The sequence below is a fragment of the Zea mays genome, chromosome 5 (genome assembly GCF_902167145.1).
Source record: "Zea mays cultivar B73 chromosome 5, Zm-B73-REFERENCE-NAM-5.0, whole genome shotgun sequence".
Lineage (NCBI taxonomy): Eukaryota > Viridiplantae > Streptophyta > Magnoliopsida > Poales > Poaceae > Zea > Zea mays.
The window spans coordinates 151,990,812-152,062,900 of NC_050100.1; the positions used below are offsets into that span (position 1 = coordinate 151,990,812).

General features: G+C 46.5%; 1 protein-coding gene across 1 annotated transcript; it reads left to right on the forward strand.

The window, feature by feature from the left end:
* The first annotated feature begins 37,780 nt into the window (after positions 1 to 37,780).
* On the forward strand, positions 37,781 to 49,930 carry LOC103627042 (putative pectinesterase 63). The gene is made up of 3 exons (XM_008647388.3): positions 37,781 to 38,467; positions 48,737 to 49,141; positions 49,232 to 49,930. Exons 1-3 carry the CDS (start codon positions 37,833 to 37,835, stop codon positions 49,404 to 49,406), a joined length of 1,215 nt encoding a protein of 404 aa, XP_008645610.2. The 5' UTR covers positions 37,781 to 37,832; the 3' UTR covers positions 49,407 to 49,930.
* The last annotated feature ends 22,159 nt before the right edge of the window (positions 49,931 to 72,089 follow it).

Consider the following 72,089-nt stretch of genomic DNA (forward strand, 5'->3'; position numbering starts at 1 on the left):
TTCCGGCAGAGAAGGGAGGAAGCTTACAGGTTCTCCGAGATGACCAGGGGCTTTGAAGGAAGAATTCACCCCAGACATGTAAGGTCAATCCATTCCACTCAGAATGACGACAGAGGAAGTCAACAACAGAGGCCACAATATTCTTCTCAGGCTTCGGGGCAACAACAGAGCTATCTTCGGCCGCCAGCTCCAAGGGGCAGAGGCGCCAGGGGCTTCGGAGGAAGATTCAGGGACCTGCCTAGGAAAATTTATTTCTTATTCTGTGGTGAGGACAAGGGCCATACTACCAGGATGTGCCATGTCACCATCCAGAAACAGAAAGAGATAGCAGAAGCTGCGGCCCAACAGAGCCAGCCAAAGCAAGTTATGCATACTGCTTCGTATCACTCACCATACATTCCAGAGTATGTGGATAACCATCCTGCAGCTTCAGTTGCTTCGGCAAGCCAACCCCAGGCGTCTTGCCAACAGCCTCCACCTCCACCACCAATGCAACGAGGCTAGCAGCCAGAAGGGAGCCAGTACACTCATCAGCAACGAGACTTCAGAGAGGAGTCCGAAGCTCGCACAGTCAACAGTACTGTGCCAGAGTCGAAGCAAATTTACTAGAAAATATCCTACCTCGGCAACAGTTCTTGCATTCGTTATCATTTCTTGTTTAAATAAGGAACAATCATCAAAGCCTAAGTTTTTCTTGTCATTTTCAATTTCTTGTAACAGCTTCGTTTTTTACCATAGTGAAAATATGTCTTCTCTATAGACTTACGGAGTCAGAGAAAGTTGCCGAAGCATGAAAGCTCTCGTGATTATAGAAAGTATCTCCGAAGTTACAGAAAAGTCGTTCCTAAGGGGACGCAGCGTAAGTTTTCTGCTCAAAAGTCGTTCCAAAGGGAATGCAGAGCTTACAACAAAAAATAAACGCTGATTATGCTGAAGTAAAAGGCGAAGAAGCTCCTAAGGGAGGCTTACAGCGTAAAAGGCGAAGAAGCTCCTAAGGGAGGCTTACAGCGAAAAATAAACGTTGATTCCGCTGAAGTAAAAGGCGAAGAAGCTCCTAAGGGAGGCTTACAGCAAAAAATAAACGCTGATTCCGCTGAAGTAAAAGGCGAAGAAGCTCTTAAGGGAGGCTTACAGCGAAAAATAAACGCTGATACCGCCGAAATAGAAGGCGAAGAAGCTCCTAAGGGAGGCTTACAGCGAAAAGTCAGCACTGATCTTCGGCACAAATATCATTTTGCATAACATCACATCATCACATCATTTGCATAGCATAACATCATACATCATATTGCATCAATGACGCAAGAAGGGGGTTCAATGTTGATCTTAGGAGATTGTTTCGAAGAAGCAGTGCCAAGGCACAAAATAATTATTGAAGAAGCATACCTTTGCCAAACTCTAAAAGTGGAAAGACCTATTGCTTACAAGGCATAATATTTTTACGAGGATTGGATGTTTTTACGAAAGTATGAATATTCTTCACGAAGCATGAAAAGAAGGGAAGGTGTTTTTTCGCCGAAGGCTCAAAAACGGTATGTACGTAAAGTTTCATGCATCATAAAGAGTTGAATCATAAAAAACTTATATATTACATTCAAAATTACAAAATATTACACATATTGTCCAGCAAGTACTACATTCCAAATGTCTTTACAATAACAGCTAATCTTCTCTTAAGACTACTTCTGCAGCTTCGTTTAGTAGTTGATCAACAACTTTATCCATAATCGCTTCGACCATTTTTCTAATTTCATCATCTCTCTTCGGTTTGGGGTTCGCCAAAGGCTCGGTGGGCTCTGGGGGAGGAGATAGTGCGGTCGTGTTACAAGGTGCAAACAAGTTCAAAATCATAAAGTTACAACATAAAGTCAAAAGCTAGTAGTCAATACCTATTCGCCCCTCGAGATCCGCACTTTTCTCAGCGGCCTCTGCTACTTTTCTAGCGTCATGAATACCTTTTTCGCTTTTCCTTATAATTTCTTGAGCCATCTCCCGGCCACCATTTTCCCAGATGTCGGTGAAAAATTTTCCACCAACCAAGCTTGCTTCGGCCGAGGGGTCTTTTATGTCTTCAGAAGATAAAGCGGTTTCGATTTGTGCCAAGGATTTCACATGATCGCAGCCTTTCCTCTCCAAAATAGTGGCAATCCCCCTAGCACCTGAAAAGGCACATATGTCTCCGCGGCCACTCAAAACTTCTTCAAAAGCTTCAGCTTCGTGGCCGATCCATTCAATTGGGCCCTCGGGGTCGTCCTTTATGAAATTTTCTTCACTTGAGAACGCGCCAACACTGGCGAAGCTAGTTTTTATTTTCTTAACACATTCTATAGACTTTTCATAACACCTTTCCTTGGATGCACGAAGTTCTTCAACGTTTTTCTCTAAATGATTTGCCCATTGTTCACTGATTTCTCGTTTAGCTTCTGCAACTGTGCATTTTTCTTTAGCTTCGGCTAGCTGTTTCTGAAGATCCTCAATTTTGCGCTTCTGGGCCTCAGCTTGAGCTTTGGAAGCAGTTTCGTCTTCTTTTATTTTATTCACCAACGAATGTAATATTTTATCTTTTTCGAGACCTTCGTTCCTTAGTTCAATTACTTCGGAATGAAGGTTGTTCAAGGCTATGGTACACCCTTCATCTTCGACATCTTTTTGTGCCCTGAGGGCATTGCTAAGTATAAGGCCCTGCAAAAGAATGTGATAATAAGTTTAAGCAAATGAAAAATTTTGGCTTCAAAAAATAGTACAAAGATCTCATTTTCTCACCTTTAAACTATTGTATGCTAAGCTGTCGGCCAGCTCGTCTTTTGACAACACCGAAAGCCCGTCTTCTAATGTCGGGAATCCGAAGCTCTTGCTCATCTCCCGACAGACAGAAATCTCCTTGCTGTCAGGGAGACAATACAAGAAGTCTTCTTCTCCGCTGCCGTTGAATATCCGCGCCCCTTTTGGATATTTCAATTTTTGCGCATAAAACTGAGCTTCTCGCTTCTCTTTTTCAGTCAGATTTTTACCCGAAGCATGACGTAAGACATAGTTGGGAGCTTTGGAAGATGCTTGTTGGAGCGAAGGCAGAAACGCCACCCTTCGCTCGAAGTCTCCGCTGCTTAGCCGCTGCTCTGACAGAGACAAAGCAGGCAGGGACACCCTTCGCTTGATCGGCACCAGACGAAGACCGGCGACGAAGGCATCCCACAGTGCGGCCTCGTCCAGCTCTGAGGCCCACGTGCGATCCGGCCCATTGTAACGGGCCCTGCGTGGCCGCCGCGTGTTACAGGCCTAATTTGTAAAGGCATCCCTGTAATTACAGTCTGTAACCCTGCTTTATGGGAATATTCTGGGGATAACCTAGGTAGCTGAGGGCACATGCGTCCTTAACACAAGGCGCTGGGCGTTCAGGTACCTATAAATACCCCCGCACAGTGCCTGTGAGAGGCCTGGTTAACAGAGCTATTTGCCATCTCACGCGTAACCCTACTGTCTACACTGTTCACCCCGGTTGGCTTTCTTGCGATTGATAGCAAGTTCCAACATTTGGCGCCCACCGTTCGTGCTACGACAAAACCACCCGCAATGGCACCCAAGAGAGCTAACCCGAAGGCTGACGAGGCTGCGAAGGCAGCACTGCTAGCCGCAAGAAAGGGCAAGGCCCTCGCCCTCACCCAATCCACCCACCAAGAGCCCACTGAAGACAACATCCCCCAAACCTGCGAAGACGACACCTTCCACACCTGCAGGCCCGAAGGACCCACTGGAAGGCGCGGACCTCACCGAGGACGGTGAGGTCCTCGGCGTCTCAACAGAAGAACAGCTACAGCTGCGCGCCCTGCGCCTCAAGAACCGCAATCTCCAGAGGCAGAAAGAAATACTGGAAGCCAAGCGCCAGCGTGTGTCCGCACTAGCCAAAGTGCGACAAATGATACGCGACGAGGAGCAGAAGGCCCAAGACCTCGAGCGCGAGATCGCGCTGATGCAGCGCGAAGGCCACCTCGGCCAGCACCAAGAGCCACCCCTCCAGCAGCGCGCACAACCGGAAGACACGCGCGAAGGCCACCTCGGCCTGCAGCATGGGCCACCCCTGCAACACCGAGCACAGCCGGAGAACCCGCGTTTCCCCCAGCGTGACTACACCTTCCAGCACGCCGCGCCATTCCAAGGGGTCAACTACCTCGACGAGCGAAGTCCCCTGGCGCCACACCTGCAAGTGACGCCTTGGCCAGCTAACTTCCGAGCAGGGACCTATCCCAAGTACAACGGCTGCACCGACCCGGCGCAATACATAATGAGTTATCAGGTCGCCGTTGCATCCGCCGGAGGGGACGACGCCACAATGGCGAAGTCTTTCATCATCGCCCTAGAGGGCCCAGCACTCACCGGGTTCACCAGGTTGCCTCCGCTGTCCATTGATTCATGGAGAAGTCTCAGGGACAAGTTCCTGCTCAACTTCCAAGGGTACCGCCCAGACACTGACGCCTTGGCCGAGCTCTCGCTTTGCAAGCAGCTGGAAAAGGAGACCCTGCGGGAGTATTACCGCAAATTCTTAACACTCAAGTCACAGCTGCCCTCCGTCGATGATCAGATCGCTATCCACTACGCCATCAGTGGCCTTCGTGCCGGCGTCCTCTACAGTCATTGTATCAGAGATCCACCCAAGAACCTCCAGGAGCTATAACAGCTCTTTGAAAAATATGCCAAATCCGAAGAGCTCCACCAGCGCAAGGTTGAGTCACAGCGGAAGCCCAAAGATGCCCCGCAGTCCAGCCGCACATGGACGAGGACTCCGCAGCCAGACTCCGGTCGAGACGGCCGCAGTCAGCAGCAAGTGCACAACATCGCCAACCAGCATCCCGCTGCTGACCCCCCTCGCCGCCAGGAATATCCCCCCCCATGGCTGCGGAAACGGAACTCGTGGCAGGGGCCGAGGGCGCGCACAGCCGCCGCGCCGATTCTACTGCCTTTTTCACGGCGAAGACTGCGCCCACCAAACCAAAGACTGCCCCGAAACGAAGGCCACCAGAGACAGAATGGCACGGGCGCAGCCAGCCGACAACCCCAGAATTGTCGCGCACAACTACCAGCAACCCCCTCCAGCATATATCCACGCCCCCGCTCCGCATCCACCGCACCACGCTTACCAACACCATCAGGAAGTACAAATCGTACCTCCTCCACCCCCACCTCCACACCAGCAACATCAAAACATCCCCCATGCCCCAAAGCAGGAAGACTTCACCGATCAACCATATCGCGGAGTCATTCACATGATAACCGGGGGGTCAAGCACGGACTTCGACACCAAGCGGCACAAGCGGGACCACTACCGCAGCATCAACCATGTCGCCGTCACTGGCCCAGTCGTGCAGACAAAGTGGTCCCACATACCGCTAACCTTCGACGCACGAGACGTCGACCTGCGCAGCGCCCCCCACATCGACGCCATGGTCATCAATTGCAGCGTGGCAGGCTGGGACTTACACAAAGTCCTAGTCGACAACGGCAGTCAGGCGGACATCATCTTCCTCCACGCCTTCGACCGCATGGGTATAAGCCACAGTCTGCTCAAGCCTTCGGACAACCCGTTGTATGGCTTCGGCGGCAAGGGCACCTTTCCCGTTGGCAAGATAGAGTTGGCCCTCTCCTTCGGTGTAGCACCCAATGCCCGAAGTGAGCAAGTAACCTTTGATATCGTGGACATGGTATATCCATACAACGCCATCATGGGCCGGGGCTCCATCAATAAGTTCGAAGCTGCCATCCACGGGTTGTACCTATGTATGAAGATACCAGGTCCGCTAGGTGCTATTACGGTCTACGGCAACCAGCAGACGGCGCGCAACATAGAGCGGGACTTCGTGCCTGGTCAGAGGAACGTGCACTGTCTCACGACCCAGCGCGAGGTCCCTGCGCCCGCCAGCCCAACCGATAAACAGCACGACAAGGCACAGCTGCAGAGCCAAGACGGGACCAAGACTGTCCCCCTCGATCAGGCCACGCCCAAGCAGACTGTCACTATCAGCGAAGACCTTACCTCACATGAAGAAGAGAAGCTTCTCTGCTGCCTGGCCAAGAATAAAGATGTCTTCGCCTGGTCCGCCCTCGACCTGGTCGGAGTCAGCCGATCCATAATTGAGCACAGTTTGGGAATTGACCCTTCGGTGCGACCAAAAAAGCAAAGGCTTCGCAAAATGTCCGACGAAAAGACAGAGGCCGCCAAGGCGGAGGTGCACCACCCCAATGTTGTAATGGTGCAGAAAAAAAGTGGGAAATGACGAATGTGCATAGACTTCACCAGTCTCAATAAGGCCTGCCCAAAGGACAATTTCCCGTTGCCACGGATCGACAAAATAGTCGATAGCGCGGCCGGATGCGAGGTCATGTCACTCCTCGACTGCTTCTCCGGCTATCACCAGATATACATGAAGGAGGAAGACAAGGCCAGCACCAGCTTCATAACACCCTTCGGCACTTATTGCTTCATCAGAATGCCGGAGGGACTCAAGAATGCCGGGTCCACCTTCTCCAGACTCACCAAAACAGTACTCGAAGGGCAGGTTGGCAGAAATATATTTACATATGTGGACGACATCGTCGTCGCCAGCAATAATAAGGAGGACCATCTCGCCGACCTCGCCGAGACATTCGCGAACATGCGAGACGCACGACTCCGCCTAAACCCGGAAAAGTGCGTCTTCGGTGTTCGCCAGGGCAAGATATTGGGCTACCTGGTATCACATCGCGGCATTGAGGCCAACCCAACCAAGATCCAGGCCATCATAAACATGACGCCTCCGCAGTCCGCCAGGGAGGTCCAGCGTCTGACAGGCAGATTGGCCGCTCTCAACAGGTTCATCTCCAGGTCCGCCGAGCGAAGTCTCCCCTTCCTCAAAACACTCCGCGGTTCAAAAGACTTCGCCTGGGGACCGGAGCAGGCAGCGGCCTTCGCCTCACTGAAACAGTACCTGTCGGAGCTGGCAATCCTCACGAGCCCCGACTCCTCGCTCCCCCTATTGCTCTATGTCGCGGCTTCGCCGCACGCGGTCAGCGCGGCACTAGTGCAAGAGCAGACGGTTGAGGGTGCGGTCAGACAGTGCCCTGTTTACTATGTCTCCGAAGTGCTGACACCGTCCAAGTGCAACATGACAGAGCTGGAGAAGATCGCCTACGCAGTCGTTATGTCTTCGCGCAAGCTGCGCCATTACTTTGAAGCATTCAAGGTCCGAGTCACCTCAGACAGGGGACTCGGCGAACTATTCAGAAACCCGGAGGCATCGGTGAGGATTGCCAAGTGGGCAGCCGAACTATCCAGCTACCACATCAGCTTCGAGCCCAGGACAGCCATCAAGTCACAGGTCCTGGCAGACTTCGTCGTCGACTGGACTGGGCCAATAACGTATCCAGACCCGTCCACAGAGAAGGTTTGGACTATCCACTGCGACGGCGCATGGTGCCATGCGGGGGTAGGCGTCGCTGCAGTCGTCACCTCACCAGCCGGAGTCAAACACAGATATGCAGCACGCCTCAGCTTCGCTCTGGAATCCGACAGATGCACAAACAATATAGCAGAGTATGAAGCGGTTATCCTCGGCCTCCGCAAGCTAAGGGCCCTCGGAGTCATCACATGTATCATCAAAACAGACTCCAAGATAGTTGTCGGCCAGGTCGAGAAAGACTATGCAGCAAAAGACCCCGCGCTCATGCAATACCTCGCAGCCATCCGAAGTCTCGAGAGACAGTTCAAGGGATTCACCTTGCAGCATGTGGATAGGGCCAAGAACGAGGAGGCCGATGCATTGGCCAAGGCTGCCGCCAGGGGCGAGCCCTTGCCCTCCGACGTGTTCTTTCACACCATCGGCACGCCAGCCGTCCGAAGCCTCGAAGGGCTCCAAATAACTAATGATAGCGAGGGCCACCGCATAGTCAACCTAATCATGACCGAAGACTGGCGGGCACCAATAACCCTGTTCCTACAGGGGTACTATCATCCAACCGACGTTAGTGAGGCCAAGCGCCTCAGACATCGAAGCCGGGACTTCGCACTGATTGAGGGCCAACTCTACAAGAAAGGGGTCAGTCAGCCAATGCTTAAGTGCGTCACCGAAACCGAAGGCATGCAGATCCTACGTGAAGTCCACAGTGGCACGTGCGGCTCGCACGCAGGGCCAAGGGCCCTGGCTGCCAAGGTGATCCGCCAAGGGTTTTACTGGCCCGCAATGATCTGCGCCGCAAATCGGGTCACAAGGTCCTGCGAAGCCTGCCAGAAGTTTTCTCCTCGGTCAGGCAGCCCCTCGCAGTATACAAAGCTGATTGCCCATACATGGCCTCTCCAGCGCTGGGGCCTGGACATTGTCGGGCCCCTGCCCACCGCTCAGGGGAACCTCAAGTTCGCCTTCGTAGCCGTCGAATACTTCACCAAATGGATCGAAGCGAGGGCTGTTTCTACAATAACATCAAAGACTGCCCAAAAATTCTTCTGGCAAAACATTGTTTGCCGCTTCGGAGTACCGTCCGAGCTAACAGTTGACAACGACAAGCAGTTTGACAGCCAAGATTTCAAGGATTTTTGTTTCTCCATCGGCACCAAGCTTGCCTTCGCTTCAGTCTATCACCCGCAGTCCAACGGGGTCGTGGAGCGCGCCAATGGGAAAATCTTCACAGCTGTCAAGAAGATGCTCCTCGATGAAAAAAAGGCAGATGGACCGATTTGTTACCGGAGGCAGTCTGGGCGCTAAACACAACTGAGTGCAGGGCGACTGGGTTCACTCCTTTCCGCCTTCTATACGGGTCGGAGGCCATGACCCCGCAAGAAATAAAGCATGGGTCCCCGCGTACAGTTCCGTCAGCCGTCCCCGACGTGGACGAGCCAACTTCAAAAGATCTCATTGACGGAGACCGGGTCTTCGCCCTACAGGCCCTAAACAAATACCAAGCCCAGACCAAAGCATGGCGCGACCACGCAGTCATCCCGAGGGAGTTCAGCGAAGGGGACCTCGTACTCGTCCGAACAGCTCGGACGGAGTCCAGGGGCAAGCTGGAGCCCAAGTGGGAGGGCCCCTTTATAGTCAAGACAAAAGCTTCCCCCAGCGCCTACAGGCTCACAACGCCAAACGGCGAGGACCTGGAGCACTCCTGGAACATCGACAACCTTCGCAAATTTTTTGTTTGACTCATCGGGGCTGATTCTGCCCTTGTAATTCGCCAAAAACAATCTTGTACCGGCCCGCACTCTTTTCCTCCCGGGGGGTGAGGTTTTTAACGAGGCGGAGCCATGTAATATATGTGTGAAAAATCCCCCGCAAAAACATGCGTCGAAAAAAGACCGCGACGACGGTCTTCGACATTCGACCAATTCGAGGTCACCGCGAGGCTAAGCGCTAGCCACCCTCGCGTGCGACAAATCCGCGCAGAAGTCGCCTAAGGGTGCAGCCGGACTAGCACAACAAGTGCGAAAAAACACGAAGTCTACCGCGAAGACTATCCGCGCAGAAGTCACCTAAGGGTGCAGCCAAACTAGCACAACAAGTGCGAAAAAACACGAAGTCTACCGTGAAGACTATCCGCGCAGAAGTCGCCTAAGGGTGCAGCCGGACTAGCACAACAAGTGCGAAAAAACACGAAGTCTACCGCGAAGACTATCCGCGTAGAAGTCGCCTAAGGGTGCAGCCGGACTAGCACAACAAGTGCGAAAAAACCGAAGTCTACCGCGAAGACTATCCGCGTAGAAGTCGCCTAAGGGTGCAGCCGGACTAGCACACCAAGTGCGAAAAAAACCCGAAGTCTATCGCAAAGACTCCGCGCAGAAGTCGCCTAAGGGTGCAGCCGGACTAGCACAACAAGTGCGAAAAAAGTGCGAAAAAACCGAAGTTTACCGCGAAGACTATCCGCGCAGAAGCCGCCTAAGGGCGCAGCCGAACTAGTACAACAAAAGCAGAAACGACAGCATCAAACCATCCGCGCTAAGACCGACTATAATCACACCAGCACAGCATAACCAACCATACCAGACAAAGTACACAACGCCCTCGCAGGCACAGGCACGCGAGGGCACACAACTTCATCGTACAAGCCTTTACACATATACAAGCGAGGGCGCCACACTCTACATCGGCTCAACCTTAGGAATAATTCCCATCTCCCTATAATTAAATAACATTATCCTAAGCTCCTCGCCCGCAAAAAGACTTCGCAGTTCCCCTTCCCTTGTACTCGCGGCGGCCGGCAAAGACAACAGTTCCTGCCGACCAGCCCTACTCACACGAAGCCGAGCCCCTTCCTCCGCGCTAACCCTACGCTTTGCAACCGCCCTTCGTCGTCGGCGCCCGGTGCTAGGACCTGACACGTCTGGCGCGTCCGCGGCATGTGGCGTAGCCTCCGCTGCAGCCACGTCCAAGGCCGCAAAATAATCCAAGTCCTCCTCCGACGACTCCTCAGTCCACTCAACCGAGCTCCCAGAGTCAGTAAAATCAAAAAACTCAGATGCAGATTCACCATATCCATTACCACCTTCCGCGGTCGAAGCCGCCAAAAATTCAGTAGTAGCGGTTGCGTGCGCAGGCCCAAAATCTTGAACCTGCGAAGGCCCTGACGCTGCGGGAGCCTCTGCCGCTAGCTCCGCCGCCGCTTCTGTCGTTGTTTCCGCCACCTCCGCCGCGGGATCTTCAGCACTCGGCATAGCAGCTGCGGGGGCATCAGGGGCGCCTTCGGCCACCTTTGGGGGCAGGTCTTCGCCGGCCGCAGCAGATGTGGGGGCAGCCGTCGCGATCGCCGCGGTCTCCGGGGTTGGCTCCAGGGCGACCCCGGACACGGCCTCCGCAGGGGTCGGCTCCGGGTCAGGCGGCACGCTGTTCAACGCCCCGAGGTCGGCCACCCGCTCGCCACGCAACGCCTAAGACAAAACACGCAAGATTCAGCAAACACACGCCCACCCCACATCCAACAAACGCCAAACAAACGAAAATGTTACCTGAGCCATCGCCGTCTCCGCCCTCTCCCTGACCACCTCGCGACCGTGCGGACCCCACATCCGGTCGTAGAGGGCCCCGGCAGAATCCTTCACCACGAGGTCTTCAACCTTATAGACATCTCGATCAAAATCTTCATCCGCCTGGTCGAAGACCTCGAAGTGCCGGCACCCTTCGCGGGAGAGCGCGTTCATCGCCCCCTCGCAGGTAACTAGGGAGGCGTACGACATAAACCCCCCCACGACAGCGGGGAGTTCCTGCAGCTCCTCCTGCACCCATTGCAGGCAACCAAGCCCGGGCTCTCGGTCCGGCACCTCGAAGTCACCGGTCCGCGCACCCAGCTCACGATACGTATCCATAAGCTGCGTGCGCGTCCGTTCGGCCTCCGCACGCATCACGGCCTCGGCCCCCTTCGCGCGGCTCTCCAGGGCGGTGAGCCGCTCCTGCAGATGTTCGGCGAGCTCCTTGGCAAGATTGCCCTCCGCCCGCGCCAGTTTGGCCTCCGCCTGCGCAGCCTGCTCCTTGGCGATGGCCTCGTTGGCCTCCCTCCTCTCCGCCGCCAGTTGGCGCCGGAGGTCAGCTTTCTCCCTCTCCAGGGCGGTGATTTTTCACGGACAGCGTCAGCATGTTGTGTCCGAAGTCTCTCGACTTCGGCAGACACAGCTGCCGTGAGGGCCCCCGACGCAGTACGGCTGGCGAAGTCAGCCACCTGCATAGCACATGTAAGGCCGTTGCCCAAAAAAAAAGAAGGGGGGGGGGAGACTATAGCTCAGCAGACCTGACTCAGCGCCTCCGTCACCTCCTTCAGCCGGTGGGTCGCTGCGCCCGCCTCGTCCCTGACAACTGCGAGGGCCGACACCTCGCCTCCAGAGCCAAGAGCCTCGCCCCTCGCCTTCGGCACTATGGCAGCCGTCGCGATCGCCGCGGCGGGCGCAGCTATAGCAAGCTGGCCCTCGTCCGACCCTGCAACGCATCAACGAATTAAAAAAAAAGCCAGTGACTTACCACCAAGATAGTCCTCCACACAAATGTCGGTGGCGAAGTCGGCGACATGCTTGCCTGCCGACGGCAACGCTCGGGCCGCCTTCGCGGCCTCCGCCACCCTGCTGGGCGGCGGCACAGCCTTCGCCGGTTTGGAGCCTCCGGCGCCCGCCGCTGCCTCTGGCGCCTTGCTAGATGCAGGGACACCTGACTTCGCCGCCAGCCGCTTTTGCCTCTTTGGCCTGGCTTCAACAATCCTGATAGCCGCCTGCCGCTTTTGTGCAGCCCCCTGGCGATCCTTGTCCATCACTGCCGACACAACAGCAGCAATATTCCACCCGTAAGGAAAAACTCTCCATTTGCGAACCATGCGAGATGTAAAAACGTCCCCGCTGGCCGCGCGGGGGATAGGAACATTCCTAGGCCAGCGGCCCCCGGTAACCTTCAGCATCCGAGCCGAAGACTCCCGGAGCTCGGGCGAAGACATCCTTTCCCCCGGGGCCGCGCATGTCCTCATCAACTCTCTAGCAAACCCATCGGAAACCCCAAGTCCTCCCATGGCAGTACCTAGTTTCCTCTTCTTAGAGGATGGGGCGGCCGCCGGCGCAGGGTCGTCTTTAGTCTCCACCACCGGTTTCTTCCCCCGGCGGTCCGCGTCGTCTTGACCAGGATAGCCGTCATATGGCAGTTGGTTCAATTCGAAGACCCTATTCAGACGGTCATTCGACCCGCGGATCTCCCAGCTGCGCTGGCCCTCGGTCCTCGGCACATAACGCCCAACAAGCCGCACCGCCTCATCCTCAGCTTCACGCACAAAGGCGGCCGGATCACGGTTTCGCAGATTTAGCGTGAAGGCGGGACTCCGCACCATCTCTCCACCACGGAAAGGCATCTGGCGAGGACATACTTCGCCCAACGCCCAACCATGCGCCAAGGGCCATACCCCGTACGCCACAAACTCTTCAACCAAGTCGCGCCCACTGCTCTGGCCGGCGGCACACCGAAGGGCCCCTTCGTCCACATCATCCTCCGCCACTTCAAAGGGCGGGTACGCCGAGTAAAAATGAGAGCACATCTCGGACACGGGAAGTCCCTCATGGCCTTCGACGGTACCCTCAGCAACGTAAAACCAAAATTCATTCCAGTTGCCCCACTTGTTGCGGGCGCAAGGGACCAACTCGACTACTGGCATCGTGGTCTTGCCGGTCTTCGGCGTGAATGTGCAGGACCCAAACTGAGCAACTTCGTCCCCGATCATCCTCTTCTGCCAGTGTAAACAATAATGCTTCGCAAAAACTTCGACCGATGGCTGTCCGCCGTACGAAGTCGTCGCCCAGACATACTTCGACAGGGCCACCACGGCATTCGGCGTCAGCTGATGTATTTGCACGTTAAACCTGCGCAGGACTTCGCCAACAAACCGATGTGCAGGCAAGCGGAGACCGGCGGCGAAAAACGCCTCGAAAACAACCAACTCGCCCTCCGGCTCGGGGACTTTCTCCGTCCCCGGGGCACGGGCAACTCTGCCGCCGAAGTAGCCCAACCGCTGCATATCCTCCACGCGGGCCGACGACATTCGCGACACGCCGAAATCAACAGAATCGCCGGCGCGCAACTCCTCCGGCATCAAACTGCTCAGCGTCTCCTCCGACGAGGCGGTGGCTGGCGGCGAGGAACCGGCCGGCGGCGTAGCGGCAGCGGAAGAAGAGGAAGACGGCATCGCTACGTACCGTCGGTGGCGGCGGGCAGTCTGCTTCACTCGTGCCAGATCTCTGGCGAACAAAAGCACGGCGGGCAGACGAGCAGCAAGACGGCGGGTGGCTAGGGTTTTCGCGGAGCGCGGAAAGTAAAGTTCAAAAAGCGCCGGCCCCCGCCCCCTTTTATAGGCAGGGCGCGGCTCTTCGGGAAACCCGTAATCCAACAGAGCGCGGCGCTTCGGGAAACCCACAATCCAACAGTATGCGGTCAATCAACGGTCACATCAAAAACCCCCGCGGAACCACTTCGAGCGAGGGCAGCGTCTCCGCCATCTAGCGACGTCTTCGGCACCAGGTGACTTTGTCGAACTGGTCCCTCGGAGGGCAGATGTTGGAGCGAAGGCAGAAACGCCACCCTTCGCTCAAAGTCTTCGCTGCTTAGCCGCTGCTCTGACAGAGACAAAGCAGGCAGGGACACCCTTCGCTTGATCGGCACCAGACGAAGACCGGCAACGAAGGCATCCCACAGTGCGGCCTCGTCCAGCTCAGAGGCCCACGTGCAATACCATTGTAACGGGCCCCGCGTGGCCGCCGCGTGTTACGGGCCTAATTTGTAAAGGCATCCCTGTAATTACATTCTGTAACCCTGCTTTATGGGAATATTCTGGGGATAACCTAGGTAGCTGAGGGCACATGCGTCCTTAACACAAGGCGCTGGGCGTTCAGGTACCTATAAATACCCCCGCACAGTGCCCATGAGAGGCCTGGTTAACAGAGCTATTTGCCATCTCACGCGTAACCCTACTGTCTACACTGTTCACCCCGGTTGGCTTTCTTGCGATTGATAGCAAGTTCCAACAATGCTTCAGGAATAGGGATGGCGGTTTTCTCAGATAAAATTTCTTCTGTAGATTCTTTTTTCGTTTCTTTTCCAATTTCCAAGAATTCCCTTTTGGCAGGCTCTGAAAGCCCAGTTTCGGTTTCCACTTGGTTTTTGGCAGCTTCGGCCTCAATTTGTGTTTTTGGAGCTTCGACAGCTATCTTCGAAGTAGAGCTTGAAGATTTTATTGTTTCCAGCACATCTAGCACATTAACCATTCTCTTTCTCCTGGGAGTTGTTGTAAGGTCCTTTTGTGCCTTCGGCATTGGTATTGGCACCTCAACTCTTGTTGAAGGACTTAAAACTTCCGATGTCTTTGTCTCTTCAGCCCTTGGTTCTTCCATTTTTTCCATCTCCGGCATTGCAGCCCGCTCTTCAATATTCTGCAGAAGAGTAGGCTCTTTGGCTTCAGTAGCCGAAGAGGTCTCACCAACAAACTCAGGCACTATGGCCGGCTCAATATAGCGTGGCCGGTGCGTAAGAACTCTCATCTTTCTTCTCTTCGTGCTGGCTCACTAGGAGCGGCCGAAGCAACTTCCTTCATAGAAGCTGTGCCTTTTCTTTTATGACCCCGTAACGGGTACCGGTAGTTAGGATAGACAAACCCAATAGCATCAAACACTCGGTTGAATCTTTTCTTCTTTCGGCCTCCGAAGGCCGCAGATAACGCATTATCTTCCGACTTGGAGTACGCCCCAAGTAATTCATCACTTGTAGCTTCGACACTTTCCAGCCAATCATCGTCTGGCTCGACAAACTGGTCTACAAATCTGAAGGTATACTTTAGTCGAACTAGACCACCTTCTAGGGGGTTGCTGATAGTTTCCTTCGGCATCTCCCAGTTGGCTACTAGTGGCCATATTCTGTAGGCCACGTGTTCTTGCACTAAGTCCCTTGTCCCGATGAACGAGCAGACTACGCCGAAAGCCTTTCGGCATTCTTCGGCTGCTTCATCAATTTCCACCTTCGGCTTCCGGAGGCTAAAACGCTGCCAGATAGGACGCATGATAATATCCTTAATATCCTCTCGTACCTTTAAATCATTTTTCACATAGAACCATTCCTTCATCCAATCTCCGGGCCATCTCTTTCGAAATGTCGGCACAGGGCAGCTTGACCCAGAGCGGGCTCCGAAGCTATAACAACCAAAATTGTTGTGATACTGCTCTTTGCCCCAAGCTTTGGTCTCATATACCAGTTCGTGCATGCTGCAGAAACTTTTTGCATTTGGCTCCAAGCCCTGGCTCCTCACGGCCCAGACGAAGATTCCCATTCTCACGATTGCTTCAGGAGTAATTTGATGAAGGTAGATTTCATATGTCTTTAAAACTTCAACCACAAAACTGCTTAGGGGGAACCGAAGCCCAGCTTTGAAGAAACTTCGGAAGATCACTACTTCATTTTCTTCAGGAGTAGGAGAAGTCTTCTCTCCGTTGTCAGCCCTCACAATAGACACATCTCGAAAATACCTTCCCCTCATATTGTCAAGATGACACCGCTTAATAGTTGATTTTCCGAAAATTGTATGGCTCGGTCGCCAGGGTCGATCTTCGGAGTCTTCTCCGCCGCTTTCCACATCATAGCTATCACTATCACCAGTGCCTTCAGATAAACCCTCCAGAATCTCCCTAGTAATCTTCTTCGTATTTGTCTTTGCTATTGACTCAAGAAAGCCAAGATTCATTTCCTCAGAAAGGCTCAGCTTCGATTCAACGACAACTTTTTTTATCTTGAGACATCTTCAGAAATACTAAAACTGCTCTCGAACACTAGTACACACAGCCTCTATAGTGGTGGTTCTAGAGACGTTTTCACTGGCGCTTTTCAGTGCCGCCAGTGCTAGGGGCCAGTGGAAATCGTCATTTTCCACTGGCGGTTATTCTAGAACCGCCAGTGGAAATGCTATTTTCACTGGCGGTTTTCTTAAGCAACCGCCAGTGGAAATGCTATTATCACTGGCGGTTTTATAAAGAAAACCGCCAGTGAAAATAGCATTTCCACTGGCGGTTTGTTTTATTTAGCCGCCAGTGGAAAGTTTTCCCGCCTTTTTTAAAATTTTCAATCAGTACTGAAATTTATATATATTTACACACACAAAACATATATATATATATTGATATTAAAAGCAACATGGAATTAAATTCTATCATACATTTATATACATCAAAGTCTTGTTTACAACCATGTATGCATCACACATTATATACATCAAAGTTTTCACTTAAGCTCTAATAACTATCTCGGCTAAGAGATAGTCTACTGATTTCTGTTAGTATTCTAAACTCTGGCAAAGCTAATGTTCCGGAAGCATCGTGATATTTCCCTTCTGCGGGAATGACCTCTTTCAATATGAATGTGCACAGGTCCTCAACTATGCCATACAATGCACCTTCAGTCAAGTTCTCCGGGCTTCCTTGTTGAAATTGTTGTAAAGGAAGTTTATAAACATCATCTATTTATACTCAATAATAACACATTTGCATCTTTAATGACATAAATACATACGTGACTATTACTAATAATACCTTGCCAGGGTTCGTGATGTATCGTCCGTTCATTCTCATGAACTCGCACACGTAGAACCCACATAAGACCGATCCGGGTGGTTGCTTGTGGCACTACATAACGGGAGATTGGTTATTTAGTTGCAACATTGTCCTATGTACGTACATGTATGATATGTATTCATAAATTCACATACTTACCGGCCAGTTATAATGGATGTCTAGTGGCACGCCTTTTTTGGACGTGTCGTACTTTCCACCTTGAAACTTATAAAACCGAAATGCCCTGTGATCTCAAATAGAATCACCATGTTATTCTACAATTCTCATCGATATAAGTATGCATGCATAGAAAAGGCTTACAGTTCTAAGATGCTGAGGAATTTTGAATAGGCCGAAGGCTCGGTGTGCAAGGAGTCGAGCACCAGCACCTTTCCAACCTTAGGATAAATGAAGAAGCATATCCAGTGGTCCCTGTACGAATCAAACTTGTGATACATGTGTATTGAAATTATTAATTTTATTTATGCAAAATCACACTTACTTAAAGTTGTACGGGGCCACTATGGATTCCCTGTCTTGAAATTGAAGCATTGCGTGTCCTATGTAGGTGGCGTATCTTGCTTCAAAATCCTTCTTCAGATCCTGGATACACACCTCAATTTCTTTGTCTGTTAGCCCCTGTAATGCTTCATTGCCTTTTCCGATTCTAAAAGTGTGGTTATCCTCGCATATCTTTATTGGGTTGAGATACCCAACCCTTTTACTGGCACTAGCATTGGGATTGGTACCATAAAGGATCTCCTGCTGACCATGTTGCATTCTGCAACGCACACGTGCATGTCAGATATTGAAAATTTATACAACTCACTAATAATAACACATATATATGGAGTATGAGTGACACTTACAATGCAAATATGGTTACAAGTTGCACATCGAGTCTCTGAAGGTTCATCATTAACCACATGTCCTCGAATGTAACAACGGCTTTTTGATTTGAACCAATAAAAGCATGGGCTGGTATATTAACACTGATGGTGTCCATGCCAACTGAAGATGCCCGCATGTACCAATCATGCAACCTTTTAATATTAGCCGGGACCTTCCTTAGTTTCTCAAAAGTGAGTAGTGGTCTGCCCGGCACATATTTTTTAGGCACGTTTTTATAATCTGCCTTAGTTGGCTTCTTTATCTTTGCGGCCATTGCCTCAGCCTTTTTTGCGGACTCCTCGAGATCGGCCAAATCAACATTGTCTGACGTGAGGCTCCGTCCAATCCCTTTCAAAAAACGAACAGTGCCAGCAGTGGATTTACTCTTCTTTTTCTTATCATACGGGGACACTACTTTTGGTATAGAAACTTTAGATGGTCGTGGAGATGGCTGTGGAGAAGGTGGATCCCTGAAGGGCGATGTATGTGGCGGAGACGGTGGGCCACCATGAGGATGAGGAGAAGGAGGGTCAGAAAGAGGATGAGGAGCAGCATGTGAAGTTTGAGGAGGTGATGATGGATGTACAATAGGAACAACAATTTGAGAAGGCGGAGACGGTTGGGCCTGCGACGAATTCGACCAATCAAGCAATTCGACATCCCTTCGAGGCCAAAGGATAAAATTCTTGATAGCTTGTCCAAGTGTCTCGATACCTTCAGGCCCAGGGATGTCTAGCATGTCGTCCTCGTATCCTTGGATGACTGTCGTCACTTCTACCCTGCAATATTCTTCTGGAATGTCGTTTCCATGGAACTTGCGTCCTGGGATCGCAAGGCCTGTGGCTACTTTCCTTGTACGCTGATTGTTAATACCATATCTTATAACTAGTGTGCATGCCACAGGCCTTGTGATGTCATCAACTGGATAGCGGACCTTATTTCTCGTTGACGCGATAGAGCATGGGATGGTCGTACCCTCGGTGGCAGCCGGCGTTTGAGCTGCTGGAATTATTTGCATCTGTGGAGTGGTCATTTGTTGAACAGACATCGCACTCGCCATCGCCAATTGCTGCATCAATTCTGGAGGAGGATTCGATAGCATTTCAGACATCAGGTCTTTGAACTCTTTCTTGGCCTCCTCCTTAAAATAATTTGCCATCTCTTCCCTGTATCGATCACGTTTCTTGTACAGACCTTCCCATTGTGGTCCGAATCCTTCCTTCCATCCTTCCTTAGATGATATTCCTCGTACACGACCAGGATGCTCAGGGTTACCGAGACCAGCCGTAGAATGTCTTTCTCCCTTTGCGGCTTAAATGTTCCTTCGCTCTGCTTAGCTGCAATTGCATATATGTTTTTTGCCGCTTCTTCGACATTGGGATCATCAAAAGATACACCAGACTCAGTTTCCCTTGGTTTTCTAGCACGGATCCAATTAGCTGTCCTTTCACCGAGTTGCTCGGACAGCGTCGGCAACCCTGCAGCCTTCTTCTCGGCGTCTTCTTGTCTCCATTTAGGAACCTGACGCTTGTAACCACCTGTGCCAAGGTGGTCGAGGTATTTGTTCTTCTTAGACAGTTCTGAATTTGCCTCACTTAGTGATATGAAATCAGGGCTGCTCCTCTACTCTAGAAATACTGCCCACTGACCTGCTGAGATTTTATATTTTCGTCGGGTCTAGGCCTTTCTTTGCAAACTTTGTATTCATCTCAGACCTCCAGTTTCGGAAATTTATTGCAAACTGCTTCATCGTGTATTTTTTCACGAGTTCTTCTGAACCCCCAGGAAAAACGAACCTCGTTACTAGCTTATTCCACATTTGATTCTTGACATCATCTGATACATCTCTCCACTGTCGGATTGTGATGTCAAGATTATCTCTAACTAAGAACCCAAGTGCATTCCGAAACTTAGGCAGTGCCTCTTCTGGAGCTAGGGGCTGACCATTCGGGCTCACGTTTGTGATTTTATATGTCTTGTCAGGAAACTTGTTTAGCCCCCTGTCACCTCTGTTCCGATCGCTCTGCTTCCTTTTCCTTGACCTCTCGGTGGTTGTCTCGGTCGATTCCGGTGCGCCTTAGGTCGGTTCCGGTGCGCCTTGGATCGGTTCCGGTGCGTCTTGGTATTGTGCCGCAGCTTTTTCGAGCATCGCACGAAATTCAGACAAGACCTCCTATTCATGTAATAAAATGCACAAGAAATCATGCATGTGTAATAGACATTGTGAAATCAGCTAATTAATTAGGTACACACACGAAATTAAGGATGTGTAATTTACCTCATGTTCTTGTGGATCATAAGTAGGGTCACGTTGCAACTCACGCGCAGCGGCCCTATCTATCCTAGTGGTAGGAAAAGGGTCGCTAGGCGTTTCATATCCTTCACTGCTGGATTCTTCTTGAGCAACACGCTTGTCCATGTGGTCGGGCCCTAATCCTTGGTCCTTGGTTGGAGAACTCATTGAGCTACATATTAACATAAGCAATAATTAAATTCGTATTAACAAATACCCTAACCCTTATCGAGGAGTCATATATAACATATAGAGAGAGAGAGAGAGGGAGAGAGGAGGAGTCGTATAGGACGTATAGAGAGGGAGAGAGGGAGATGGAGAGTCGTATAGAACGTATAGAGAGAGAGAGAGGAGGAGTCGTATAGAACGTATAGAGATAGAGAGGAAGAGAGGAGGAGTCGTATAGGACGTATAGAGTCGTATATAACGTATAGAGAGAGAGAGAGAGGAGGAGTCGTATAGAACGTATAGAGAGAGAGGGAGAGAGGAGGAGTCGTATAGGACGTATAGAGAGGGAGAGAGGGAGATGGAGAGTCGTATAGAACGTATAGAGAGAGAGAGGGAGAGAGAACTCGCTCTGGTCAAGTGGGGTTCAGATGAGTTCCTCTTAATCGAAACAACGCAAGTGTGTCGTACGTCGTCTTCTAATTTCACTAGCTAATAGTACTACAATGGAATACGTAGTTTACTAGTGAATCTAGTCTACATTTTACAATGGAATACGTTGTTTACAATGAAATACGTTGTTTACAATAGAATACAATAGAATATGTTGTTTACAATTGAATACGATGGAAAAAACATGCTTTTCGTTGCTCTCTCCTCTCTCTCTCTCTAATCTCCCTCCCTTTCCTCTCTCTTCCCTCCCTCCCTCTCCCTCTCTTTCCTCTCTCTTCCCTTTCCCCCTCTCTCCTCTCTCTCCCCTTACACTCTCTTTCCTATATATACACTCCCTCTCCCTCCTCTCTCTTCTCTCTCTCTCCCTCCCTCCACTCTCTTTCCTCTCTCTCTTCCCTTTCCCTCTCTCTCCTCTCTCTCTCTCCCTCCACTCTCTTTCCTATATATACACTCCCTCTCCCTCCTCTCTCTTCTCTCTCTCTCCCTCCCTCCACTCTCTTTCCTCTCCTCTCTCTTCCCTCTCCCTCCTCTATCTTCTCTCCCTCTCTCTCTCTCTCTCTGCAGAGACGCGCGCAGGGTCTCCCTCTCTTCCCTCTTCCTCCTCTCTCTTCCCTCTAACTCTCTCACTCTTCCTAGTCTTAGGGTTTAGCCGCGGCACGTGCACGACGGCGGCGCTTGCACAGCGGCGGCGCTTGCACGGCGGCGGCGGTGGCGGCGCGCATGCCCGAGCGATCATAGTCGAAGAAAGGGAGAGAGAGAGAGAGAGAAGAACATACCTACGGCGCGGGGACGACGGCGTGGACGACGGCGTGAACGACGGCGGCGCACGGTGGAGAAAATCGCCGGGCGAATTTTTGGCAGCCTGACGGCGGGAAGATGGAAAGACAGGGCGCCAGACTTAGCGAAAATTTTTCGGCCCCGCGCGCGCTCCTTTATATAGGAGATATTTCTACTGGCGGTTCTCTATGACAACCGCCAGTAGAAATCATTTATACTGGCGGTTTTCATAGAGAACCGCCAGTAGAAATGCCATCCACAGACTGTGGAGGCCATTTCTACTAGCGGTTCTCTATGACAACCGCCAGTAGAAATCATTTATACTGGCGGTTTTCGTTGAGAACCGCCAGTAGTAATGTTTTTAGTATATTATTTTTTATTATATATTCATACATTAATTATATATATTTTTATACATATTAAATATATAAATATATATATATATATATTTAGTATACATAATATATATATTTACCTCTATCTCTCTCCTCTCTCTCTCCCTCCTCTCTCTTCCCTCTCTCTCTCCTCTATCTCTCCTCTCTCTCTCTCTCCTCTATCTCTCCTCTATCTCTCCTCTCTCTCCTCTATCTCTTCCCTCTCTCTCTCTCTCCTCTGTCTCTCCTCTCTCTCTCTCCTCTCTATCTCCTCTCTCTAGCTCCTCTCTCTCCCCTCTCCCTCTCTGTCTCTCTCTCCTCTATCTCTCCTCTATCTCTCTCTCTCTCCTCTATCTCTCCTCTCTCTCTCTCTCTCTCCTCTCTCTCTCCTTTCCCTAGCTCCTCTCTCTCCCCTCTCCCTCTCTCTCTCCAAGTCCTCCCTGCTTTTATTTTACCTCGCGTTCTAGGTGATAAACCATGACCGGGAAAAAGACCACGACTTCCTCTGACGGCGGCACTCCAAAGAAAGCCAAGGTGGTGGTGGAGGATGAGGAAGAGGCGGGGTTGGAGGATGAGGAAGAGGCGACTGTGACACTATCCGTGGAGAAGGACGCGCTGGAGTGCGACATCTGCTGCCTACCCTTCCAGTCTGAAGTTTTCATGGCAAGTCAGATTACCATGCATGTATATATACAGTACATATTGATCGGTAGGCTCCAACATGATGTTCTGCTCTGTGTAAAATCAGTGCAAGAACGGGCATTCTGGATGTGCAAAGTGCTGCATCCGCACGGACGGTAAGTGCTGGACCTGCTCCGAGCGCATTGGCAACAATAGCTCTGTCTCCCTCTCCCTCTCCTCTCTAGAAAGTCGTGTAAAATTACATGACATGTCCTAACAATAATCAATTACATGACAACTATATAATCTAGGGAGCTATTGTTCTGCCTTGTCCATCCTGGCGTACCCAGGGCATCGAATTGCGTGGGATGCTTCGCTCAACGTTCCTTATCTTGGTTGGATGGTCTATGAAAAGAGACATGTCGTTGAACTGGTTAAAATCCTTTAAATCAGATACACCATCAACTCCTATAGCTTGTTGTTTTCTAGGAAAAACTACATGCTTCGGTTTATCGGTGCTTTTCTTCTCATTGTTAGAAATGATCTGTTCAGCATAGAAGACCTGTGCAGCACGATTAGCAAGGATCCATGGGTCATCTTTGTAACCTACCTTACTTAGATCAAGAACTCTGACCCCATAGTTGTCTACCGTGACATGTTTGTCTTCAACCCATTGACATCGGAAAACCGATATCTGAAATGTACCATAGTCTAGTTCCCATATGTCCTCAATAAAGCCAAAATATGTAATAATCTCACCAGTTCATCATCTATGGCCTCGCATCGAACACCACTGTTTTGTGACATGCTCTTTTTGTCCTTGGACTTTGTACAAAATGTGAATCCACTAATGTCATAGGTTTGCCATGTTGTGACCTGGCGTGAAGGTCCAGATGCCAACCCCTTGATGGTTTTTTCTTCTATTGTTTCTCCACGTGGAATGTCCTTCACCATTAGCCATGTGTTGAACCGCTGCTTATGTTGCTTCATTACCCAATCAGCCGTATGCCCAGGATTTTGCTCGTGAAGCTCATTGATGTGTTGTTGGATAAATGGCTCTATTATCGCTAGCTGATGTAGGATGCTGTGATGTGCCTCAAGTACTGTATTGTAATCTGGTGGAATGAAAGATTTCCGTCCCATCCTCCCGCTTCCATACAATCTACCCTCGTGTCGTGACGGAGGCAGACCTATTGCAACCTGATCTTTTAGGATATTATTGCAGAATGGACCTCCCGACTCAATGGCCTCTTCAGTACAGTACCCCTCTATCATGGATGCCTCGGGACGAGCACGGGTTGATACATAGCCATTCAGTATTGACATGAAACGCTCGTACGTCCACATTTCATGTAAGTACATAGGACCCAATGCCTCTATTTGTGGCACCAAGTGCACCACAAGGTGCACCATAATATCAAAGAACGATGGAGGGAAACACATCTCAAACTGTGTTATTGTCTCCACTGCGAATTCCTGAAGAGATGCCAACTCATCACGGTCAATTACCTTTTGTGAAATTCTGTTGAAAAAGTAGCACAACCGTGTGATTGCCATCTTTAAAAACAAAGGATTTATAGCCCTGATGGCAATAGGTAGGAATGTAGTCAGCATGACATGACAATCATGTGAGTTGTAGTTGGTGACTATCAGGTCTTTCATTGACACAATACTTCGTATGCTAGAGCAGAATCCGGATGGGACTTTCAAATTCTTAAGCCAAACACACATCGTATGTTTCTCATCTACATTGAGATTGTAGCTTGCTGCTGGGAGATGATACTTCCCATTTTCTTGAAGAACAGGATGTAGTTCCTTTTTTATGCCTAAATTTACCAAGTCCATGCGTGAATTGAGCCCTTCTTTTGTTTTGCCCTTTATGTCTAGCAAGGTGCCAATTATGCTTTCAAACACGTTCTTCTGAACGTGCATACCATCGATCGCATGCCGCACATCTAACTCTTTCCAGTAAGGCAAGTACTCGAAGAAAATAGACTTTTTCTTGAATATAGCCCCCGGAGCTGGTTTGACATCTTTCCTTGTTTTCCGTCTTTTGTCTTCTTCCCGAAAACAAACTTGATATTCTTGACTATTTCAAAAACTCTATGACCTTTATTGTTACCCGATGGAGCAGTGAAATGTAGTTCACCATTATTGTCAAAGTACTTATCCATCTTTCGCATGCGGTACCTGTGTCCTTCCAATAAAAAGCGTCTGTGCCTCATGTACACTATCTTCTTAGATGCAGTAAGGGACACGTAAGCAGTTTCATCAATGCATACTGTGCAGCCAACCTTTCCCTTAAACTGGCCTGATAATGTGAAGAGTGCAGGGTAATCGTTGATCGTAACAAAAATAATTGCTCTCAGCATGAATGAATCTTTACGATACTCATCCAACATTTGAACACCCGTTACCCACAATATTTTCATATCCTCCATTAAGGGCTCTAAAAATACATCCATATCAACTCCAGGTTGTGTAGGTCCAGAAATAAGCATGGTTAGCAAAATGTACTTCCGTTTCTGCATCAACCATGAAGGAAGGTTGTATATGGTGAGGATCACTGGCCATGTGCTATGCTTGCTGCTCATTTCAGGAAATGGATTCATTCCATCAGTACTCAGTGCGAACCTAACATTTCTTGGTTCATCGATAAAGTCTCGGTGGTTCTCATTGAAATCTTGCCACTGCTTCCCATCGGCTGGATGTTGAAGCTTCCCATCGTTTTTGTGCTCATTAGAAGCATGCCAGCTCATAAGTTTGGCATCCTCAGGGTTAGCGAACAAACACCTCAATCGATCGACGACGGGGAGGTACCACATCACCAAAGCAGGAATCTTTTTGAGCGCATAATAGTCTACTTCTTCTTTTTCTTTGCTCGTGGATTTTGAAGTCTTCTTTTTGGCTTTCTTTCGCTTCTTCCCTTTAGACACAGATGCAACACACTCTTCCTCTCGATAGTCTTTATTTGTCTTGTACCTACTTGCACCACACTTTGGGCAGCTCTCTAAGTCTTTATAATCATCACCTCGATAAAGGATACAGTGATTTCTACACGCGTGGATCTTCTCCACGCCCATAGTGAGTGGACTAATTAGTTTCTTTGCATAGTACGTGTTAGCAGGCACTTTGTTCTCCTTTGGAAGCATGTCTGCGACAATACTCAAGTACGCATCGAAGCCAGCATCAGACAGACCAGATCTAGCTTTTAACATCAACAACTTTAACACAGATCGGAGCGTCATGAACTCTTTGGTACAGCCCTTAGACTCGTCGTACAAAGGCTCTTCTGCTGCCTTCTTCAGGGACTCCATACCTTTCATGAAGAACATCGATGGATCTGTATGACGATGCAACATTGCCTCTAACAACTCTGCATCTTCCTCGTCCATAACATTTGGCAGAACATGGGTTCTTTCACGTTCATTTCCTCCGGCGTAACCATGATCAGTAACATTTGGCACTACATGTTCGCTCTGTGGAAGAGGTTGTTGTGTCTCGTGAATGAACTGAAAGCTGTCGTCGATGTTCGTAGGGTTTCCAGCTGTATAAGGCGAAGAGCTACCCTCTCCATGCTTTGTCCAAATTATGTAATCGTTCACAAATCCTCGGCATACCAGATGAGATATGATTTGTTCTGTGTCATCAAATACAACAGCATTTTTGCAGTCCATGCATGGACAATATATGTGCTTTGTCTTTGTTCTCCAAGCATGGTTCTTAGCGACAACAATAAACTTATGGACCTCAGATATGTATGATGGATCTAGCCTTGATAAGTTATACATCCAGGATATCCTCTCCATCATCACCTGTAAAAAAGTAACATAAAACACATGGTGAAACCCTATATCCAAAAATGTGGCTAAAATGTGAAACTCTCTCTCTCTCTCCTCTCTTTTAGTCGAATAGTCCTTCCTGCTTTTATTTTACCTCGCGTTCTAAGTGATAAACCATGACCGGGAAAAAGACCACGACTTCTCTATGGAGGATGAGGAAGAGGCGGGCTTCTCTACGGCGGCACTCCAAAGAAAGCCAAGGTGGTGGTGGAGGATGAGGAAGAGGCGGGGTTGGAGGATGAGGAAGAGGCGACTGTGACACTATCCATGGAGAATGACGCGCTGGAGTGCGACATCTGCTGCCTACCCTTCCAGTCCAAAGTTTTCATGGCAAGTCAGATTACCATGCATGTATATATACAGTACATATTGATCGGTAGGCTCCAGCATGATGCTCTGCTCTATGTAAAATCAGTGCAAGAACGGGCATTCTGGATGTGCAAAGTGCTGCAACCAAAATGTGCCTAAAATGGAGGAAAAATGAACAAAATTTGGCAAAATAAACATAAGCCAAACTTTCCTAACTACTAATAAACAAAAAAATTTAATACCCAAACCTATCTCTAACACATGGTGAAAGCCTAGTTTCAAAATGTAGTTAAAATTGAAACATAATTAAACAACCTTCCATACAACACATTCACCATTCATTAAGCAATTAAATATGTGTTATGGATAAACTTAATTGAGAACTAAACATGAAAAAGGAGAGGGAATAGACAAAAACTGACCATCTTAAACAACCTCATTTGAGGAAATAGAGAAAATAACCTAACTATACTCTTCTCTCTCTCATGTAAAACCCTAGATCCAAAATGTGGCTAAAATTGAGCAAGAATGAACAAAAATTGACAAAGAAACATAAACCAACCTTTCTTATCCACCTTCTTCCAAGAAATGAAGACCAAAACCTCCCCCCTTATATTTTTGTGAAATCTGGACCTCCAAAATCGCCTCCAATGGAAGTTGGCTGCGAGCATACAGTTCACTGTCGGGGGGAAGAAGAGGGGTATTTATAACAGACAGTTCACTAGCGGTTGGCTTTAAAAACCGCCAGTGGAAACCTATTTCCACTGGCGGTTATCTTAACACAACCGCCAGTGGAAATAGGGTATTTCCACTGGCGGTTCTCTTACACCAACCGCCAGTGGAAATTGGTTTCCACTGGCGGTTATCTTAACACAACCGCCAGTGGAAACATCCTATTTCCACTGGCGGTTATCTTAAGATAACCGCCAGTGGAAATAGGTTTCCACTGGCGGTTCCCAAGACGGGCCCACCTCGTTTTTTTACTGGCGCACGATAACTGAAACCGTCAGTGATAATTTATGGGTGCCGCAGGCTATGAGCTCTTTTCTACTAGTGGAAGCCGAAGCTTAAAAATTTAAAAAGCCAAGCAAGTGTTGGTGCGCAAGAGCTAAAAATTGAGTAAGCAGGAGCAGATGGCAAAAAAAAGCATACCAAATCAGTTTGCGGTGTGCTCTTATTTATACGCCTGATGCGTTGCATACTGGAGGGCCCGCTTGTCGGTGACTATTGCTATTCTAGCAAAGGGAAGGTGTTTTTTTGGACCTTCGGCTCAGAGCCTTCGTCCTTATTGCAATCTGAATTTATCATTCTAACAAATTAATATTGCAAGGGGCTAGTGTTGGGGGCCTTCGGCTTCCGAATGTCCTCAAAAACATGATTTAACAATGTTTCTGGAAGTATAATGCATGAACAGGTACCTTCGAACATGGACTCTTTGGACAAGTCAAAATCTTTGTATGAAGAAACACAAAGAGAACGAAGGATGGAACAGAGCCGAAGTTGTGCGTAAGGAAGCTTCGGCATGATGGCAGAAAAGAGGAAACCGACTTAAAGAGGAAAAGACTATCTAGACCTCGATGGATTACTATAGAGTTATTATCAAAAGCAAAGGACCTGGATGTAATTTTACATGGGCTGCGACCCGTGCATATAAATAGGTGAATAGTACTCCCGTACTATTCACGCTGACTTGGCATTCACTTTTGCGTCACACCTGTATTTTTTCCTTCAAGCCGAAGGTATATTTGCAATCTGTTGTCATTTCTATAATAATAAAAATAAAAAGGAGTTAATAATATTTGAATATTTATTTATGTCATTTTTCATACTTTATATGAATCTTTTTTTCATCATTTGTTATACTGATAAAGGTACGTTCTTCATAACCTTCGTCCGAAACCCATTATGTCCTAAGGGAAATAATGCTTTGAGGGACGAAGGACTTTAACATTTAACGATTTTTGTGTTGCCTTGTTCTTAATTCATAGCATTTAAGGACAAGTCCCCAACATGAACCTACTTGATTACTTGAAGCGTTTACTCGGCATCTTGAACACAACCCTACACTAGGTGCGAAGTGTATCTCGATGAACACATAATGTGCATTGACTCGACTTATAAACATAGAGAAAGCGATGACTACTTTAGCATGTCGCCACCTCTCTATCTAAGCCAAAACAATTTCTACCTACACCGACCGAACTTTCGTGTTGAGCACACCTTATATTACCTTGTCTCGCATACAACCATGTTGCGGCGTGTACTCGAGACACTTCTGTTCAATTCAACGCAATCACTACTACAACACACTTCGGCGCACATGCTTGACAACATTTATCAACCAGACGAGTGAAACACCAAACTAATTATTCGCAGCTCTCGACCTCAAAACCCCAATCATAGGTCACATAATTTACATTTTCAACCCAATCTAACCTACATCAACGATGAATACATAAAATATAATTATCAAAGACTAGACTTATTAGCCGACTGCGGAAGCCACCAAGCATGCCTTGTGCTTTATTAAATTTTCCACAACTAACACACTACCTAACGACGACACCTTTTAATAATCCATCAATACATTCGCGACCTATCCTTGCAACACACAAAAGAACTATCATAGCCACACATCCATCCAATCCAACAACAAAATAACATATCAGCTCACCATATCAAACCCCGGTCGTGGTCGCTGCTCAGATGGCGTGAAGACGAACGCGCCGTCGAGCACGGGAGACCGAAGTGAAGTCGGAGGAGCACGACGGGCAACGTGGGCGTGGCTAGAGGGAGCACAAGCCACGGAGGGGCTACTGTGGCTGCCGGTTGGTGCGGCAAAACAGCAAGAACAACGACGTCACGAACATAGCTTGAGCATGGTGCAGAGGGGGGCTGCGCCAGCGAGGTTGACGACCAGTTAGGTAGCTCGTCGAGCACCTAGCGGAGCGCGTCACTGTGCGGGACAGCAGGGGAAAACTCGGCTGTGAGGGCCGGCTATGGAATGGACAAGGAGATGGAGCTTGATGATGCGTGCATAGCGAAGTTTGCCGAGCGCGTGCTACAGGGAACGACGACGTCCAGATGGGGCTGCGCAACACATCGAGCACCCGGCGGGCATCACGGCGTGCTGTCCATTGCGCAGCACCCCACCTAGACATTTCGCCGAATGCTTGGCACGCGCGCAGTGGTGGCAATGAGACGAAGCAAGGGAAAGTCCCCGGGGCTGCAAGGGAATCTCCGCGGCGAGGGGATGCGCTGTCCCGGCTTGCTGCACCCTTGGGACATTTTGTCGAACGACTTACAAGCACGGCGGCTTATGGGCTTCACGTAGCAGCATAAGGAGGAAGGGGGCGAGCTGCTACAATGGAGGAAGGTTGTCGACCATGGGGAAGATGCAGGGGTGAGCTCACCAGCTGCTGCTGCTCTATGGTTTGGGCAGAGACGAGGAAGAGAGGAGGGGAGCAGTGGGCATTTGCTGCTGCAACAGGGAGAAAGGAGGGAGGGAGGGGGCGAGCACCACCATTGGAGAGGGAGGGAGCTCGGCCACCATTGTTGTGCTTGAGGATGAAGAAGGGGGAGGAGGGGAGGGCGCCATGGACAGGAAAGAAGTTTCCCGCGCCATGAACAGAGAGGTGGGAGAGTTGTGTGTGAGAGGAAAAATGGGAGAGGAGAGAGTGGCGGCTAGGGGTGGGAAATGGAAAATTTCCAAGCTGAAACATATTTATAGCAGGTAATTAGGGTTAGCTTTTTAGTGGGCTGGGCTGGGCTGGCACAAAACACTTAATCGGGCTGCGCTAATTATTTCCATTTTATTTTATGTCGTTCGATTAAACACGGATTATCTGAACACTAATTATTACCCTCGTACGTAATTTAGTCTGATAACACGCACAACCTGGGTTATGAACTTCAAGCGCATTCTAAATATGACATTATATTTTTATTTTTCGATGAGAGTTCAATTTAGATAGCGATCAAATCGGCTTTGGTTTTTTTTGCGGAGAAGCGAATCGTGACATTTTAAAATCGCTGCCGGAGTGGGTTTTGAATTTGGTTCAGACACAAAGATACTAGGATGAGTCGAGTAAGAATTAATTAGAGGACGACATACTGAGTATTCTGTTTGAGAGTACGGATCCGGATAAAATAGTCAAACATAGATCAAAGTTCGAGGAATTGGACTGGGGCTCAGATCAAATAACAGCCGTCGAGAGTTTGATTAAATGAGCTTTGGATGAGATTTACAAGTCAAGAATGATTTTCGAGTTTGCATTCGTCTCGAGAAATAAAAGTTTTAACAGGCTCCAAATTTGGCCTCACTCTCTCGCGATCGAATAAAATCAGAGATCGGTGAAACCTTCACACGTAACTTGATAAAAGGAGATAGATACGATCGAGAAATAGAAATTTTTACTAAGCATCCGAGATTAGGATAAATCTCCTGACATAACACGAAATAGACACCTGGGGTGTCACATTTAAAAATATATTTATTTATATTTTTAAATAGAAAAGAAAAGAAAAAAACCGAAAACCCTAAACCTAACAGGCCATTTCGGCCCATCAGGCCCATCAGCCGCTGTTGCCCCTATTGCCTCCCCCTCTCTCACCGACCAGTGGGGCCCACCCGTGGCCCCTCTCCTTCGTCTCCCTCCCGCGCCCGGCCGAGCCACGCCACGCCAGCTCCTCGATGTCTGCGCCCGTCCGTTTCCCCGAACCGGAATCTGCCAGCCTCGTTTCCCTCTCTCCCTCCCCCACTTCCCTCTCCTTCAAGCCGGTAACGGCCGAGTTATTGGCCGCCTCCATTGATGGCGTTGATGGCCGACCGTCTCTCTCTCCCCCTCGGCTCTCCCTCTCCTCCCCTCTCTCTATAAAAACCGCTCGAGCTGCCTCCTCTCTCCCTACCCGAGCTCTCTGCCTCACTCCTCGCGCTCTCTCTCCCTCGCCGAACCGCCGACCACCGGAGCCTCGCCGTCCGCGCCCGCTCGCTGTCGAGCCTCGCCATACGCGCCTCGCCCCGCCTAGGCCACGCTCATTCCCTACCCGACCAAGACCACCGTGCCCTGCTACCCTGCTCGCCGAGCTCCATCCGTGCGTGTGAGCAAGAGCTCATGTTAGAAGAAGCACATTTTGCATTTTAGTCCCTGCATGTAAATAAAATTAATTCCGAGATTTTCAGTTCAGAAACTATTGAAAAGAGACCCCGATGTATATGCTAAATCGTGAACTAGCCCCTGCAACAATATTTTGACAAGAGTATTATTTTATTTTTCAAAAACAAATAATGTCACTATTCACTAACTTGGTGATTTAAATATTAGAAACGTTCACGATTAACTTCGCTTTAGCACATGGAACAATATTTGTTAGTAGTAATTTAAGTATTTTATTGATATAAGAATGTAGAAGAAATACTAGGCCACGTATTTTTGGTCAGATTAAAAATATAGGTTTTACTAGTCATGATTAATGTATTCATATGTATAGCACTTAATTACTTAGAATTAGTAAAATATTTCTTTATGTCAAAATCATCATGATTATATTACTAAAGTCCAATTAGTAGTCTACATTAACTCTTGGAATATTAATGTTAGGTGATTTAGAAATAAACATTTTTAGCTATACGTAAAATTTCTATCTAGAAAGAAAAGGATAAAACCCAAAAGTCTATTATTAGTAATAAAAACAATTATTTTCCGTAAAGTTTGTTAAGTCATTTTTATTTACATTATACTAGATAAACTAGCGTCATAGTCACCTACTCATATTTCCACCAATGATAACTCAAAGTAGAAGCCATAGTGGATTAATAAGTATTTATGCTTTGGACGTATTTATGAGTATAGTTGTGTGATGTATGAATGTATATGTAATGGTGAATGATTACCCATGTAATGGTGTATGTTTATTTATTTGGCGTACGTATTCTTTTGTATGTACGATACGCAAATCGATGCTAGAAGTTGACTATGAGGTAGACGAACCAAACACGTTCGATGACGACCCATAGGACACTTTCGAGCAAGGCAAGTGGATTCTCCCTCTGCATTTCTATTTGTACCTAAATAATGCATACAATAATGTTTACTTTTGGATATATATTGCATAATTTGATGGGATTTTCCTAAATAAGGATTTCCTAGAATTACCAACCCTATTCCTTGAATTACCCTGGGATAAATGCTATGCTTAGCAATTTTTGCTATTGCTCAACTTGATAAATATGTTGTCACTCTTTTAAATGATATTATGTTTCGGAAATGAAGTTTTATTATGAGGTTAACCCGATGGTTAAACAAGAACATTTTTTGTTAAATGGAACATGGAGTGACCACCTAGGATAACAGTGTAACCACGAGTGCTATAATGGCTCTGGCTTTGGTAATTAGCTCTATAGACTTAGTGCTTAGCAACCCTACCTAAAAGATGGGCAAGAGGGGGTGGCAGTGGTTTGGTGGTAGCTCATGTTAACATGGGGTGGTAGTCTTGGCTAAGTTACCTCACCCAAAGAGCCATCAATACTGACGTGGAAACCTTAGCAGGTGGCTTTGTACTAAGTATATTTTGTGAAGGCCTCATAATGGATCCCTAGCCATTCACCTCGGCAATGTTTATGGGTCCGATCAACCTAGGCTAGATGGGATACATGGCTTGTGGGTAAAGTTGTACCACCTCTGCACAGTGTAAAACTGATATGTCAACCGTGCTCACGGTTAAGAGCAACCTGGACCCTCACATGATAATTGAACTTAAAGATGGAAAATAAATCGTGATATGAGGATCTACCAGTGGTTTGATTAAGTGATTACACTTAAGTGTTTTTGATACAATCTTATGCCTTTGATTAATTGGGATATTTGGGATACACACTTATTAGTAAGACAGGTGTTGCTAATAAAATATTGACCAACTAAAATGCTTACCACTTATCCATAGCCTACCTTGTTAACATGCATTAATTTCCCCCACTTGCTGAGCCCCGACCATAAGTGAGATCACCCTTGCTAATATTTTGATTAGATGGTGATGACGGAGACTTCGCAGATGATGTTGATGAGTTTTGAGTGTAACGATGCGCCAGTCACCTTCCTGTGGAAGAGTGTCCATGTTTAGTTCTGCCGTACTTTGATTATGATACTTGTTAAGATACAATGTTTTGGATGATGTAATAAAGTTACTCTACTCTCTTTACGCCTTTATTGCATTGTATTTTGATATATTACACTAGCGACATCAACATATGTGTGGAAAATGGATCCTGGCCCACATATTCTATGCATTCGGTTTTGCCCCCAGAACTAGGTGTGGCAATATGTTGAGTTATTTCAAAGATAGAAGCAGTACAAACGTTAATTTCAAACAAAAATGGAACACGAATTGGATAAGTACTTCAAATCATATGGCGTGTTTCCTGTGATTCCATGCAACGACTGATTCAAATTCCATATTTCTTGAGTTGTAGGAATCATTGTACAACTAAGAGGGATCCACAAAGGTAACGGTGTTGGCAAAGCTCAAGTTTCTCTGTTTCAAAAGCTTATTTCAAAAAAAAAACAAATCTTTGGACCTTTCGTGCGAGTCCAACTGGTTCGAGGTTTTGTTGTTGGACTTCCTCTCTGGTCAAAGGCACTTGAACCTACCCTCAGGCGTAGGTCAACTCGCCCAAGCCAATGGAGCTCTCTGCTCAAAACGGGTTGAACTGACCCAAGGGTGGTTCAACCGAGTTTTCACCATAGACCTCTTTGCTCAAACCCAGTTGAGTCGGCCCCTTTGGAGTTGTTCAACCACTATCTCAGTAGTTGGTCGTTTTGCCAAACCTTGTAGCACAGTCTGGCAGCTGTATTGTAAAGGAGGTTGAACCGGCCAGCTAGTGGCGGCTCAACTATCCCTCGGTCAGAGGACCATTCTGCAAAGTCCTGCTAAATAGGCAGTTGAATGGGCCCTTAGGGGCGGTTCAACCAGGGTAGGATGATTGAACTCCCCAATTGAGTTGGCTTGTTGAACCAAGTTTAGTTTTGCTAAAAACTAGTTCAATTGGCTTTGGGGTGTAGTTCAACCGCATTTCACGCAAAAAGTTCGAACAGTCAACCCCATTTGAGAGGCCCCTATATATACACTCTCCTCTCTCTCTCCCCCCTCATTTACTCCGGCTAACCAACACATTCATTGTTCACCAAACTTGAGACAAAAAGCTCTAACTTTTTCTCTCACACCCCAACTCTCTCCCTCGTCGATGTTTGAGGCTAAAACCAGTTCAATTGATTGAAGGAGCCTTGGTGTGAGGTTTGAGTTCTTTGATTTCAGACATGGTTTTTGATCTCCCTCCTCTTTATCCATCCCTTGAGCTTGTTGCAAACACTCTCTTGTGTGGGTTTGTTACTCTTTGAACCTCGTGTTCCATGACGGTTGAGGTTGCTTAGGAGTCTCTGAATTTGTGGACGACCCGAAGAAGTTTGTATCACATGCTCTTTGAGCAAGTTTGAGAAAGTGGTTGCATTGACCTTGGTGGTCAGCCTGTGAAGGGCTAGGGCTGGAAAAGACCGGGCCGTATGTGGGCTGCTCAACAGGGATTAGGGCACCTTTGTGGTGTGGCCGAACCTTGGCATAAATCTCGTGTATTTGTGTTGTTGCTTTGTTCATGCGCTGCACTTTATCTTTGTTAAGAAAGACATCGAGCAATTCGTTGTGTGTGTGGATTTTCACTTAGATTATGCCCTATGTTTTTCGATTCAAAGAATCTCTCATTATACTTCATGTTGTTCTTAGCTAGATCTATTCTCTCAACTGGACTAGTTCAACAGCCCCTAGTAGCGTTTCAACCGGCCTACACTAAACTATTGATTTGACATCATTTCCAAGTTTTTGGTGAATTTTTTAGGTGTAGCCTATTTACCCCCTTCTGGGCTACTTTCAATGGTGAAAATAGTGAAGTTTTATATGGAGCTCATCGGGTGTTCACTGTAATGTCTGAATCAAAATCGCCACATTCTATCACAAGCCATTCCCACCAAGAAATCCATGAGATAATATTTGTAAAATAGCATCATTTAGTCCAATGTTGGTTATGGAACCAATTCCTATAATTATGAAACCCATGTGAGATGCAGAGGAGTAGGCTATTCTTTTTTTAAAAAAATCAATGACCAAGAGAGGTTAAAACTGCATAGATTATTTGCACTGCTCCTATTATTACCAACCAAGGGGAAAATAAACAATGAGCATGTGGTAACAATTCCATATTGAACCTTATCAATCCATATCCTCCCATTTTAATAGAATGCTGGCTAAAAGCATACATGTACTGTAATGTGCTTCCCGATGGGTATCTGGTAACCAAGTATGTTAAGCTATTATCGTGAATTTGATACCATAAGCAATAAGGAAACCAAAATACAAAGCCGTTTTCGTGGATTTTGACTTAGATTTATTATTGCACAGACTTAGAGTAGCTCATAGAAAAAGTTTGATTCTATTTAGAACATGTTCAATTAGTTAACAATGTTTTGCTTAATTTGAAGTACTTTTTCCTTTAACAAAGAAATAACATAATAGAAGTAATAAAATAATTAATTTGTTGTGCTGGTTTTGGGATTGTATGAATTCCATTGATCCCAAACACCTAAGTTGATCCATGGCATATGCATAATGTTGTCTAGAACCCTACTTAACTTGATTAGCGAAATAATTAGGTTTTTATCGGAAATCAAATGCAACTTTACTGTGAAGGAAAGTTGTACTCAAGGTTTTGTCGTTTTAGATTATTTATCTTGCACCTATGTTCATTCCATCATCACATCATGATCATATCATGCAACTTTACTTTACACGTAGATTATGTTACGACGAATCGGTCATATTGTGAAGTAATTCCCAGAGCCTTGTCTTCACTCAATGGAACTATTGGGTTTTCTTGGTCATCTACTCTACACTACAACTAATGCAAGCCCTAGTGCATTCAACCCTGTTCCTTGTGTTTTATAAAACTTTTACCCTAAATATAATGCTTGATGCATTTAAGTTAGTAGGAATTGGTTGAATACTCGTTGTTGCATGACTACCCTAGAATTTCAATACCTGTTCTTGTTACCGCTTTTGAAAATGTTGTAATCTAGAGGTGTAGCCTTGCATAGCTCTAGAAGATAGGGTTAACTTTGAATTCTATAAAGGCTCCCCATTCTCCAACCCCTCATAAATCACTTCTCATACTATTTGCCAAACAATTTTTGTTAGATAGGTTCACTTCTGTTAGAGAATCCCTCAGAATCGCTCTATTAGAGAATCAACTCTCTAAGCTACAGAATCATGGAGTAGAGCTCTATCAAACGAGGACTTTTGAAACAAAAACCTAAACTCATTTGTTGTAATAGTATTTTGAAATATAACTTTGAAAATTTGGTTTTGAAAAAAGAGAAAAAGCCTTTTGGAGATTTAGTTGATGTTTTTGAAACTCTTTCTCCACATAGTGAAATTAATGAAAAGGCAAGAAATCCAAAAACATATATGTTTCAAATTATAGGAATTCTACAAAATTCCATATAATTCTCAAACAAACTAGCTAAACAAATGTATAAAACCTTTTATAAAAACAATAGAAATTTAGTTAGTGTTGTCTATTGAAATTGCAAGATGATAACATTGGTTCTACTAGGATTATGCGCAAAGGTAGCGACTTATTCAATCCATGAGAACTTTATTTAGCATATATCATCTATATATAGGAGTCGCGCGGTTGGACGTTATATGAATCACCTTGGATCGAATAAAACCAATTATTTGTTTTATTTTTCCATCGCTTATATATATATATGCACCAGAGATTTTTGTGTTACCCTTGCATATATGCATGCATGCATGTGGAATGAATCCAAGTCTAAAATTAGGCGCCTAATGGTGACCTTCCATATATTAGACACCTTAATTATTTGAATTGGATTTTGGATGCAAACTAGCTTATTAGCTATCTATATATAACAAGATTAAAGAAGAAGACAGACAACCTAATTAAAGAATTTGAGGAGAGAAAGAAAGAAAGAGTGATCGTCATGGAGAGCAGGAGGAAGAATCAACAGAAGACGAGCTACATTGTAATTTCCATCCAGCTCCTAGCGGCCCTCCTACTCTTGGAGCTTGTGTCGCTAGTGCCGGGGGCGTCATGCGAGGAGTTGCCCTTGGATTTTTGGGTGAGTGCACTACGCGGGGTCGGGGCAAAGGACGTTTCAACAGCCGATGGATGCACCAAGAAGAATAAGGACACCGTGCTCTGCTCTGCCCAGGCTAACACGGTAACCAATTTCATCAACCCTACCAACTCTGAGGAACAAGGCTATAGGACCATCGGGGAGTCCATCGCTAACATCCCTGATGATAGCACCAAACGGTACATCCTCATCCTCAGCGGTGGCACCGTGTACCGAGAGAAGGTATTGGTGAGCAAAAGCAAGCCATTCGTCACCATAAGATCAGATGACCCCATCAACCCTGCCATCATTGTGTGGAACGACACTGCCGCCACCCTGGGGAAGGATAGCAAGCCCCTTGGAGTAGATGGTAGTAGCACCATGACCGTAGAGTCCGACTACTTCATTGCCTATGGTGTCGTCTTTAGGAATGATGCTGCAGCAGCAGCGAAGAAGAAGAAGGCAGAAGGCGAGGCGCCAGCGTTGCGGGTGCTAGGAACATGTAATACTCAAATTTGTATACACAGAATACAGAGTAAATTCCTCAATTTCATGTGCCATATTTGCATCCTAGGAAAAGAGCACACACACAACTTAGAGATTTATTTAAACAAATGAGAAAAAAAAAATGCATCATGCTGGTTTTCATTTTGTGTGCATTTTGTGACAATATAACAATAATGTAAAAAAAATATGTTAATACCCAAATTAGGATTTAAATCCTAAAGAAGATTCTAATGTTGAAACAAGAGAAGAAAATACCTTCATATAAGATCAAATAAATATATAACTTAACCAAACCAGGTTCATATTGGTATTTGGAATTATAGAGTGGATTAAGGATGAACTTCACACCTACAAATTCAAAATTTGGAATTTAATTTGAATTTGAAGAAAATAAGTAAAGGAATAGGAAAAATAAAATAGAAAAGAATAAAATGGCGCATTGGGCTCCCTGCTATGAATTTGGCCCACTAAGGAATAACCCCTCGCGCGGCCCAACTACGACGCCTTGAGTGCGCCACGCCCCAGCGGACACCGACGGGCGGGCCCGGCCGCCAGCCGCTGTGCGGTCACGCTCCCCCGTCCCTGTGTCGCTGCCAGGTAGGCCCCTGCTGTCAGCGCTTTCTCCTCAACCGAAAGCTATACTCCTCGCGATCTCGGCGTGGAGCTCGCCCACCTCCGGGGTTTACGCCGACGACAAGTCCCAGCACCGCGGTATAAAGTGTACCATGCCCCGTGCTGACTTTTCCTCCTCCCCTGTGCTGCGCGCTCCCGTGAACCTTCCACATACCCGCGCCGCGGAATCCACACCGTCGGTAGAAACATCGCCGCGCCACTCCTCGGGTTGCCGGCTCGGGCCACATTTTCACCGTTTGGGTACGCTGTGGTGGTCCTCCCTGGTGTAGCGGGTCGGTTCGTCGCGAAGCCAGGCGGAATCCCTGACTGTGGCGCCGGGAATTCGACGCCGCCATTGCAAATCCGCGGATCGTCGTGGGCGGACCTGGTGACGACAGGAATCGTGGTGAGAACACATGTCCCAAGTTCGCTACCTTCCCAATTTCGTTTTGCATCCGGGTTACGAGGGGGTCGGGTACCAGGGAACGCTGTTGGCATTCCGGCCATGGCCGCCGCCGCGCTGGCCTTGCGCGCCGCTGCGCTGGGTGGTCAGGCGGGGACGATGCCCATCCACCGTCGGATCGCGCACGGGCGATCGAGATTAGACGAGGGAATACCGGTTGCTGGCTTTGGTCGGAACCGTTGATCGCCTGGTGCGCGGTCCAGATTTAATGGCAGATGTCGTCTGGTCTGAAGTAGCGTGGCCGTCCGATTCAGATCGGACATGCGAGGATCGGTTTAGAGATTTTAAATCCGGGGCGTCGGGATCAGATCGGAGGGTGTATAGCGCATACCGGTTCACGTGAGTGGTGAGTCAATCTGGGCGGTTGGTTTCTAATCCAACGGCCATAATCGACCGATACCCCTTCGCCATGCCATTTTGCAGAAAAGACCTTATAAATTTAGAGAATCAACCCGCCATCCACGCCAGGGACTCTCTGAGTCTTAGAAACACTTACACCGAGACCCCTGCGCTTTGCAGATTTTGACGCCCAGTCCAGAGACTTAGAAAATCAGAGAAATAAATACATAAATTGATTTTTAATATATAAATAGGTGTTAGAATTTGTATAAATCATAGAAAATGCATATGAACTCCAAATTGGTCCATTCCAGTTCCTAAATTTTTGTAATAATATTGCCTACCCATTAGTGCCTTTGTTCTGGCATGACAAACACATTAAAATTATTCTTTCACTTAATCTTATATTAAGTGCATAAAACATTAGAAAATCCATAACTTAAGATCTATAACTCCAAATTTAATGATTCCAGTTCCTATGATCTTATTTTAATGTCTAGTTTATTACTGTATATTTTATTTGAATGTTTGATGTGATGTTAATTTGTGCTATACTATGTATGTATTGTGTTGATGCGAATAGACGAGCAAGCCACTGTGGAAACTGAGGTTCAGCAAGTAGAAACTGCTGAGCAGGAGCTCGTGGAAGGCAAGTTGTGCCCTTGATCACTTCTTTTACCCATTCATGTTCTTATTATTCATAATGATCTGCATAGGATAATTTTGCTGGGACCCAATAGGATGCCCTAGATTTTGACTATCTTTATACCTTGTTTCACCACTGGTTTTACTACTAAATTTTTGGGTAGTACATGCTATTGCTTTATGTGGCTTTGGGTATAAAGATATTCATCACTCATTGTTATTCTTTTTATTATCTGTTTATTATTATTATTCATGATAAGATCATTATGTTAATGGGAACATGGAGAACCACCCGGGAAAACAGTGCTACCACAAGGGTATAATGGGACGCCCTTGGCTGATTAACTAGGAAAGCTAGTGGAGGGCTGCCTTACCCGAAAGGGGCAAGGGCAGTAGGGGAGTGGTCAGTGTAGGGAGGTCCCTGGTTGATTTTGCTGCGATGGCAGTCAGTCAGGAACCCTGCATTGGAACTTTCTATAAACTGTAGCGGGTAGTCTGAAGCTAGTGGAACTTTGTAAAGGCCTCGTAGTGGTACCCTGCCTCGCTTCCTAGGTAGAGGTGTATGGAGTCTGATCAACTCCGTGGCAAATGGGTAACACGACTTGTGGGTAAAGATGCGCAACCTCTGCAGAGTGTAAAACTGGTATACTAGCCGTGCTCACGGTCATGAGCGGCTCGGACACTCACATGATTAAATTATGGAACTTAAACTTAATCTGTCATTTCATTGCATGTGGGATTATTTTATTATTACTTTTATTTATATTTACTATGGTTTGGTATTCACTTACACTTAGTAACTGCTAATAAAATTTTGACCAACTTCTAAAAGCAATGCTCAGCTTCAGCCTTTATTTCATTGATCAGCCTTACACTTCATGAACTCCCACCTTTGGTGAGTTCATGTCACATTATTCCCCACAACTTGTTGAGCGATGAACGTATGTGAACTCACTCTTGCTGTCTCACACCCCCCCACAGGAGAAGAACAGGTGGTTCAGGAGGAGCCACAAGGCGAGGAGTATGATCTGTTCTAGGTGGCGTTTCTCAGTCGACATTTGCGCCGACGATCCTTAGTTCGTTTTATGTTTATTCTTTTATTTTGTATTAAGTCTTCCGCTATGTAATAAATACTCTGATGTTTTATGACATTTATCTCTATACACTCTGTTATTATATATGTTGTCTTCTTTGGCGCATGTATGAGATGCACCCGGCTTTGTTCCTTAAAACCGGGTGTTACAGAAGTGGTATCAGAGGAAATGTTGACTGTAGGACGAAACCTAGATAGAAATGGACAAACCCTTACCTACTTATCTTATTCTGATTCATTCTATACTTACCTTACTCTGATTCTTTCTATACTTATCTCATCTTGATCCTATCTCACCTTTTGCTACTCTACTCTGATTAATCTTTTCTTTTCTACTCTAAGACAAGATGGATTTCACACCTTGGAATCCTACCACTATGATCTTTTTAAGAGATAGGGAACCCAAGACAAAAATTAAAACTATTTTCTTTAAAATGTTGTTTGATTGTTCTGATGACAAATGCCTGATTTGCTTCTTTGATTGATTGAAACATTATAGTTGGGCATCTTAGCATGTACCACCATAAGGTAATGTATTAGCTTTAGTGGATAACACACTACTCTACTTAGCCAATAAATCACCCGCAGTAACATTTATCGTAAATAATCGCCTTGTCTACAATTCTTCCTTTCTTACCCTATATTCCTAACCCAAATGTGCTACCCCTATACTGTTAGAAGAGAGCAGTATAGATTTGATCCTTGGTATGTCATGGTTAAGAAAGGCAAAGACAGTTTATACACTGTGCTAAAGGAACCGTAGAACTCACCAGTTCCAAAGGACAAAGATTTGAAGTTGAAGTTGCAGTAACCATCACCATCGGACTAGTGACATTCTTAGTAGATGAGAAGTTGGTGGGTGACAACATCCGTACAGTTAGAGATTTTCCGGATGTCTTTCCAGAGGAGTTACCAGGGATGCCACCTGATAGAGAAGTTGAGTTTGTTATTGATCTCTTACCTGGAACCGCCCCTATTTCTAAACGGCCATATAGAATGTCCGTAGAGGAGTTGAAGGAACTGAAGAAGCAGTTGACGGAGTTACAAGAGGCTGGTTACATTCGTCCGAGTTCCTCACCTTGGGGAGCACCGGTTTTGTTTGTACAGAAGAAGGATGGATCTCAGCGGATGTGTGTGGACTATAGATCACTTAATGATGTTACAGTGAAGAACAAGTATCCGTTACCCCGTATAGAGGATTTGTTTGATCAAATGCGAGGTGCTAGAGTGTTCTCGAAGAATTGATCTCCGATCGGGTTACCATCAGATGAGGATTAGGCCATCGGATATTCCCAAGACAATTTTATCGACCCGATATGGTTTATATGAGTTCACTGTTATGTTATTTGGATTAACTAATGCACCAGCCTATTTTATGGATATGAAGAATAAGGTGTTCATGATCTGGACAGATTCGTCGTGGTTTTCATTGATGATGTTCTTATTTATTCCAAGAGTGATAGTGATCATATGGAACATCTGATATTGGTGCTACAGAAGCTACGAGATAATCAACTCTACGCTAAGTTCAGTAAGTGCGAGTTTTGGATTGATAAGGTGCCATTTTTGGGACATATTATTTCTAATGGAGGAATAGCAGTGGATCCTGCTAAAGTGAAGGAGATAATGGAGTGGAGAGTGCCCAATACAGTTACTGAGATTCGGAGTTTCTTGGGACTCGCAGGATATTATCGGAGATTTATTGAAGGATTTTCTAAGGTTGCTAAGCCTATGACTTCGCTTTTGGAGAAAGGGAGAGAATTCAAGTGGGATGAGAAGTGCCAAGAAAGCTTTGAACAACTAAAGGAGAGATTGATGTCTCCACCGGTGTTGGTTATGCCAGATCTACATAAAGGATTTGATGTTTATTGTGATGCATGTGGCCAAGGACTTGGATGTGTGCTCATGCAAGAAGGACATGTGATTGCCTATGCATCTCGTCAGTTGCGGAAACATGAATTGAACTACCCCACTCATGACTTGGAGCTGGCTGCCGTTGTGCATACACTTAAGATTTGGAGACACTACATTATGGGAACTAAGTGCCAAGTATACACAGATCATAAGAGCTTGAAGTACATATTCACTCAGAAGGATCTCAACCTTAGGCAACGCCGTTGGTTGGAGCTCATTAAGGATTATGATTTGGAGATTCACTATCATCCAGGCAAGGCGAATTTGGTTGCAGATGCCTTGAGTCGGAAGGAGCACGTTCATTCTGCCTTCGTTGTCCAACTACCCGATGAATTGGCAAAAGATTTTGAGAGACTCAACCTGGGAATTGTTACACATACAGAAGGAGTGACTATTGAATTGGAACCTACCTTGGAGCAAGAGATTCGCAAAGGTCAGGTTGGTGATGCTAAGATTCAAGAGATTAAGGATCTGATCACGGATGGTCGAGTTCCGGAATTCACGGAGGATGAGCAAGGTACTATATGGTTCAAAGATCGGATATGTGTTCCAGAGATTGATAGCCTCCGTGAGACTATATTGAAAGAAGCTCATGATTCTGATTACTCAATCCACCCTGGTAGCACTAAGATGTATCAGGATTTGAAGCAAAAGTATTGGTGGTATGGACTGAAAAGAGATGTTGCTGCTCATGTGGCTAAGTGTGATGTGTGTCAAAGAGTTAAGGCCGAACATCGAAGACCAGTTGGACTATTGCACCCGTTGAAGATACCCGAGTGGAAATGGGAAGAGATTGGTATGGATTTTATTGTTGGACTACCCCGCACCCCTGCTGGGTATGACTCTATTTGGGTGATTGTAGACAGATTGACAAAAGTGGCTCATTTTATACCTGTGAGGACTAATTATACGGGAGCCAAGCTAGCAGAATTGTATATGACTCGGATAGTTTGCCTACATGGAGTACCTAAGAAGATCGTGTCTGATCGAGGATCACAGTTTACTTCTCGATTTTGGAAGAAGTTGCATGAGAGCTTGGATACAAAGTTGAATTTTAGTTCGGCCTACCATCCTCGGACTGATGGATAGACTAAAAGGACTAATCAAGTACTGGAGGATATGTTAAGAGCTTGTGCTCTCAAGCATGGTGGCAGTTGGGAGAAGAGCTTACCATATGCTGAGTTTTCTTATAATAATAGCTACCAGGCCAGTTTGAAGATGTCACCATTTGAGGCTCTATATGGCAGAAAGTGCAGGACTCCACTGTATTGGGATCAGACTGGTGAAAGACAGATCTTTGGGCCTGAACTTATTTAAGAGGCAGAAGAACAAGTCCGTATAATTCGAGAGAATTTGAAGGTAGCTCGGACCAGGCAAAAGAGCTACGCTGATAATAGAAGAAGACCACTCGAATTGAGGAAAGTGATCATGTGTACCTCAAGGTGTCACCACTTCGTGGAATGAGGAGATTTAAAGTCAAGGACAAATTGTCCCCTCGCTTTATTGGACCCTTCTTAATCTTAAAGCGAGTGGGAGAGGTTGATACCAATTGGAGTTACCGGATCATCTTGCGGATGTTCATGATGTATTTCACGTATCTCAGCTGAAGAAATGTCTCAGGGTACCTGAGGAACAACTACCAATGGAAGACCTTAGTGTTCAAGAGGATCTAACTTATGCTGAGTACCCCATCAAGATTTTGGATACTTTGACTCGAGTCACGAGGAATAAGGTTATAAAGATGTGCAAAGTGCAATGGAGCCACCACAGTGAAGATGAAGCAACTTGGGAAAGAGAAGAAGAGCTTCGTATAGATTTTCCCCACCTTTTCCCTAGATCTTCTTAAATCTCGAGGACGAGATTATTTTTAAGGGGGGTAGGATTTGTAATACTCAAATTTGTATACACAGAATACAGAGTAAATTCCTCAATTTCATGTGCCATATTTGCATCCTAGGAAAAGAGCACACACACAACTTAGAGATTTATTTAAACAAATGAGAAAAAAAAATGCATCATGCTGGTTTTCATTTTGTGTGCATTTTGTGACAATATAACAATAATGTAAAAAAAATATGTTAATACCCAAATTAGGATTTAAATCCTAAAGAAGATTCTAATGTTGAAACAAGAGAAGAAAATACCTTCATATAAGATCAAATAAATATATAACTTAACCAAACCAGGTTCATATTGGTATTTGGAATTATAGAGTGGATTAAGGATGAACTTCACACCTACAAATTCAAAATTTGGAATTTAATTTGAATTTGAAGAAAATAAGTAAAGGAATAGGAAAAATAAAATAGAAAAGAATAAAATGGCGCATTGGGCTCCCTGCTATGAATTTGGCCCACTAAGGAATAACCCCTCGCGCGGCCCAACTACGACGCCTTGAGTGCGCCACGCCCCAGCGGACACCGACGGGCGGGCCCGGCCGCCAGCCGCTGTGCGGTCACGCTCCCCCGTCCCTGTGTCGCTGCCAGGTAGGCCCCTGCTGTCAGCGCTTTCTCCTCAACCGAAAGCTATACTCCTCGCGATCTCGGCGTGGAGCTCGCCCACCTCCGGGGTTTACGCCGACGACAAGTCCCAGCACCGCGGTATAAAGTGTACCATGCCCCGTGCTGACTTTTCCTCCTCCCCTGTGCTGCGCGCTCCCGTGAACCTTCCACATACCCGCGCCGCGGAATCCACACCGTCGGTAGAAACATCGCCGCGCCACTCCTCGGGTTGCCGGCTCGGGCCACATTTTCACCGTTTGGGTACGCTGTGGTGGTCCTCCCTGGTGTAGCGGGTCGGTTCGTCGCGAAGCCAGGCGGAATCCCTGACTGTGGCGCCGGGAATTCGACGCCGCCATTGCAAATCCGCGGATCGTCGTGGGCGGACCTGGTGACGACAGGAATCGTGGTGAGAACACATGTCCCAAGTTCGCTACCTTCCCAATTTCGTTTTGCATCCGGGTTACGAGGGGGTCGGGTACCAGGGAACACTGTTGGCATTCCGGCCATGGCCGCCGCCGCGCTGGCCTTGCGCGCCGCTGCGCTGGGTGGTCAGGCGGGGACGATGCCCATCCACCGTCGGATCGCGCACGGGCGATCGAGATTAGACGAGGGAATACCGGTTGCTGGCTTTGGTCGGAACCGTTGATCGCCTGGTGCGCGGTCCAGATTTAATGGCAGATGTCGTCTGGTCTGAAGTAGCGTGGCCGTCCGATTCAGATCGGACATGCGAGGATCGGTTTAGAGATTTTAAATCCGGGGCGTCGGGATCAGATCGGAGGGTGTATAGCGCATACCGGTTCGCGTGAGTGGTGAGTCAATCTGGGCGGTTGGTTTCTAATCCAACGGCCATAATCGACCGATACCCCTTCGCCATGCCATTTTGCAGAAAAGACCTTATAAATTTAGAGAATCAACCCGCCGTCCACGCCAGGGACTCTCTGAGTCTTAGAAACACTTACACCGAGACCCCTGCGCTTTGCAGATTTTGACGCCCAGTCCAGAGACTTAGAAAATCAGAGAAATAAATACATAAATTGATTTTTAATATATAAATAGGTGTTAGAATTTGTATAAATCATAGAAAATGCATATGAACTCCAAATTGGTCCATTCCAGTTCCTAAATTTTTGTAATAATATTGCCTACCCATTAGTGCCTTTGTTCTGGCATGACAAACACATTAAAATTATTCTTTCACTTAATCTTATATTAAGTGCATAAAACATTAGAAAATCCATAACTTAAGATCTATAACTCCAAATTTAATGATTCCAGTTCCTATGATCTTATTTTAATGTCTAGTTTATTACTGTATATTTTATTTGAATGTTTGATGTGATGTTAATTTGTGCTATACTATGTATGTATTGTGTTGATGCGAATAGACGAGCAAGCCACTGTGGAAACTGAGGTTCAGCAAGTAGAAACTGCTGAGCAGGAGCTCGTGGAAGGCAAGTTGTGCCCTTGATCACTTCTTTTACCCATTCATGTTCTTATTATTCATAATGATCTGCATAGGATAATTTTGCTGGGACCCAATAGGATGCCCTAGATTTTGACTATCTTTATACCTTGTTTCACCACTGGTTTTACTACTAAATTTTTGGGTAGTACATGCTATTGCTTTATGTGGCTTTGGGTATAAAGATATTCATCACTCATTGTTATTCTTTTTATTATCTGTTTATTATTATTATTCATGATAAGATCATTATGTTAATGGGAACATGGAGAACCACCCGGGAAAACAGTGCTACCACAAGGGTATAATGGGACGCCCTTGGCTGATTAACTAGGAAAGCTAGTGGAGGGCTGCCTTACCCGAAAGGGGCAAGGGCAGTAGGGGAGTGGTCAGTGTAGGGAGGTCCCTGGTTGATTTTGCTGCGATGGCAGTCAGTCAGGAACCCTGCATTGGAACTTTCTATAAACTGTAGCGGGTAGTCTGAAGCTAGTGGAACTTTGTAAAGGCCTCGTAGTGGTACCCTGCCTCGCTTCCTAGGTAGAGGTGTATGGAGTCTGATCAACTCCGTGGCAAATGGGTAACACGACTTGTGGGTAAAGATGCGCAACCTCTGCAGAGTGTAAAACTGGTATACTAGCCGTGCTCACGGTCATGAGCGGCTCGGACACTCACATGATTAAATTATGGAACTTAAACTTAATCTGTCATTTCATTGCATGTGGGATTATTTTATTATTACTTTTATTTATATTTACTATGGTTTGGTATTCACTTACACTTAGTAACTGCTAATAAAATTTTGACCAACTTCTAAAAGCAATGCTCAGCTTCAGCCTTTATTTCATTGATCAGCCTTACACTTCATGAACTCCCACCTTTGGTGAGTTCATGTCACATTATTCCCCACAACTTGTTGAGCGATGAACGTATGTGAGCTCACTCTTGCTGTCTCACACCCCCCCACAGGAGAAGAACAGGTGGTTCAGGAGGAGCCACAAGGCGAGGAGTATGATCTGTTCTAGGTGGCGTTTCTCAGTCGACATTTGCGCCGACGATCCTTAGTTCGTTTTATGTTTATTCTTTTATTTTGTATTAAGTCTTCCGCTATGTAATAAATACTCTGATGTTTTATGACATTTATCTCTATACACTCTGTTATTATATATGTTGTCTTCTTTGGCGCATGTATGAGATGCACCCGGCTTTGTTCCTTAAAACCGGGTGTTACAGAACAAAGGCAACCTTCTACAACTGCACAATTGAAGGTGGACAAGGCGCCCTGTATGACCAGATGGGGCTGCACTACTTCAAGTCCTGCACCATCAGGGGCACCATCGACTTCATCTTTGGCTCTGCCAAGTCCTTTTACGAGGACTGCGCCATTGTTTCCGTGAACAACATGGAGGAGATCATGACCTTGCCTGTGGCACCACCTCAACTTGACATTCACGACAATCCAATCAAGGTTGCCCCAGGGAAGGGAGGCTTCTCCTTCAAGACATGTACCATCACCGGGGAAGGGCAACAAATCTTCCTCGGAAGGATGGGCACGCCTTCCATCTACTCCTACACCCAGATTGCTAAGGAGGTTGTGCCCATAATCTACGACAAAGGGAACATCTTCATGCCCAGTAATATGTATGCCGACCCATGCATGCAGCAAAATCTCTCTCTCTCTCTCTTTATATATATATATACACTTGTTATCTCATATCTATATCTATGCAGGACTGGTAGACGATGTGCCACTTTCAAGTGCTATGGACCTGGGTTAGAGAAAATATGGCACGTCAAACTTAGATACGCTGAAGCCATATACTTTCTTGGGACAGATTTTATCAACGGAGATTCATGGATCCTGTCCATACCACCTACTGATGCTGAAACATTGCTATCAGTTTGAATATATAGAATCCTCAGAGGTCATCAAAGATCATCATCTACCACTAATTAATAATGAGCCAAATTAAATAAGTTTTGCGTATATATTTTATCCCTATCTATAAATTATGCATGTGTTGTAAACAAGTCGTGGATGGGCTTCATTTGTTCTCGCGATTGAAAAATAACAAATAAACAAAGTAGAAAAGAGGATGAACCAGAAGTCTTGTTCAGCAAGAAGGAAGGAGGAATGACGATATTTCCCATGTGATACTTGTAAATCATATGTGTAAACTTCGTGGGCGTGCTTGTAATTTCATACGAAGTTGTACCTCTCGTCTATAAATAGAGTAACAGTGTCATGCATAAATTCACCTTTCGAGAGCTCAAAGCTTTATTTAGCTCAGCCTTCGAAGTACCTTTGAGCTATCACTTGTATGAAGCCGAAGGTATGTTTGTAATTGTTTGTTATATTGCAAGGAGTGAAATAATAAGTGTGGAAGCATGAAGATGAGTAACATGTCTTGCTCGTAATTGTTTACATTTCATCCTTGTTAATATATAAGCATTTGTGCCCCTTCTTCTTCTCTCTTCAATTAACCTTCGAAGAAGGATTAATTGAAGGGAGAAGTTTATGATTTGATAACTTGTGTTGGCTTGTTTTTGATGTCCTGTAGCAATCAAAAGCAAGCGACCAACTGTGTCTATGGCCAGTGCCATCGGCCTGGACCCTATGTTTGTGCGTGTGAATCGCAGTAGTGCGATTGGGGAAGGAGGCTTGATGGTTGTAAGTGCAATCAACCCATTTGAGGGTTTTGGTGGTGATATGACAACAAATAAGGTATCTAATATGTTTGCTCCTAGTATATGTGTAACACCACAAAAACCATCAACTAAAAATAATGCATTTAGATTATTAGTGGTAATAATATGGTAATGATTTTTTCTTTCAAGTGTTTGATTTTTATTTGCATTTACGGGGTGTTTGGATCCCTTCATTTTAGAGGAATTGGAATTCACTCAATATCCACCACTTTCCAAAGTTCAGATATAAGCTTATCCCAAATTCATGGGGTGGAGAATGGGAAATGATTTTATGCATTAGTAGAATTTGTTTCTACTCTATAACTTACATGACACTCTTCGTCTCACTCCTCTATAGTAAAAATATAGCACATAAATATCTCTGACATCTTGCTAATAATAGTATACAAATATATTTTGTATAAAACCAAATTAGCTTAATTGATATATGCCTAAATTACTATTATTAGTAAAAATATAGCACATAAATATCTCCGACATCTTTCAAGTGTTTGATTTTTATTTGCATTTAGAGTAATTTTGTTTGCTCATATTTGATTTATGGATGCTTAGTAGAATTTCTTTTATATTGAGAATCCAATCAATTAATATAGAAGTATTGGTCCAACAATAAATATTTTAGTTATAAATAATTTTGAAATAATTATTATGATTTTTTTGAATTATTTAAAAATATATTTACTTATATTTTTAAATAGAAAAGAAAACAAAAGAAAAAAAATCGAAAACCCTAAACCTAACCGGCCATTTCGGCCCATCAGGCCCATCAGCCACCGCTTCCCTATTCCCTCCTCCCCATCTCTCACCGACCAGTGGGGCCCACCCAGGGCCCCTCTCCTTTGTCTTCCTCCCGTGCCCGGCCGAGCCGTGCCGTGCACCACGCCTGCGCCTCGACGTCCGCGCCAGTCCGTTTCCCCGAACCGGTAACCGCCCGCGCTGTTTCCCTCTCTCTCCCTCCCCCACTTCCCTCTCCTTCAAGCCGGTAACGGCCGAGTTATTAGCTGCTGCCATTGATGGCGTTCATGGCCGACCATCTATCTCTCTCCCCGCTCGGCTCTCCCTCTCATCCCCTCTCTCTATAAAACCCGCCCGAGCTCCCACCTCTCTCCCTACCCGAGCTCTCTCCCTCACTCATCGTGCTCTCTCACCCTCACCGAAACGCCGACCGCCTGAGCCTTACCGTCTGCGCCCGCTCGATGTCGAGCCTTGCTGTCCACGCCTCGCCCCGCCTCGGACGCGCTCGTTCCCTACCCGACCGAGACCACGCGCGCCCTGCTCCCCTGCTCGCCGAGCTCCATCCCTACGCGTGAGCAAGAGCTCAAGGTAGAAGAAGCACATTTTGCATTTTAGTCCCTACGTGTAAATAAAATTAATTCTGAGATTTTCAGTTTAGAAACTATTGAGAAGAGACCCGATGTATACGCTAAATCATGAACTAGCCCCTGCAACAATATTTTGACACGAGTATTATTTTATATTTCAAAAATAAATAATTTCACTATTCACTAACTTGGTGATTTAAATATTAGAAATGTTGGTGCTTAGCAACCCTACTTGAAAGATGGGCAACAGGGGTGGCAATGGTTTGGTGGCAGCTCATGTTAACATGGGGTGGTAGTCTTGGCTAAGTTACCTCACCTAGAGGGCCATCAATACTGACGTGGAAACCTTAGCGGGTGGCTTTGTACTAAGGATATTTTGTGAAAGCCTCATAATGGATCCCTAGCTGTCACACCCGGTTTTGGAAGGTAAACCGAATGCGAACCATGTACGTGCCAGGATCAGAACTCATGTACACAGCGATTACATAATTGGACATCATCACACAATCCTTGAATTAAATAGCAAAGGTACTTAGTTACATCAAGATGTCTAAGACATCCACAGAGTCTATTACATAAACATAATGTTCAACATTAAATCAAAGCGTGGAGTATCGAAACATAGAAGATAAGCCTACACAGGCAACTAACTGGGGGTTTTCCACTAAAGTAAACTAGAACTCGTCATTTTCCTGGAACTCCTCAAAGTCATCCATGTTGCCAACTTCACCTCCTGAGCACTGAGAACAGTGGGGACAACCTGGGGTGGGGTGGTTTGTAAAGCAAGGGTGCGTACACATCAACGTACTCAGCAAATGTCACGTTTGGCTAAGGTGGACTAGCGGTATGTGGAGTTAAGGTTAAACAGTTGCTTTTAGTAGGTCAAGTTTTATTATTATAAGTAGAGCCAAGTTTTAGTAATAACCCAGTTATTACCCAAAGGCACTCCCTCCAAGAGGAAATACCAGAGATCAGGATTATAATTATCATTGTTAATCATCATCATAAAAGTAACCATTGTTCTTCTAATCGAAGAGGATCCCAAGGCTGCTCATAACCGTGAGCACGACTAATATACCAGTTTCTAACACTCTGCAGAGGTTGCACACTTTACCCACAAGCTGTGATTCCCATTCTGCCCGGGGTTCTAGCCTCCCCATTGAACACTAACAAGGTGACCTAGCAGGGTCTCACTATGTAGCCTTTACAAAGATTTCCTAGAGGTCATAGCCGCCTGTTAGGTTTCTCCATTTTGATAAACACAGTACATCTCCCCAAAGGAAGGGTGACTAACAAAACCAAATCAAAGAACCTCTGCAACCAACCTCGGCAGAGAAAGTACTGTGCCTGGATCCCATTGACGGCCCTACGGTGAAGCCAACTACTCCTCTGGTTCCTCTAATTAATCAGCTAAGGGCGTCCCATTCCACCCTCATGGTTGCAGTGTTATCCCGGGTTGTCACTCCCCAAACAGGTCCTTACGGAGAGGTACTCAGAAAAGAGCCTAAGCCCCCTAAAGTAATCACAAGGACCCCATCGAGATAACATCATCGTATCATAAAAGATCACATCATGTTCATTGATTAAGTTTAAGCAATAGCATAAGCTAACCATGATTAACCCAAAAAGGTAAACAAGGGTAAGGGAAATACAAACTAGTCAATCCTTAGGTTTCAATAAAGTAATGCGGGACAGTGAATTATAAAGTAGAGTAGGACATGATAGGTCTGAGGACACTTGCCTTCACCAGGTTTTTGCTCAGAGGGATCTTCGGCAACACACTCACGAACCATGAGCTGCTCGTTGTCTAAGTAAAGCGAGCATACATTCAATACATTTGGTAGGTAAAAATGAACATCACATCACACATGAACAAATATTGGCACACAACTCAAGAAGGTACATTATTAAGTACAGAGGAATGAGGTCAAGTTATAAAAATGGACTAATCCTAATTGGGGAATTGATTACTCTCTAAATGTTTGGAACATAGATCAAAAAGGTTAAGTAGTGATTAAAACAAATGAAAGCTAGAATTATAAGATAAACTACTCTCATTTAGAAATTTGATTATCTTTTAAGTATTATCCATAATTACATTCCTAATTCTATTTATGTCATTAAGGCCTAGAGGTTAAGACAAAAAAATATCCAAGTAATGCATAACACTAATCTCACAAGATTGAATATACTTTATTCCTAGGGTTCTCCTTTTATTTATTTCATTAAATAAATAAATCAAAAGATACTTTAATTCTATATTCTAAGTGTAAAAATTAAAGTGTACATATTACAGTTGGTCATATTTTATTTGAACAGAGAATAATTTGGTGAACATTTTGTAATTTGAACCACTAAATTTGGAGTTCATATGAAAAAGATATGAAATAAACAAGTTTTGAAGTTTGAAATATGAAATTAGGGCTAAATCTGTGATTAAATAAAAGTCCAGGGGTCTAATTAAAACAAACCAGGGACCTATGCCCTTAAACAGAGGATGATGGATTGATTTCCTAAAACCAGGGGGTTTCTTAAGCAAAACAGCCACGCGAAGGGGTATCGGGCTCTCCCAACCGTTGGATCAGAAACCGACGGCTGAGATTAGATCGCGCAGGCACGGGCGCGGGCGCGCAGGCGCGGATGACAAGCGGGGCTAGGGTCGTCAGCGGTAGAGGGGGAGGGCGCAATAATCAAGCGGGCCCAGCTCCAGAGGACTTGGGCGCTGACAGGCGAGCCAGGGCGTCAGGCACGCGTGCGCGAAGCGTTATCCGTGGTACGAGCCGTTCGATCTGAATCGGACGGAGGGGACCAGACCAGGGGGAAACAGACGGCTGCTGGCGGCGCCGCTCCTCTCCGTGGCGTTGAGGTGAAAGGTAAATGTGCCCTTGGGCCATTTCTAAGTATTTTGGTGATTGAGTGCCAACACAAGTGCTTAAGTGTTAGAGTATCCCAAGTGATGGACAAAGTGCAAATCAAAAGTAAAGGTATGTTTCTAGACTTAGTACATTGTTTTATGGACTAATGTATTGTGTCTAAGTGCTGGAAACAGGAAAAATCAAGTTGGAAAAGAGATGGCTTTGTTCAGCCAAAGTCTGCTCAGTCTGGGTGCACCGGACTGTCCGGTGGTGCACCGGACAGTGTCCGGTGCACGAGGCTGGCTCTGGTGAACTTGCTGCTCTCGGGACTTCGACGGACAGTCCGGTGGTGCATCGGACTGTCCGGTGAGCCGTTCACAGGCGAAGTCATCGCTCTCGGGAAGTGATTAACGGCGTACGGCTAAAAATCACCGGTCTGTCCGGTGGTGCACCGGACTGTCCGGTGAGCCAACGGTCAGCCGGGCCAACGGTCGGCCGAGGATTCCGCGCATGACGCGTGGCCAAGCCAACGGTCACATTGGAGCACCGGACTGTCCGGTGTGCACCGGACAGTGTCTGGTGCGCCAACGGCTCTGAATCTGCAACGGTCGGCTTCGCCAAATAAGGAAAGAAATCCGCACCGGACAGTGTCCGGTGGTGCACCGGACTGTCCGGTGCGCCAGGCGACAGAAGGCAAGAATTGCCTTCCTGGAATGCTCTCAACGGCTCCTAGCTGCCTTGGGGCTATAAAAAGGACCCCTAGGCGCATGGAGGAGAACACCAAGCATTCCACAAGCATTCTAAAGCACCAAGACCTCGATTCCGCGCATTTGATTCTTTGTGATAGCATCTAGAGCTCTATTTGATTTGTGAACTCGTCGGGTTGTGTTGTGAGCTCTTGTTGCGACTTGTGTGCGTGTTGTCGCTTTGATTTTGTGTCTTGTGTGCGTTGCTCATCCCTCCCTTACTCCGTGCTTCTTTGTGAACATCAAAGTGTAAGGGCGAGAGGCTCCAAGTTGTGGAGATTCCTCACGATCGGGATATAGTAAAGCAAAGCAAAACACCGTGGTATTCAAGTGGGTCCTTGGACCGCTCGAGAGGGGTTGATTGCAACCCTCGTCCGTTGGGACGCCACAACGTGGAGTAGGCAAGTGTTGGTCTTGGCCGAACCACGGGATAAACCACTGTGCCATCTCTGTGTTGATCTTTTGTGGTTATTGTGTTTTGTTAAGACTCCTCTCTAGCCACTTGGCATTATTGTGCTAACACCTAACACTTAAACAAGTTTTTGTGGCTTTAAGTTTAAGTTTTTACAGGATCACCTATTCACCCCCCCTCTCTAGGTGCTCTCAATTGGTATCAGAGCCGTTCTCTTCAAGAAAGGGACTAATCGCCCGAAGAGATGGATCCTAAGGGGAAGGGAATTGTGATCAATGAAAAGGAGATGGAGTCCTTCGTCAACGGGCCGAAGGAGGACAAGCCTACCGACTCGGGCTCGGGCCACAAACGAGAAGATGGGAAGAAGAAGAAGACAAGGCACATCAAGGAGATCGTCTACTACGACGACAGCGACGAGTCCACTTCTTCCCAAAAGGACGACGACAACGACTACGAGAGAAGGAAGACGGTTAATTCAAACTTTTCCTTTGATTATTCCCGTATTCCGCAAAGTACCAATGCTCATTTACTCTCCATTCCACTTGGCAAACCTCCACACTTTGATGGGGAGGACTACGGATTTTGGAGTCACAAAATGCGCAGTCACTTATTCTCTCTCCATCCAAGCATATGGGAGATTGTAGAGAGTGGAATGAAATTTGATAGCTCGGATAGTCCCATGTTTATAAATGAACAAATCCATAGAAATGCACAAGCTACTACTGTCCTTTTAGCATCTTTGTGCAGGGAAGAGTACAATAAGGTGAGCGGCTTGGACAATGCCAAGCAGATCTGGGACACCCTCAGGATCTCACATGAGGGGAACGACGTCACCATGCTCACCAAAATGGAGTTGGTGGAGGGCGAGCTTGGAAGATTCACAATGATAAGGGGAGAGGAGCCAACCCAAACATACAACCGGCTCAAGACCCTCATCAATAAAATAAGGAGCTACGGAAGCACGCGATGGACGGACCACGACGTCATTCGCCTAATGCTAAGGTCCTTTACTGTACTTGATCCACATCTGGTGAACAATATTCGTGAAAATCCTAGGTACACCAAGATGTCGCCCGAAGAAGTTCTTAGGAAGTTCGTAAGCGGGCGAATGATGATCAAGGAGGCGAGATACGTGGATGATGCGCTAAATGGCCCAATCCATGAGCCTCAAACCATCGCCCTCAAAGCAACGAGAAGCAAGGAGACGCTACCTAACAAGGTGGCGCAAGTTGAGGCGGTGGGACTAAATGAGGAAGAGATGGCCCTCATCATCAAGCGCTTCAAGACGGCGCTAAAGGGCCACAAGGAGCATCCCAAGAAGAACAAGATGAAGGGAAAGCGCTCCTACTTCAAGTGTGGTAAGATTGGTCATTTTATCGCTAGATGTCCCGATAATGATAGTGACCAGGAACAAGAGAAGAAAGGGGAAAAGAAGAAGAAGCACAAGAAGGCTAAGGGCGAGGCACATCTTGGCAAGGAGTGGGACTCGGATTGCTCTTCATCCGACGATGAAGGACTTGCCACCACCACCTTCAACAAATCGGCCCTCTTCCCCAACGAGCGTCACACATGCCTCATGGCGAAGGAGAAGAAGGTATGTACTCGAAATACTACTTATGCTTCTTCAAGTGAGGACGAGTCTAGTGATGATGATGAAATAGATTATTCATGTTTATTCAAAGGCCTAGATAGAACCAAGGTTGATAAATTTAATGAATTAATTGATGCCTTGAATGATAAGAATAGATTATTAGAAAAGCAAGAGGATTTGTTGTATGAAGAACATGAAAAATTTGTAGAGGCACAAAAATCTCATGCTTTAGAAGTTAAAAGAAATGAAATGCTTTCTTGTGAACTATCTACTTGCCATGAGACAATTTCTAGCTTAAGAAGCATAAATGATGATTTGAATGCTAAGTTAGAAATAGCTAGTAAATCAACATCTGGTGTAGAAAATGTTGTAATTTGCAATAGGTGTAAAGATTTTAATATTGATGCATGTAGCAAACACCTAGCTTCAATTTCTAGATTGAATGATGAAGTGGCTAGTCTTAATGCCCAACTTAAGACTAGCAAAAGTGAATTCGATAAGCTAAAATTTGCAAGGGATGCCTACACGATTGGTAGACACCCCTCAATTAAGCATGGACTTGGCTTCAAGAGGGAAGCCAAGAACTTGACATGTCATAAGGCTCCCATCTCCATCAAGGAGAAAGGGAAGGCCCCTATGGCAAATAGTATTCAAAAGAACCATGCTTTATCATACCATGATAGGAAATATTCTAGGAATGTTCATCATGATAGAAATTGCAATAATGTTGTTTCACATGCTTATGATTCATATGCTATGACTGCTTCTAGTTCCCATGTTGTGCATGGTAGAGATATGCCTGGGAAAAATATTCATCATGTGCCTAGAAAGAATATTGTTCATGTTCCTAGGAAAGTAATACATGAACCTTCTACAATTTATTATGCTTGCAATACGTCCTTTGCTATTTGTAGAAAGGATAAGAAGGTAATTGCTAGGAAGTTAGGGGCAAGATGCAAGGGAGATAAAACTTGCATTTGGGTCCCTAAGACCATTGTGACTAACCTTGTAGGACCCAACAAGAGTTGGGTACCTAAAACCCAAGCCTAAATTTGCCTTACAGGTTTATGCATCTAGGGGTTCAAGCTGGATTATCGACAGCGGATGCACAAACCACATGACGGGGGAGAAGAAGATGTTCACCTCCTACGTCAAGAACAAGGATTCCCAAGATTCAATCATATTTGGTGATGGGAACCAAGGCAAGGTGAAAGGGTTAGGAAAAATTGCTATTTCATCCGAGCACTCTATTTCTAATGTGTTCTTAGTTGAGTCGCTTGGATATAACTTGTTGTTTGTGAGTCAACTTTGTAATATGGGATATAATTGTTTATTCACAAATATAGATGTGTCTGTCTTTAGAAGATGTGATGGTTCACTAGCCTTTAAGGGTGTACTAGACGGCAAACTTATTTAGTTGATTTTGCAAAAGAGGAGGTCGGTCTAGATGCATGCTTAATTGCTAAGACTTGCATGGGCTGGCTGTGGCATCACCGTTTAGCGCATGTGGGGATGAAGAACCTTCACAAGCTTCTAAAGGGAGAACACGTGATAGGTCTAACTAATGTGCATTTCGAAAAAGATAGACCTTGTGCAGCTTGTCAAGCAGGTAAACAAGTGGGAAGTAGTCATCACATCAAGAATGTGATGACTACATCAAGACCCCTGGAGCTGCTGCATATGGACCTCTTCGGACCCGTCGCCTACCTAAGCATCGGGGGAAGTAAGTATGGTTTAGTAATTGTTGATGATTTTTCCCGCTTCACTTGGGTATTCTTTTTGCAGGATAAATCTGAAACCCAAGGGACCCTCAAGCGCTTCCTAAGGAGAGCTCAAAATGAGTTTGAGCTCAAGGTGAAGAAGATAAGGAGCGACAACGGGTCCGAATTCAAGAACATTCAAGTGGAGGAGTACCTTGAGGAGGAAGGGATCAAGCACGAGTTCTCCGCTCCCTACACACCACAGCAAAATGGTGTGGTAGAGAGGAAGAACAGGACGCTCATCGATATGGCGAGGACAATGCTTGGAGAGTTCAAGATGCCCGAGTGCTTTTGGTCGGAAGCCGTGAACATGGCTTGTCACGCCATCAACCGGGTGTATCTTATCGCCTCCTCAAGAAGACTTCGTATGAGCTTCTAACCGGTAACAAACCCAATGTGTCTTACTTTCGTGTATTTGGGAGCAAATGCTATATTCTAGTGAAGAAAGGTAGAAATTCTAAGTTTGCTCCCAAAGCTGTAGAAGGGTTTTTGTTAGGTTATGACTCAAATACAAAGGCGTATAGGGTCTTCAACAAATCATCGGGTTTGGTTGAAGTCTCTAGCGACGTTGTATTTGATGAGACTAATGGCTCTCCAAGAGAGCAAGTTGTTGATCTTGATGATGTAGATGAAGAAGACATTCCAACGACCGCGATTCGCACCATGGCGATTGGAGATGTGCGACCACAGGAACAAAATGAGCAAGATCAACCTTCTTCCTCAACAATGGTCCATCCCCCAACTCAAGACGATGAACAGGTTCATCAAAAGGAGGCGTGCGATTAAGGGGGAGCACAAGATGATCATGTGATGGAGGAAGAAGCACAACCGGCACCTCCAACCCAAGTTCGAGCGACGATTCAAAGGAATCATCCCGTCGACCAAATATTGGGTGATATTAGCAAGGGAGTAACTACTCGTTCTAGATTAGTTAATTTTTGTGAGCATTACTCCTTTGTCTCTTCTATTGAGCCTTTCAGGGTAGAAGAGGCCTTGCTAGATCTGGACTGGGTGTTGGCCATGCAGGAGGAGCTCAACAACTTCAAGCGTAATGAAGTTTGGACACTGGTGCCTCGTCCTAAGCAAAATGTTGTGGGGATCAAGTGGGTGTTCCGCAACAACCAAGATGAGCACGGGGTGGTGAGAAGGAACAAGGCTCGACTTGTGGCAAAAGGTTATGCCCAAGTCGCAGGTTTGGACTTTGAGGAGTCTTTTGTGTGGCGGAACTGCCCGAATTATTCCAACTTAAGTGTCCAAGTCCCGCCTTAGAGGCTAGACCACACTTAAGTGGGAATAACTCGTCAATCCCTCGGATCTAGTCCGACACGGCCACTGACAGGATCAAGTACCACAATCTCACTCGAAGGTGAGTCACAGAGCAAATACAATAAAGCATAAAACCATACAGGTCAGAAGGTTAAATTATTACATCACCATCATCATCATTGGAGTTTTTGCAAAAGTATCCATCATTGTTCGAAGTGCAGCGGGATGAAACTAACGGTAAATAAAACAGAGAGATGGGGAAGCCTGTCCCATCACTCCTCATGCTCTTCCTCAGCCGAGGCAGGGTCCCACTCGACAGTCCAACCCGGTGGCAGGGTGGTCGGCCAAGTTATCCCAGCAACCATCTCCTCCAGAGAACCTGTAAAAAATTATGCCACAAGCAAGGCTGAGTATACTAATACTCAGCTAGACTTACCCGGTGTGAGGAGTCTACTCCTCTACCTCTAGACATGCAGCTGTTTGGCTGTGGGGTTTGGTTGCCAAAAGCACTAGCTGAGTTTCTAAATCAAGATTTTAACTTAATCAAAGTTAAGTGTGACTCTCTTAAGGCTAAAAGTGGACTATCTACTCATACATGGTAGCAAGCATCATTAACAGTCAACATCTTATCTCAACGCATCATACTTCCACTTATTACTCAATGTAGCAGCATGGATCAAGCAGTCTCATTAACTGCGAGAAGCAGACGATTCGAATCGAGTTTTTATCCTTGCAAGGTAAACCTAAACACACGACATGTAGGGGCACTCCGTCCCCACACACATCAACCGTCCCCATCGATTCCCTGTCAGCAGAGAGGGGCTCACCGCCTTGGCGTACAATGCCTCACTGACCCCGACTGGCCGTCGTGCAGTGACCGCACTTGTACCCACCATAACCGGAATGGGAGACCTCGTCTCAGGTCGCGTGAGGAGGGCAATCTGCTGCCAGGTTCAATCAGGTACAAGGCTTACCGATTTACCATATTTCTCGGCATGTGTTTAGTACGTTCAAACGCTTGACTCACGGTACCACACCATAATCCTTATTCAATTTTTTTTATCCCGTAGACAACCAATCCCCATGGATTGTTGCCCACAACCAACATCAGTACGATATGAAAGTGGGTACAATCAATGTCCTGACCTCGCGCGAGTGCTAGAAAAATCACTCGACTTCTACCGAGATCCCTAATTAGTAAAGCAGCTACTCGACTTAGCATACTAGTATTCATCTCAATAGGATTCCTGAGATCATGCAACTAGGGTTTCAAGAAATTCCTACACTTAAGTGCACAATCAATCCTACAATCAATAAGTGAAGTAAAATAGCATAAATAACAGGTTATGCATAAAACCGGGGCTTGCCTTCCAAAGTAGCGGCAGGCAGGTCCTCTGGTGCTGGCTCTGGTGCTGGATCTGGGGCTACCTCCTGAGCAGCTCCTTGCTCCGGCACGAGGATGTACTCTCCGTCAGCAAGATTACAGTCTAGCGAATGCAATGAACATGTATGTCATGATTATGCATGATTTAATAACATTATGCAAAAAGAGACTAAGTCAAGAAGTAACTTAGGGTTTTCTAGGGTAGGTTTGAACTACAACAGGGTTTTAATAATTTCCAAAAATTCTGTAAAAATTACAGTGGGTTGTCACTGGCTATTTTAGCTTGTTTTAAGAATTTGAGGCTTAAGGTATAAAAGTTAGGCCTTAAACAAAAATAACAAAAGTTTAGGCAAAAAGGGGCACTTTACACTACACCTCCTAGTTAGGTGTAGGTTCTGTCCTAAAGGTTATTTTTGCTGGCATCCTCTGGTGATAATAGGTCTTTGTGCTAAAAATCACAGGAAACTAAGGGGTGGTTATTTAGTTATGCTTTTCTTAAGTTTCATGTCAAAAAGGCTCTTTCTACTACATTACTATTTGAAAAATGTCAAACAGCAGATTTCATATTTTTCCTAAGTTCTTTCTAATAAAACAATAGTTATCCCAAGGGTGGGGGTGTTTTTACCTTGGGGTTATTTTTGTAGAATTTTTCTAAGTTTCACTTGTTTTATTAAAATAAAAGAGATCTTAATTATTTTACACTAAAACAGGGTATGATATATTTTTTTTAGTGAACTACATTAAACAAGTATCTCAACAAAAATAGGAGTGCTCTCTGGTTCATTAATTAAGTTGTATTTTCTATTTTCCTCATCTTTAAGCATATTTTAGGATAAAGGGTAAAACTAACTTAAATGAAATGGACAGAGGTGTTTAACATTTTTAACTAGGTCAGTAGGTAGATAATAACTTTTCTAAATTTTTCCAACCTTAGTCAAATAGCCTAACTATTTTTCTTACTATTATTTAGCTTTTGGCCAAAGTTAACATTAAAACAGAACTCTTAAGTTTTCCACAGCACCAAGGGGTTTTATATTTTTCCTAAATAGGTTACATGATTTAGAGTCTGGCAAAATTGGTTTGACCAAAATTGGATAAACCAAACAGAAGTTATGGGTTTTTAAAGTTTCTGTTTGAATTTAAATTAGGTTTTAGTTAAGTTTTCCTGGAAAAACAGTTTGCGCCGAGGCCCCTGGGTTTAAAACAATTCAAACCTCGCAGATCTACCCTTAAGGCACTATTCACTTGAGTCTCTGACCTTTCACTTAACCCCCTGGGTTTCTCTCCCTCTCACCCGCAGTCCCTCCCTCAACTGAAACAGTGGCCGCGGGAAAGAAAAGGGTGGCGCGGCTTACCGGCGGCGAGGGAGGTCCGGCGAAGGGTAGGGTTGGCTCGGGGAGGGTCTGGCGATCACGTCGAGGTACGGCTCGTCGTCGGAGATGGCCGGAATCGCCCGGTCCACGTGAGCAGGCGGGCGAGCTCGTCGGCGGCGTGTGCTCCGGCCTATCCACGGCGGCATAGTTCAATCCAAGGGCATAGGGAACTTCGTGGAGGTCTAAGGAGTCTAACCGTGCAAGGAATCGAAGAGAGGTGCACGGTGTACCTCGGTCCACGGTTGCCGGCGGTCGGTTGAAGTCCGGTGACCTTGGGCCGGCCTCTCCGGTGAAGCAGAGCCCGATTCCTCGCTCGGGGAGCTTCACGGAGACGTGCACAGTCTCCTCCGAGGGCTGGACGGGGCTGGGAATGGCTGGGCTGGCCGGTCTACGGTGGCAGGGGGCTCGGGTGGCCGCGGGCGCGTCGCGTATGGGCAAACGGCGGCGAACTGAGCTCCGGTGAGGCTTGAGCGCGTGCGGAGGGGTACGGCCAAGGCTCCTGGGCGATTTATAGTCGCGGACGCGGACCAGGGCACTGGCTTGGCTTGGGCGCGGCGCGGGCGCGCGCGCGGGCGTGCTCTGGCGCGGCAGACGGCGTCGAACACGTGGCGGTTTGTTTCTTCCAGTGTTCAAATGTCGCCAGAGGTCGCATACGTGCGAATCTTTGCAAAAGTCCGCCACAGACCTCTTCCTGGCACCTAGGGCTGTCACTCAACTGTGAGACGCCGGGGCAGATACGGCCTAGGGAGGAAGATCTTCGGGTGCCAAAACAGGTGTGTCATACTGAGCATAACACGACAAAAGCCATGCCATGGCATGTCAAACGTCCGAGTCTCGAGCTCAACTTTTTCCAGTGGGTGCCCTAAGTGGTATTGCACATTTTTGGTATAGAACCCAAGTGGTTTTGGCGCCATTTTTGAAGTGAACATGGTTGATCTTTGATTTAGGGCTAAAATGGGACTTAGAGGGAATTAGAGAGCTCTAGCTCTCTCTCCACTTGGAGATTTGAAATGGGGTTTCCCTAGGGGCCTTTTTGTAATATTTCCCACCCCTAAATGATGGTTACCATGTTGCTAGGGTTTGGGTAAGGATTACCCATGTTTTGCACAATTGCTCACTCTCTTTCCCTTCTTATCCATGGTTTTGGGAGGTAGGGTTTAAGAGAGGCCTAGGGTTCTTCCCCCCTCTCCCAAGGTGGTAGTTGCACACAATTAGGGCAATGCCTTTGGTCATTCCCAACTCTTGGTAAAAACTTAGTTTCCAAAGCCCCTTATACTTTTGCTCCCTAAGTTCTTCCACATGTGATCATAGTCTTGAGTGCCAAGGTGTGCTCCAGCCCTGGCAACACCTGGGGTGTTACAGCCCTCCCCCCTTAAAGGAATCTCGTCCCGAGATTTTAGGTAGAGTCCCTTGGAGGGTGCTGGAAGGTGTGTTGGGGCTATTCTTTCTTTATACTCAAGTTTTTCTTGTTAACTGCTCTTCGAATGTCATTCTCTTTGCAACTTCAGAAGGAAGCCCTTCTTAAGTTAAATCCACTACTTAGGCTATCCTTGTTATCTAAGTTTTTCTTATAATTGGATTCAAAGGGCAGGTGGGGGTTTCTGGGGTTACATACCGACTCCTTTAGGTAGAAAGTCGGGGAAGCGAGAGCGTAGAAAATCCTCAGTCTCCCATGTAGCTTCTTCTGTTGAATGGTGACTCCACTGAACCTTATACATTCTTACTGTCCTTGCCCGAGTTGATCTCTCCTTTTGATCTAATACCTTGACGGGGTACTCTTGATAGGACAAGTCTGGTTCTATCTCAATGTCTGGTTCCGGGAGTACTTCAGTGGGTAGACGAACGCATTTCCGCAGTTGAGCTACATGGAACACATTATGAACTGCTGACATGTGAGGTGGCAATTCCACTTGATAGGCCACGGGTCAACAACTTGCCTCAATCTTATAGGGTCCAATGTAGCGAGGGGCTAACTTGCTCTTGATTCCGAATCTCTGAACACCCTTGGTGGGTGATACCTTAAGATAGACATGATCTCCCACCTCAAACTGTAGAGGCTTCCGCCTCTTATCGTGATAGCTCCTTTGCCTAGCCTGAGCAGCTTCCAAGTTCTTGGTAATAACCCTGACCTTTGCCTCTGCTTCGAGTACTAAGTCTGGCCCAAAAATTTCCCTTTCTCCTGCTTGAGACCAATTTAGTGGGGTTCTACACCTTCTCCCATATAATGCCTCAAAAGGTGCCATCTTCAAACTGGATTGATAGCTATTGTTGTAAGAGAACTCTGCCAAAGACAGACACTTATCCCAATCCTTTCCATAATGTAGTGCACAGGCTCGCAACATATCTTCCAAAATCTGATTCACCCTTTCTGTCTGGCCATCTGTTTGGGGGTGATATGCTGAGCTTCGGATGACATGGGTCCCAAGTGACTCTTGCAATTGTTCCCAAAATCGTGCCACAAAAGGTGCTCCTCTGTTAGATACAATGGTCTTGGGAATACCATGCAGCCTTACTATCTGATCAATATAAATTTCAGCGTACTTCTCTGCCCTGTGGGTGGTATGCACTGGCAAGAAATGAGCAGTCTTGGTCAACCTGTCCACAATAACCCAAATAGAATCATGGTGCCTGGAGGTATTGGGTAATCCCACTATAAAGTCCATGCAAATGTCCTCCCATTTCCAAGATGGTATGGGAAGGGGTTGCAGAGGGCCTGCTGCCTTCAAGTGACTAGCCTTTATCCTCTGACAAGTATCACACTCGGATATGTACTTGGCAATTTCTCTTTTCATTCTAGTCCACCAATATAGAGATCTGAGATCATGATACATCTTGTTGCTACCAGGGTGCATGGAGAATTTGGAAAGGTGAGCTTAGTCCAGTATCTTCTTTCTAAGCTCAGGGTCCTTGGGAACAACCAATCGATCTCCAAACCATAGAATTCCCTTGCTATCCTGTCTGAAACACTTGTATTTTTCTGCCTTTTGCTTGATCATATCTTTGATAACCTGAACACCCTTATCCTCAACCTGTGCCCTTATGATCTGCTCTTGCAACGTGGGCTCTACCGAGATATAGCTTAGGTCACCCGCAGAAACAACTTCCAGGTTCAATCTGCACAACTCATCACACAGGGTGGTCACTCCTACATCCATGCTCATACAATTACACTGGGCCTTTCTGCTCAAGGCATCTGCCACAACATTGGCCTTACCTGGGTGGTAATGCACCTCCAAATCATAATCCTTGATCAACTCTAACCATCTCCTTTGCCTCATGTTCAGATCTACCTGAGTGAAGATGTATTTGAGGCTCTTGTGATCAGTATATATGTTACAGTGAGCTCCCATCAGGTAGTGCCTCCAAATCTTAAGAGCATGAACTACAGCTGCCAACTCTAGATCATGTGTAGGGTAGTTCTGCTCATGGGGCCTGAGTGCCCGGGAAGCATAAGCAATCACTCTGTTCTCTTGCATCAAGACACATCCCAAACCAGTACCAGAAGCATCACAATAAACTTCAAATGGCTTGGTGTTTTCAGGCTGAGCTAACACTGGGGCTGTTGTCAAATACTGTCTCAAGGTATGAAAGGCATCTTCACACTTTTGGCTCCACTCAAATTTGACTCCCTTCTTCAACAGTTCAGTCATTGGTTTGGCAATTCTGGAGAAATCTGGAATAAATCGTCGATAATACCCTGCCAATCCCAGAAAACTCCGAATCTGCTTCACTGTAGTCGGGGGTTTCCAATTCATTACCTCTTGTACCTTTTCAGGGTCAACTGATATTCCATCCTGAGAGATTGTGTGACCCAAGAATTTAATCTCCTTCAACCAGAACTCACACTTAGACAACTTAGCATAAAGATGATGATCGCGCAGTCGTTGAAGCACAATGTGCAGGTGCTCAGTATGTTCGTCTTCATTCTTGGAATAGACTAGAATATCATCAATGAAGACGACCACGAACTTATCCAATTCTGGCATAAACACTGAGTTCATCAGGTACATGAAATATGCCGGGGCATTGGTCAGTCCAAAAGACATCACCAGAAACTCATACAGTCCATATCTGGTAGAGAAAGCTGTCTTGGGAATATCGCTAGCGCGGATATTGATCTGATGGTATCCTGAGCGAAGGTCTATCTTGGAGAATACCTTGGCTCCGACCAACTGATCAAACAGAACATCAATGCGAGGCAACGGGTATTTGTTCTTTATGGTTACCGCATTGAGAGGGCGGTAGTCAACACACATCCTCAAGCTCTCATCCTTTTTCTTCACAAATAATGCTGGACATCCCCATGGTGAAGTGCTTGGACGAATAAACCCCTTGTCCAACAATTCTTGCAATTGCTTCTTCAATTCTGCCAATTCCGCGGGAGGCATCCGATAGGGTCTCTTGGAGATCGGAGCAGTCCCGGGTTGCAACTCAATTGCGAACTCAACGTCTCGGTCAGGTGGCATTCCTGGCAATTCATCCGGAAAAACATCTGGATAATCACAGACCACTGGGATCTTTTCCACTGGGGATTCTATCATAGCAAAAGCACAAGAACGGGTGCATCCCTGGTCGGGTAAATATAAAACAGTCTCGCCATAAGCAGGGGAATGGATTTCAATGGCTCTGGCTGCAATGTCCAATACTGCCTGATGCCTGGTCAACCAGTCAGCTCCCAAAATAATATCCACGCTATCCAATCCTAAGATGAGAAGGGTGGTTCTAATTACCAGACTACCAAATTTTATAGGCACTTGCCTGTTGATTTGATAAGTGGCAACTCTGCCTCCTGGTGTTGAAATTGTAATGCCCCCATCGGTATGGTGAAAGGGCAACTGGCACTTGGCACTAAATTTGGCACTGATAAAACTATGCGATGCACCAGAATCAAATAGAATAATAGCAGGATAATTCAAAACTGTAAAGATACCAGTCATGACGGGTGCTCCCTCTGGAATGTCAGCCATCGTGGTGAAATTCAGCCTGCCCTGCCTCACTTGCACCTTCTGCCTTTTGCCTTGGTTCTGATTTGCATTCTGCCCCTGCCTCTGCTGGTTCCTGGGGCAATTCTTGGCATAATGCCCAGTGTTGCCACAAGTGAAGCACCTGTTGTCATTTGCTTGGCGGTACTGCTGCTGCTGATTATTCCGCTGTGCTGAAAACTGGTTGCGGTTGGGTGCCTGCTGCGGCTGTTGCTGAGGTCGGATTACCCATCGCCCTTGCTGCTGCTGGGGTCCCCTGCCCTGGGTGTCGGACACAATCCGGAAACGTTGTGGCTGAGTTGAGGGTCCTGCCACAGGGGTCTTCCTCTTTTTCTCTGCCTGCCTGGCGGTAATGTAGTCCTCTTGGGAGATGGCCATGTTTACCAACTCATTGTAGCTGTTGGCCCTGACGGTGTTGAGACGATCCCGGAGCTTAGTGCTGAGCCCCCTTCTGAATCTGTCCCTCTTCTTCTCGTCTGTATCCGCATGATATCCCGCATACTGGCACAAGTCATTAAAGGCCTGGGCATACTGCAACACTGTCCTGTTGCCCTGAGTGAGTGCCAAGAACTCATTGAGCTTCCTGTCCATGATCCCAGCTGGTATATGATGCCCTCTAAAAGCTGCCTTAAACTCCCTCCACTCCACCTCTCGGTCCTCTGGCTGCATAGCAAGAAAGTGATCCCACCAAGTCCTTGCAGGCCCGCGAAGCTGCTGGGTGGCGAACCTGACCTTGGTGACCTCTGAGCAAACTCCATGGAGCAGTGGAAATTTGGATTCCACCACTCGCAGCCATACATCTGCGTCAAGTGGGTCCTCCGCCCTTGTGAACAGTGGAGGCTGGGTGCTGAGGAATTCCTGATAGGTGGCCGCCGCGGGGTGACGCTGGTGGTCTCCACCACCATAATGCTGGGGTGGTGGCTGACGTTGAGCCAGCTGCCTCAGAATCTCATTCTGCTGAGCCATGAGCTCCTGCAGAGTGGGAGGTGGGGGTGGTGGTGGAACGTGCTCGTTCTGGCCACGACGCTGCCTCCCGGCCATCTGAAAAATCACATACTCACTTAACACCACAGTTCCAATTTCAAGATTTCAACACGGGGAAAAGTTAAAAACAGCATGAAAAATCTAACGTCAACAAAAGGGATTTCTTAAGAGGCATAAATTCTTCCTTCCAAGATTAAGCTAATAATAGCAATCCATCCATCAAGCTCCCAAGAGGGGTTAATACGATTACATCAAATTGTTCCAAAATGACTCAACTCTACCTAGCCTAGTACCCTAAGGGTGCAAAAGCTAAGCTAGTGGCGAGGATTCCGACTGCCCAACTTCTAAACCTGCCCTGGACACCTAGTGAGCGAACGAAGCGACACTTGACTCGGGGGAAGGTGGTCTTCCCGAGCCAGCAGTGTCCACACTGGAGGCAGGCTCATCTCCTCCCTCAATGTCGACGTCCTCGTCGTCCTCCTGGTCCTGGATCTCCTGGTGGTGCATGTCCAGGTGCTCATTTGCTTCTGCCAACTGCTGCTGAGTGTTGAGGAGCTGATCCTCTAGGACCTCAATGGTGTTCTCCCGGGTGCCCACTAGCTCCTCCAACTCATGAATCTCACCAGACAGCTGCTCCACTTGCAAATCTTTCTCTACCATTTCTTGAGACAAGTCGACCACAAGCTCCTCTCGGTTATCCAACGTGATCTTGGTGGCCTCCAGCAGTGCCATCAGATGGGACATGGCCTCACCGCGCATCACCTGCAGACGGTACAGAGCATTCATGCACCGTACTGTCAAGTGCGCAGTCTGTCCTGGGTAGATGGCCCAGATATCCTTAGCATGCTCCACCCGATCCTTCCACATTGGGTCGTCCTCCTTCTCCGCGGGGAACAAGCCAATGGGATGGGTAGCCAGCTCCAAGGGATGGAATCCGCAGAAGGTAGTCAATCCATGCAGAGCGATCGCCTTGATCGTGTCCTCTGCCCGGTACCCGAAAGACTCTGAGTCCAAGGAGCGCCAGCCTGGCTGCAGGGGATGAGGCTCCAGAGTCATCCTCACCCTACAGCGGGGCACTCGGTGCTTCTCGAACTGCTGCACCGCGTACTGAGGGGGTGTCGTGTATCCAGCCCCTTGAAGTACCTCCCACAGAATGCGGGGAAAGCCCTCTCGTGCAAGTCCGTCAGTGTGGGTCAGGGCATTTCCGTCATCGGAGGATCCGTGGGAAGTCATCTGTGTACGGTTAAGCGTAAGTAAAAGAAAAAGAATGTAAAAAGAACAAGGAAAATAAAACTCAGCCCTCCTCTAGTTAAGTAAAAAGGCACTAGGGACCTAGTTGGTTGTTATCTTGTCTTTAAGTCTTTTACTCAGTTATCCATTTGCTTAATTAGGAATGCATGCATGCTCGTCCTGAACGGCCTCACAACAAGATAGAAGGAATAGGGAGGAACTCCCATCCTGTAAAAGTGGCCTGTAGGGCCTAGTTACTTAGCCACCTAGCTATCCTTCTATTAACCTAAGGCTTCACGTCCTAGGTCTATCCTGCTCGTCCTACTATCTATCCAACTTGTTTCTATCAAGTTTTATTTAGAAAATTGATGGTATTTACATTTTATTGATTCCTCTGTGGTGGTACAAGCTCCGATACCAGCTGTGGCGGAACTGCCCGAATTATTCCAACTTAAGTGTCCAAGTCCCGCCTTAGAGGCTAGACCACACTTAAGTGGGAATAACTCGTCAATCCCTCGGATCTAGTCCGACACGGCCACTGACAGGATCAAGTACCACAATCTCACTCGAAGGTGAGTCACAGAGCAAATACAATAAAGCATAAAACCATACAGGTCAGAAGGTTAAATTATTACATCACCATCATCATCATCGGAGTTTTTGCAAAAGTATCCATCATTGTTCGAAGTGCAGCGGGATGAAACTAACGGTAAATAAAACAGAGAGATGGGGAAGCCTGTCCCATCACTCCTCATGCTCTTCCTCAGCCGAGGCAGGGTCCCACTCGACAGTCCAACCCGGTGGCAGGGTGGTCGGCCAAGTTATCCCAGCAACCATCTCCTCCAGAGAACCTGTAAAAAATTATGCCACAAGCAAGGCTAAGTATACTAATACTCAGCTAGACTTACCCGGTGTGAGGAGTCTACTCCTCTACCTCTAGACATGCAGCTGTTTGGCTGTGGGGTTTGGTTGCCAAAAGCACTAGCTGAGTTTCTAAATCAAGATTTTAACTTAATCAAAGTTAAGTGTGATTCTCTTAAGGCTAAAAGTGGACTATCTACTCATACATGGTAGCAAGCATCATTAACAGTCAACATCTTATCTCAACGCATCATACTTCCACTTATTACTCAATGTAGCAGCATGGATCAAGCAGTCTCATTAACTGCGAGAAGCAGACGATTCGAATCGAGTTTTTATCCTTGCAAGGTAAACCTAAACACACGACATGTAGGGGCACTCCGTCCCCACACACATCAACCGTCCCCATCGATTCCCTGTCAGCAGAGAGGGGCTCACCGCCTTGGCGTACAATGCCTCACTGACCCCGACTGGCCGTCGTGCAGTGACCGCACTTGTACCCACCATAACCGGAATGGGAGACCTCGTCTCAGGTCGCGTGAGGAGGGCAATCTGCTGCCAGGTTCAATCAGGTACTAGGCTTACCGATTTACCATATTTCTCGGCATGTGTTTAGTACGTTCAAACGCTTGACTCACGGTACCACACCATAATCCTTATTCAATTTTTTTATCCCGTAGACAACCAATCCCCATGGATTGTTGCCCACAACCAACATCAGTACGATATGAAAGTGGGTACAATCAATGTCCTGACCTCGCGCGAGTGCTAGAAAAATCACTCGACTTCTACCGAGATCCCTAATTAGTAAAGCAGCTACTCGACTTAGCATACTAGTATTCATCTCAATAGGATTCCTGAGATCATGCAACTAGGGTTTCAAGAAATTCCTACACTTAAGTGCACAATCAATCCTACAATCAATAAGTGAAGTAAAATAGCATAAATAACAGGTTATGCATAAAACCGGGGCTTGCCTTCCAAAGCAGCGGCAGGCAGGTCCTCTGGTGCTGGCTCTGGTGCTGGATCTAGGGCTACCTCCTGAGCAACTCCTTGCTCCGGCACGAGGATGTACTCTCCGTCAGCAAGATTACAGTCTAGCGAATGCAATGAA

Coding starts and splice junctions, on each gene's coding strand:
- LOC103627042 (XM_008647388.3), top strand. CDS start 37,833: ATGGAGAGCAGGAGGAAGAATCAACAGAAGACGAGCTACATTGTAATT. Junction 38,468..48,736: donor GCGTTGCGGGTGCTAGGAAC/ATGTAATACTCA, acceptor GTGTTACAGAAC/AAAGGCAACCTTCTACAACT. Junction 49,142..49,231: donor ATCTTCATGCCCAGTAATAT/GTATGCCGACCC, acceptor ATATCTATGCAG/GACTGGTAGACGATGTGCCA.